Source organism: Myodes glareolus, chromosome 9, assembly GCF_982192425.1.
Source record: "Myodes glareolus chromosome 9, mMyoGla1.1, whole genome shotgun sequence".
In the NCBI taxonomy this organism is placed as follows: domain Eukaryota; kingdom Metazoa; phylum Chordata; class Mammalia; order Rodentia; family Cricetidae; genus Myodes; species Myodes glareolus.
Genome location: NC_142034.1, coordinates 70420815 through 70491551, shown reverse-complemented (window position 1 = coordinate 70491551; position 70737 = coordinate 70420815). Strand labels below are relative to the sequence as shown.

Below are 70737 nucleotides of genomic sequence, written 5' to 3'. Positions count from 1 at the left end.
GTAACCTCTCAGTCACCAGGTGAGGCCAAAGGTGTTCTCATGCCTACAGATGAACAAGGAGAGGGCTGGAGCAAGGGCACTGTGGCCCATTCCCCCCACTGGACAGGAGTCTTCTTCCTCAGGGCTAGCAGGCTACAAGATGACTCAGCCAGCACAAGGGGTGCATTCAGGTCCCTGTAGGTGGAGGAAGTTCCTGAAAGCAGAGGTGGCTGGGATGCGGCCAGCGCCATTGAGCTTAGGGAGTTCTGGTCAAAGAGGGCTCGAAGCCAGGAAACCGTGACTCCCGGCTGCCCTCTGCACGCATTGTCTCCTGAATTCTCACGGCAAGCCCATTTCCTAGACTAAGCCACCGAGGTCCAAAGAAGACAAAGAAATATTTAATTAATAAACAGCTGAGTCGGAATTCTCACCTAGGCTAACTGGGTCCAAATCAAAGCTTACCCTGTTAGCCACTGTCCTTCTGTGCGAAAAGGAAGCGTGTGGAGATAACACACGGGGTGGAAACCCAGTGGTATAATGGTTCATCCAAGAGAGAAGGAGGGAGGCTTGTGCGACTTGGAGCATCACTAGTGAAGGAAAAGTGGAAGGAACCAAGTAAGAGAAGCTTCAGGGGCCAGATATTGCAGGGTCTATAGGCCCTGGGGTGAGATGCTGACGTTTCTCGTGGGGTTGGGAACCCTGGAACATTCCAAACAAGGAAATCACTGGAAGTGGTGGGGTTTGGCCAGTCGTTGAGCTGTACAGTACAAGATAACCAGACAGACAGAAGAAAGATGGGGGTAGTGAGGTCAGATGGAGAGCTGGGGAATGAGTCAGCCCCCTCACCTGCCGCATTCCAGGCCCTGCTGTGCCCACTGCAGATGCCTGTGGTGGGTGGGAGCCACAGAGGGTCGCACCGTCTCACCAGATAGTCACTGCAAACTCCAAGCAGGCCTGGATCCCAGCTCATACTCCCCTTCCCTGTGTATCTTAACTTTTCTATGCCTCGGTCTCCCAATCTAAAAGGTGAGGCCAGGAGTCTAAGGACTATAATGGGAACTTCCAGCGACCTTCATGGCATATAACATCTTTATAAGAGGTAGGCATACAGCAAGGCTCATTCCAAGAACTGGTTGCTAGGAAGGTGCTGGTACCAACACTTGAGAGGGTGGAGCCTGGCATCCTGTGATGCTTGGAAAAGGCCATAGTCATCATAGTTTACCTATCACTTACAAAGACTGTAAGCTCCCAACCCAGCTAAGCAATCAACCCCTCTACTGTCTGCATGCGGCTGTCCCTTTCTACTGGACTCTGGGGAAGGGAGGCTCTGGAAACATAGGAGAGGCTCTGGAAAGACACAGGAAGGGATCTAGAAGCCCTTTAGCGAGGACACGCCCACGTATCATCAGTCCCTGTAGTGTTGCCCCTGAGGTACCTGCTAGGCAAGTTGTGGCCTGTGCCTCTCCAGCTCTGTAAATCTCCCAAATCCCACCCTAACCCAGGCTCAGTCATCCTGGCTCCTATGGCTATACTACTGCCACATGACTTTGGGGGAATGAAGAGGATGCCTCTCTCCCAAGTCGTCTGTCCACCAGGGGCCTCTACCTCCTCCCTCCAAGCCCCCATCATTGCCAAACAGGCTGGGGCAGCCTCTGCTGACGTGTGGAGGCCTTTCCCCCATTGGACAGGCAGCCGCGTGGGCAACAGATGTCTTAGCTCTCAGCCGCCTGCAGCACTCAGCCGTGGCCACTGAGCCTGTCAGCGGCCTCACACCCAGGGTGCCTGGCCCGCTGGCTGGCCTAACACCCTCACCAGTCCTCCTCTGTAGATACACAGCATGATCCACCAAGCAGACATAGATGCTCTCTTCCCAACTCCCCCCAACTCACACACACACACACACACACACACACACACACACACACACACACACACACGAGTGGTGATCTCTAGGGGGAACAAGGAGATGAAAGTCTCTCGGATGTGCTGAAGGCAGACCTCACTTGGCCTAAGGGACCTGGTGGAGAGGACAGATGTGGGAGGCCTCCCAGGACAGCTGGTCCTGCCTGTCACCCAGGCTCCCATATAGAGGATTCCACAATTCCACACCCACTGGGTGGGTGCCTATCCCTTCCCAAGAACTGAGAAGAAGTCTCTAAAGCTTGGCCCAGCCTTCAGGGCCAGTGGAAGCAGCAGAATGGATCTCAGTCCCCTGACACAAGTCCCCAAAACTCAAGGAGCCTCTGTGGGGAGAAGGGATGTCCATATCTGTCTCCTCCCTCTGGCCTGGGAGCCACCAAGGGCAGAGCCTGGGTTCTCTTCTCTTTTGGCTCCAAGGCTGGGGAATCCCTGCCTCAGGCCCTGAGCTCCTCCCCTCTATCATCAGACCAACTACCTCTTCAGGGCTGTGCCCCTTCCTCTTCCTCCTCGGCCCCAGGTCTAGGAGCAGAGTATGATCCCAGGACTCTTGAGGACCTGGACTGGGGTGTACTGGTCCCTGGCTTTGTGACTTGTAAGGAGGTGGAATGACACCTCATAGTCTCCCCTTGGCCTGGAAGCCAACAGTACTTCTCGCTTGCTTCCCCTAGAGTGACTGAGAGGAGAGGAGAAACTGAAGTTCAGAGTGGGGAAGTGGATGGACTTCTCAGGACAGCAGACCCTTTAGGGCTACCCAGACCTTTGGTAGGGGAAGTAGACTTTCAGTTACTTTGCCCCAAAACTTTAGGCAGGGTTGGGTCTGAGGAGTTTCTGGGCCTCTGTAGAGCTGCCCAGACTCCTGGACCGAGTCTGCGGGTTCTTCCCTGGCCCCACAGTGACTTACCCTAAAGAAAGTAAGTGGGAAGCTAGCGTGTGAACCCTTTGGGGAGTTTTACCACCAAATGGGGCAGACTGTGCGGGAAGGGGGGTGGGGCTGAGCTACTCTGCTGGAACTCCCTTCCACGCAGGTCACCCAGACTGACCCTCTGCTTTCAAGCTTCAGGCACGTCGAGGATCCGGGTCCTCGGTCTACCACAAAAGCAGGGGCTCAGCTCCAGGACCACTCCGCTGCCCCGCGGGGGTCGTACTCACCCGCGAGATGGTGAGCGGCGCACTGAAGTCCCGGCCGCCCACCAGGCGGAAGCCCCAGGGTGAAGGGCCGCGCAGGGTCACCGAGTGGGGCATCGCGGGCCGGAGCTACAGCCAGAGCTGGAGTCGGACACGGAGGAGTCGCCGCCGCCACTGCCGCTGCCTGGCCGCCGCGCCCCGCCCCCGGCCTGCCCGCCCCCGAACACCCCCCCACACTCCGTCCTGTCCGCGCCCCGCGCACACCGATTGGCCCTGCGGGCTCCCGACCCCTCCCACTTTGGGGGCTCCGAGGACCGCCTCTCACTTTCTCAGGCTGCACCCCTCACCCCCAACCCGCTATTGAAGTCCCCAGAATAGGGTCCGCTCCGATGTCTAGGTCCCGCTCCGATGTCTAGGTCCCGCCTGGCTGCGGAGCCGAGCAGGCTGTGGAAACTCAGACAGCAGGCACTGGCCCTTTGAAGTCGCTTTTACGGGCCGGTGCTCTAGCCCGGGAAGGGATGCAGGGCTGCGGTGGCTCTGATGGGGGATGGGGCCGCGCCTTGTTTCCAAACCACTTCCAGGTTCTGGCGGGCCGACCTGCCTTCCCACCTCTCAGCCTGTGGAGCTCTGTGAACACCGCTGTTCGAACCTTGGGCCTGAGTAACCCTGGACTAGGGACACAGACCCAGGCCAGCAGCAGGCAGTGGGTCTCTTAGGGGGATGGGGTGGGAATGGGTGGAGTAGAAACAGAAAGTTGCTCAAACTAGTTTGCAGAGGCTAGGCTGATTTCCTAGAGGAACTGACCTCTTTCTGGCATCTAGAATCAAGGTGCATGATCGTTCCAGGTATTCCCGCTTCTTGCTGTCATCTCCCTTAGAGTCATCTTGTATGCAAGGAGTGTTGTGTTTCTTGGCACTCTGGAAAGGAGACCGACTGAAGCGGTGACTGTCTCCTAGTAGAGGAGTGGAAGTGTTTGGAGCCCCCTCCCCAGGGCCCTTCTCTCCTTGCCGGGAAGTCCTTTAACAGCTTCTGGAGGCGCCATGGTTTGTCCAGACCACTCTCTGAGAACCTCAGTCTTACCACATCAGACATCAACCGCTTCTCTAGACCCAATGGAGGCTCCTAGTTTAGTCAAGATTCTCGGCAACCCTTGGGGTGCCTTCTTAGTTGAAGGGAAGGGTTAGGATGCTCACAGGGTGTGAGGTGGGAGGGACGACTAGATCTTTAATATCTGGCGTCAAAAAGTACCCATGACTTGACAGGTACAAAGAACGGGACGTCCTACCTGGGGATGTTTTCCTGGTAGGGAGGGAGGGTGCTACCATCTCCTCAGTTGGGAGAGTGACGTGCATAGCGCTGGGGGAAAAGAGCAGGTAGGTCTTCCGGAATCTGAGGACGTTCCCACCCAAAGCACCTCATAGTGGGCTCTGGAAACTTCCTCAGACATTCTTGCTTCTTCTATTAATCTACACATCTCCAAGACCTGCCTATACAGAAACCTCCTCATTACTTTTGGTGGGGAGTGGAGGGGGGGGGGTTCCAGTCTTCCTGAATATGATCTTGCTGGCTTTATAATCTTTCTCCAGAAGCTTCTCTTACAGGACTGGAGATGAGGGGAAAGGGAGAAGAAGGATGGTTCTAGAATCTGCTGTATAGAGTTTCCCATGCCATTGTACAGGGTCTGGGCAGCTTAGAAGGATGCAGAATATCCAAGCCCACGGCTGCTATCATCTGTATGGGCTCTTGGTGATGCCAGAAGATCAGAGGCCCGCCTCTGCCATAGGAGACAAGCCTGGGTCGGCTGTGCTCCTGGAGACTGGGGTGTAGACCTTAGCATGCACATAGTGTGTGGCTACTCCTGAGGTAACTTGAAGTCGGAGCAGCAGGTCAACTAAGCGTCAGGTCCTGCAGCTTCTCCAACACTTCTAAGACTCCCTCCGTGAAGGCGTCGGAGCTCCCTTCCTGCCTTGATGGCCTTGGTCCTGGAAGATTGCTGTGTTGCTGAATCCCCGTGGTTGTGGTGTAACAGGTCACAAAGTAACCATGAAAGCTAGAGGCTTTCCTAAGGTGAGGATAGGTGGTGGCTGGTCACCTCTGCTCTAGGGGCCTTCATGGCTCCTCGGGCATATGAACTGCCGAGGGAAACCAGACTGCTCATTTCATGCCTTCCTCATTCATCCAGAAAAAAAAAAATGTATTGAGTGGCCTCCATGTGCCAAGGCCTGAGACTGCCAAGGGCTGGGATGAGGTACCCAGTGAGGACAAGAACTGTGTCTAGCTCACTTTTCTCTGGTGCCCAATAGAAAACCTGGCTATTAAAAATGCCATGACAATTATGGGAATCATTATCCTGGCTTAGAGCTTGGCCGTGATTCAGGAGGAGACCAGGAGGGTATGAGTGGGCTTAAGAGAATGAAGACTTCTCCTGCTGCCTTAGAGACCACACTTAGTGGTCTTGTCTTTCAAGGGAGCCCCACGTAGCTCAGGGCAAGATGCCCAGGCCCTCTACGTGTAGCCAGGACTGTCCAAGGCCAGAGGAAACCACAGTGTTCTTTCCTTGATGGGTTGGCAGAGCTGGCAGGCTCCAGCAGGAACAAATGCCCTTGGGAGATGCCCTTGGGTCTGAGCCTAGGGCGAAGGGGAGGGCGGGACAGGAACAACTTCAGGCCTAGGAATGCTCAGCTCAGAGTGTCCAGGGGCATGCACAGCCATGAGTGGGGTGGAGTAAAGTTGGTGGGCCAGTACCAACTTGAAGTACCTTCTTGTGAGCCACAGTGTTGGTCAGAGGACTAAGACCCTTGACCTGCTGTGGCCTGGTGGTCACTTATCTGTGGGTGGAGCCTGTTCTGTTCAAGTTCAACTCCTCTGAGCCAGTGTGTCCCTCCTTCAAGCCCAGCCACTAGCCTAGCTGGGGTTCTACATCCTTGGACGAATGACTTCTCCTTTTGTTGTGCCCAATCCACAGTTCTGATCATGGCAGGGTCCAAGAGAGTCACCAGAGGAGAGAACTGAAGAATTCCTATTTCCCTGTCCTGTCTGGCCCAGCTCCAGGCCACAGTACCTCTGGTCACCCAAGGACGTGTTCTCTCAGTAGCCTGTGATTGAGGTCCGGGACTGGTGAGTCTGTATGCACATAGGACAGCAGGCCATGGGAGGACTGTTTGGGCTTCCTGAGGGGTTAGAACTGGCCATTATAGTGATAGGGAGCCAAGTCAGGCCCTAGGCATGGGGCAGGCAACATGCAGAAGGGAGGGCTGGAGTGGTATAGCCCGTAAGGTGGGTAGGGAATGTGCCCAGCATATCCAGGAGGACAAAACACTACCAAGATTGCAGCCCAGCTGGCCTTTGAGCTGTGTTTGGTTCCACAGAACACAGAAGAGGGCGTGGCTGTGACAAAGGGACTTTCCCAGCACCAGTTTTGTGCCATTCAATCCCTCAACAACAATTTAGGAAATGCTGACAGCGTGTCTAGCCTAGATCGGGTCAATGGGACTTGAGAGACTGGGGTTTGGGGTGCCGGGTACCATCTTTAAGGGGGTCGAGATGCTGGAAGCTCTGGAGAAAGTCAGTCTCCTGGGGGCCAAGCATGAACGAAGCTGATCCTGCCAACAGGGGCCTAGTTGCTGGGCTCCAGCCAGATTCCAGGACAGAATCCAGAGCAGAAATAAAGCTTTTCAGAAAACAGATTCTGGGGGAGCTCTGAGGGGCCACCCCAAGTTCACTGAGTTTCAAGTGGTTGATCTGGTCATAGACGTTGGGTAGGCGCCTTCCTTCTGTAGTCCTTCTGCAGCTGAATAGCTACGTCTCAGCTGTCCTTGTAGTCAGCACCTGTGCTTCTGTCACCCTGTCAGACCTGCTTGGAGTCTGTTTTCACAGGGGAAACCAGCTCGCTCTGGGACCCGACAAAGAGGCTGTTGGGTGGCAGGGTGTGGACAGGTGTGTGCAGCTGAGCCCATGAGGCCCTAGCCCTGAGGCCTGTTGGGGTGGATATCATCTCACACACAGGGGAGGCAGAAGGCAGGTGGGTGAGGCAGAGGTGGCCCAGCCCTGATAGGGAGGTGACAAGACAGCCTGTCAGCCATTGTGGTGCAACCCACGTGATTTGGGTGTTGAGCAACTGAGACCTTGAGGTAGCAGTCCTAAAAGACAGCACAGTCTCACCCTTGCCTTAGGGTGACCCTCATCTTTTTTACTTTACCCAATTGTCATTCAGGCCAAAGGATGCAGGCAGCCTGCCGAGGATTATCCAGCCTCTCCCAGCTCTGAATGTTGTAATTCTCCCTGCAGCCCCCGTAGTCACTACTTCTTGGTTTTGTTGCTATGATAAAATAGCTGACCAGAAACACAAAACAAAACAAAGCAAAACAAAAGACCCCACAAACAAACAAATAAAACTTAAAGAATGGGTTATTTTCACTCATGGTCTGAGACTTTTGACCACTGTGATGTGGAAGGCAGAGAGGCCGGAGTGTGAGGTGAATGACCATGCTACATCACCCATCAAGATGCAGTTAGATGAACACATATGCTCACCTCACACTCCTGTTTTTTTTCCTTTCTATTCAGTTTGAGACCTTACCCAGATCATTGGGTGATGCCACCCACTTGCATTCTAGTTTTCCTCCCCCAAGTCACACTTCCCTGCAAATGCCCTCACAGACATGCCAGAGATGTGTCTCCCAGGTGATTCCAAACACAGTCAAATCGACAGTGAAAAGATGAGAATTAATCCCCATGCTTTGAAACAGAGCCCTACTGAGATTCCCTGGCAGCTGGAGGCATCTGTGAGCCCGAGAACATCAGTTCTACCATAAGGAGAAATGCTTCCCTTTACAAATCGGCTCCTGGGATGAGCAACTGAGATGTGTGTTCCTTCTACATCCTCAACACTTTTGGCTGTGGCCTGTCCATCATCACTCCCAGACGAAAGCAAGGATTCATGAACCTTCCTTTCTCCCAGCCCGGTAAAGAGAGACACTGCCATGTGGTACAGGAAAGGCATCACCGAAAGAGCGGAGATGACAGATCACAGGGACTGCCTCTACAGCAGCTGGATTACCGCGGCTCCCCTGCCAGACACGTTGCCTTGCATGGCTATACCGGGCTATGGACTCCCAGCTCAGCTGCAGGGCTATATAACCTTGTTCTCGTGACACATTTACAGACACACTTAACAGTGGCCTGGCCAGAACCATCTAGTCTCAAGCTTGTGGACCCTCGGCCCCTTCCCAACTTCTGGAACTGACATCCCGGGCTCCTCGGCTGGCTGGGGACTTCCAGGTCATGTCTCTATTTCTACGCCTCCAGTAGAATAAAAACGAGAATGTGAAAATGGTGTTTCCGGAATTATGGCACATGCTGTTTAGGATCTGACCATTTCGTCAATGGGTATTTTTGAGCCTTCTGTGTCAGGCACTGTTCTAGGACTGAGAGTTGAACAATTAAGCCTTTGTAACACACTCTGTGTTGCCTCATTTGGAAAAAATGGCAAAGATGAAAATTCCTGGCTCTTCTTCTCCGGATGGAGCCTCACGCCCGCATTGCCCATGAATTTCTCCCTAGCATATTTGAGGCCTCTGTTTCCTGCTGCTGAAGGGTCATGAGGCCATGATGCTCATGGGGCAGAGGGGCCGATGGGCACTGACCAATCTCCAGTCTACCTTCTCAGTCCCATTCTCTCTTCTTTATACATTTTCAAGCTTTTTGAGACAGGGTTTCTTATTACCCAGGCTGCTCTCAGCTCAGTATGTAGCCAAGGATGACCTTCCAGTCTTCATCCTCCTATTTCCACCTGTGCCAAGGTAGGGAATTACAGACACGTGCCTCTGTGCCACTTGTATGTGATGCTGGAGCTCAGTTCTGGGGTTTTAAGCATGCTAGGCAAGTCCACTACCAACTGAGTTGTAACCCCAGCCGCCCACCCCATCCTTGCTGTCTCCGAGGGTGATGTCCCCCATCACAGGAGCGGTTCCTTCCTTCAATCAGTATTGGTGAGGTGCTCTGCCTCATGGTACTCAGTAGCGACTGACTCAAAGGCTGGTGAGGACTATGCAAGGCTGACCTCACCAGGTCTGGCCAGGGGAACTCCAACTGTGACCATCTGGTGTGAGCCTGACCCTCCCATGTTGCCTAGAAAATGGGGCAGAGCCATGCTGCCGGAGGCTAGCTTCTGCCAGTTGGCCCAGAGGTCTGGGAATCCAGGTGCAAAGGGCTATGGGGATTAGAGCAGGAAAGGCCAGATCCAGGCCTGTGAGGGTGAAACTGGACAGAGTCTGCTGGCCGCCCTGGGAGAGCATAGTGGAGCAGGGCCGGGAGACAGCCTCCTATCTTTGGTGGCTATTTTCTTGGCTCCTAAGAAAACTTCACACTCCTTCCTCATTTTCTTTGTTTTCCAAAGCTAAGTCTGCTTCTGTACACATCTGGGCTCATCAGTGAAGTGTGGGAGGCCGCTCTCATCCTCACTGACAAGGATGTGCAGTGTTCATGTGTCTTGAACCTCAACCTACAGAATGCCAAGCTGGATTAGGTGCTTTCTGGGACCTCACTGTATTAACAGGAAGGTAGACCTGTCTAAGGGACAGATAGAGGTGGGCCATGCCCACCTCTCCCACAACGGGAGCCAGATTGCGAAAGCACAGAGGAAGAACTCCTGTGGAGGGCTAAGGAAGCAAGAGCTCTGTTTCAGGGGAAAGGGAGAGAAAGGGCTAGGTCTGGGCTTGACGAGCTGAGTATTGGAAAGTGCCTGGCTCAGCACTCTGGGACTCACAAGGTCTGAGAAGTGGCAGTGTTCAGGACTGGGACAAGTTGACTTCAAAAAGCTGTGACATCAGGCTTTGGAGCATGAAGTATTGCTGGCCCAGGGAGGGAGGACAAGTGTTGTTTCTCAGAGAAGCATGGTGTTCCAGAGCCAGAGAGAGATGGATGGCTTCCACAGTGCCTCATGAGGATCTGTTGCCCTAACACCAGCCAGCCCCTGTGGGAAATAGTGGGCTGAGTGGACTTAATAAGGAAACGTTGTTACCATCGTGGAAACTGTTTTTTTTTTCTGGAATTAATATAATTGACTGGACTTCATTAAATCAGATTATTAATTTATTAGGCTCAAAGAAAGAAATGAGCTTTGCAATTATCTCCAAAGATGTTTGATAAAAATTTACCAGCTAGCCACAAACCACAAAGAATAGGAAAAATTCTCATCAGGAGAGAGAAAGAGAGAGAGAGAGAGAGAGAGAGAGAGAGAGAGAGAGAGAGAGAGAGAGAATATATCAGAACCTAAAATTCAGCATTTGGCTTAACAGTCTGGAAAGTTCCATTAATGTAGATCCCAAACAATGTTCTTTCCACCACTATTGGTCTATGTTTCTCTGGAGGTGGTAACTAGGAAAATAAGACAAAAGGAAATAAGAGATAAGTACTGCTGGGTAGTGGTGGGGCACACCTTTAATCCCAGCACTTGAGAGGCAGAGGCAGGCGGATCTCTGTGAGTTCGAGCTCAGACCAGACTACAGAGCGAGTTCCAGGACAGCAAAGGCTACACAAAGAAATCCTGCAAAGAAGCAGAAAAGGAAGGGGGTGGGTAAAGTAAATGAATAACAAGTAGTAGACTGAAGAAAATAGTCATTCTTCACAGAGGCTAATGTTAGTCCATCTAGCACACCCAGGAGAACTATTGCGAAGAATGGGGAATCCAGAAGAGTGGTTAGAATGAAATAGATTCATATATATATTCATATGCGTATATTTCTATATATGTATCTATTGCACACACACGTAGTTTTTTTCAAGTGTTAAGTCATAGATAACTATAAAATGTGGTGAAAATGGGGCTAGAGAGCTGGTTTGACAGTTAAAGCACTTGCTGCTCTTGCAGAGGACTTCAGTCCCATTCCCAGCACCCCCATTCCCAGCACCCCCATGACAGCTCATGACCACCTGTAGCTCCAGTTCCAGGGCATCCAGCACATTCCTCCGACCTTCCAGGAGCTTTTGTACACGTCTGATGAAGCACAGACACACTCAAGAACACACATAAAATAAACACAAACTAAACCTTTTGAGGCTGCCTGGTGGTGGCACACACCTTTAATCCCAGCACTTGGGAGACAGAGGCAGGAGGATCTCTGAGTTTGAGGCCAGCCTGGTCTACAAAGTGAGTTCCAGGATAACCAGGGCTATACAGAGAAACCTTGTCTTGAGAAATCAACAAAATAAAACAAACAAGCAGAAAACTTTTTAAAAATAGCTTTAAATGTAATAAAATAATTTGCCACTCACAATAACAGTGGAACATAGAAATAGAAATGAATTAGAGCTCATTAAGGGCCTAGGAATGTTGATATGAGTGGATTGAGAAGAAAACAACATATATGGAACATGTATAGGCCATGTTACTTAGAAACTCAATATTTTAAAACTTATCAGTGGATGCATTCAGTGAAATTCCAACAAAAATTATTTGTATAGAAGGGGTTGACAAGATGACTCTGAAGATCAACTGGAAAAGATAATATGGAAGAAAACCCAAATAAGAGGTGCTCTATAGACTCCAAAGTACACATGCAATACGTCTAAAATAATGAAGCTTAAGTCATGAGTAGATCAGAAGAATCCTTAGTATGTGATAAAGCATGAATTTAATTCAGAAGGGTGAAGTTCATTCAACAAATCCTCTTAAGGGGTTTGCCTCATCAGCACATAGACTAAAACTGGAGTGATACAGATTAGCATGGCCCCTGTGCACAGATGAGTACGATCTGTGAAGCCTTCTGAGAGGCAGACACTGCTGCTCCTGGAAGCCATAGGTTATTAAATGAAAATCCCAGTGCCAGGCATGGGATACCTCCCTAGGAGTTACTGGTCAGGGAGGTCCTTACACCCCTCCCCCCAAATAATACAGGCGGCTGCTACTGCATTTGGTTACCCACTAGAGATAGATGATAAGACGCTATTACTGAAAATACCTCACTCAAAGCATTGAGAAATCAAACTTGAACTTAAGATAAAATCTTCCTCTCCGCTGGTTAACTTCCATAGTTCAGGAAGGTGTTATTCAGGCAGCTGGGAGAAAAAAGGCCTTAACAGTATTGCCGAGATATGGGCCTAGCATGCTACATGACTGAACTGCCAGGCAAAATGAGCCACTGTAGCAATGGGGTACCACTGTTCGGGGAGTAACCAACCAACTACATTCCAGGTGGATCTGAAGCTCACTTCACAGAAGGAAATGTGTACCGGGTATTGTCAGCTGGTCAAAAGCCTATGGCTAGGGAGGTCATAGGCCGTAAGGGGGAAGCTACAGCTGTTGTTTTGATAAATTGGACATGATGTACTTGTCAAATTGTCCTCTAAATATTTGTTTATGTTCCTAGATTAGTGCTGCTCTCGGCCTTGGTTAGAGAAGGCTCTTCTTACAGTGGATGGAGGTTACCGTAAAGACTTAGAACTGGTCAAAGTTACTGAGGAAAAGTGACCATGGACTACTCATCCCTAAGATGAACATCTACATCATTCCATCTACTGCTCGGGGAAAGCCACAGAAGAGAAGGCAGAAAGAAAGTCAGTGCTGGAGGCTTGGAGGATTGCTCTAAAGCTGTCTTCCAGATAGAGTGCAGCTATTGCGCGCGTAACTCGCAGCAGCCATGGCTACCTGCAGAAAGCCTCCACGAGATTGTGCTTGTCAGGGTTCAGCGTTCCATCACAGACAGAGGATGGGCTCTGGACGCTGTTCCCTTCCCTAAAGAGCAGTTCATGGTTGCTGGGAAAAGGGAAACGTGTTCTTCATTGGTGTAGCCACTGGCAAGAGTTGCGTATGTTCTGGTAAAAGCCCGTTACCCATGCTCATGCAGGGGCAGGAGGCATCCAGAGGGATGGTGGTCAAAGTACATCTAGATGTGTGTGAAATTTTCAAAATGTCTTGCGGGGGCTGTTATCTGTACAGCAACAGAACAACCAGGGTTGGAATCTTATATACTATATAATTTTTCACAGTATAAAATGAGCCTCACATGGATTTGATGCTGTGACTAAATACCTGACAGGAACCATTTACGAAAGGAAGGCCTTGTGGCTGGGGCAGCCCACTGGTGGTGGGAGCTGGAGGCCTGTGCTGTTTGCCTCTGAGTAAATCAGGAAGCAGAGAGCCCCAGTAAGAGTCAGAAATGGGCATCACCTTTAAGGCCTGTCCCCAGTGACCTACTTTTGTTAACTAGGCCACAGTCCAAAAGATTCCACACACCACACAAAGCAGCATTGCCAGCTGGGAAAAGATTACTTAAACATTTGAATGTGGGACTTTTCACTTTTAAATGTAACAGTATATTTAAATGATAGCAGTGTGAATGATTTTCTAAGCAGTTCAGGTAGTCTTACACTCAACAATAGACTATAAACGAGGCATGGTGATTCACACCTGTAATCTCAGCACTTAGGAGACTGAGGCAGGAGAATTTCTGTGAGTTGAAGGCCAGTCTGGGTTACAGCATAAGATGCTGTCTCAAAAGAGAAAGCAAACAAAAACAATAACAAACAAACAAACCAGAAACCCACCACCACCAAACAACAAACTATAGGAACTCTCACTAAACAAAGACTAACATTTTTACAGTCTTGGGGTGAAAAACCTTTTTTTCATCACAATAATATTTTTGTTACCCATGAGTTAAGAAATCAGAGGCATATACTAGTGACTACTGACAGTTACTATTTCTATTTTTTAGTATGCGTTTATTTTGTTGCTTTACGTGTATTAGTGTTCTGCCTGCATCTATGTCTGTGTACCATGGGCCTTCCTGGCGCAGTGGAACTACAGATGGCTGAGGCACCATCTGGGTGCTGGGAATGGAACCTGGTCCTGGTCCTCTGGAAGAGCGACAAGTGCTCCTAACTACTGAGACAGCTCTCCCGCCTCTACCAGTTGTTATTTCTGGAGCCGAGGCTTGGGGGCATTTATTTTTATTGTGTTCGTAACTTAAACAGGTGGCAAAAGCGACTTACGGGGGGCGGGGCTTATTTTTGACTCACAGCTGGAAGGTGCAGCTGTCGAAGCGGCGAAGGTGTGGCGTGGCGGCCGGAGCCGGATGCAGCTGCCCCATTGCGCTGCAGTCAGGAAACAGAGAGAAATGAGTTCAGGTCGTCACCTCGCTTGTTCCTTTTTCTTCATTCAGGAACTCTAGCCCATGGCATGGTACCACCCACATTTAGATGGGTCGTCCCAAACTAGGAACTTCGCAGAAGTTCGTTTCCGCGGTGACTCTGAATCTGGTCCCGCTGACGAGGCTAACTTGCAGACTTCGTTTCTATTTACTCGTCAAATGCACTAGCAGGCTGTGTTCCTTTCTACAGGACTGAGTTTCCAGCACACACCGTTTCTCTCTGGCCTTAAGAACTCTTCCTCTAACATTTCCAGTACCGAGAAATCTACTGATGTATTTCTCATCCCAGGTTTTGAAGAGTATTTCCTTGGACAGAGAACACTAGGTTGATTTTATTGAATAGAGGGAGGGAGGGAGGGAGGGAGAGAGAGAGAGAGAGAGAGAGAGAGAGAGAGAGAGAGAGAGAGAGAGAGAGAGGCAGGCAGGAGCGCACAAGCACATGCGTATGAAGAAAGGCAGTACTCGGGCAGCTGTGTGGGAATGCTGTTGAGGTCAGAGGAGGACATTGGGTGTCCTAACCTATCTCTCTCTTTGCCTTATTCGCTTGAGACAGGGTCTCTTACTGAACCCTGGACTAGGCTATCAGTCAGCAAGTCACCGTGAGCCTCCTTTTCACACCCCACACCTTTAGTTTACTGGCTTAAACTTTTCCCCACCTAGATGTTTTTTGGAATTTTATGTATGTGGGTGCTTTGTCTGCACGTATATTTGTGTACCGTGTGAGTTCCTAGGGCCGGCAGAGGTGAGAGAGAGTCCTGACCTATATAGTTATGTATTCTATGTTTTGCTTCTTCAATGCCTGTTAGTATTTGATCAGATAATGAGAACTGCAGATATGTCAAGTGTTATTTTCTCCTCTAAGGAATAGTGTTTTGCTAAACCGAAACTTTACCATTTAATTCCATTGAGTTTTTGGTTTTAGGCCTAAGGTACCATAGAGGTAGAGTGTCCCTTCTCTGAGGAGGTAGACTTTTTAAGTTTTCCTCGGGGGAGAATATATGTATGCACATATTCATGTGTGTGCAGGTCTGTGTGTGCATGTGTGCACACGGAAGCCAGAGGCCGTATTCAGCTGTCATTCCTCAGGCGCCCTATATACCTTGATTTTTTTTACAAATAAATCTTTGTAATTTTTCATTAGATTTCTTTATGTTATTTTACGTGTGAGTGTTTGGCCTGTGTATATGTTTGTGTACCACATGCATGTAGTGAAGGTCAGAAGAGGACATCAGAAACCCTGGAACTGGAGTTAGAAAGGGTTATAAACCATCATGTGGGTGTTGGGAATCAAATCTGGATCCTCTGAAAGAATAGTCAGTATTCTTAACCACTGAGCCATCTCTACACCTTGGTTTTTTTGTTTGTTTGTTTGGTATTTTTTTGTTGTTGTTGTTTCTCACTAGCCTGGAGCTTGCCAAGTAGACTGGGCTAGCAGACCATCAAGCCCCTGGGATCCACTTGTCTTTGACTCCACAGTTCTGAAAAATTTAAGCACACACTATGTCTGGCCCTTTATACGTAGGTTCTGGGGACAAATCTAGGTCCCTGTGCCGGCCAGACAGGCACTTCAGTAACTCCATCTCCTCAGCCCTGTCTAAGATTTTGCTGGAACACTTAGAGTGTTCAGTAGTTTAGGAAGGAATTTCCTTTCTGGCTGATCAAGACAGGTGCCAGCACAGTATGACCTCTGAAACGTCATTTAGTGTGCACACTCACAGTGCACTGTGTGTGTGCGTGCGCACCTTACACAAGAGTCTCGAATGGATCTCTGTGTAGCTCTGTGGGGTTCCCTCTTAGGGCAGCTCCTTCTGCTCTCATACCCTGCCAACACATTTCAGCCACCTCAGCATACACACTCCGTTTCTGCTCTCTTCTCTCCATTCGTTGAGATCTTTGCTCTGTTTTGGTTGCTTCCCTCGGCTGGAGTTTGGGAAGAGCCCCAGGCAAAAACCAAAACCAAAAACCGTTGGTGAGTGTTGTGATTACTTCGTGTGTTTCCCTGCTCAAAAATGAAAGTGACCTCATATTCAATGTGTGCAAGTCGTTGCTAGAATTTTTTATCTAGTTGAGGAGTTTCTTACGTGTGTGGGGGTGGTAAGCTTTTTACCACACGATCTTGGTAAGGAGAAGACGCCAGGAAGTGAGGTCCATTGGTTCTACCCTTGCCAGGTCTTTCTGATTTGGCACCAGAAGTAGACAGAGGAACACTTTCTATTGTTCCTATGATGGGTAAAACATGCCTGACCAATCCCCTTGCCAAAAGCCATGACAAAAGTCAGATGAAATATATAAAACAGGGCTGAAGATGTAGCTCAGTTAGTAGAATGTTTGACTAGCATGTGTGAGGCCCTGGGTTTGAGCTCAGCACAGCATAAAATGGGCATGGACTAAAAGGAGGAGGCAGGAAGATCAGGAGTTCAAGGATACCCTCAGCTACAGAGAGAGCTGTGCAGGCAGGGGAGGACCGAGGGTCACAATCCTCGAGAAAACAAGATACACACTAAACTCCACCTGTGCTTAGGCACTTCCCCCAGGTACATTTTACTGGATGGCATGGGGGGAGAAGGGTCCAGCAGAAAGCAGCAATCTTACTAGGTTTTGGATACAGAGGTCAGAATTGAAGGATGCCCCAAAGGCTGGGACTTAAAGGGGGATGATTCCAGAAGGGAGGGGATGTAGAGATGTCACCCAACAATCACATACAAATCACTTCGGATTTGTTTCTCTGCTTTTAAACAGCAGTCCCCAGTTAAAGACCAGGGATGATTTCAAACACAGAGTGCTAGGAAGACAATTGGAATTCTAGTTCAGGAGGGATCATCTTGGCAAGCACCAATGTTTTCATCCAAGTTCCCAGAAAGGATACATGAGAGACAGAGAGAGAGAAAGAGAGAGAGAGAGAGAGAGAGAGAGAGAGAGAGAGAGAGAGAGAGAGAGAAATTACCTAGGACAAAAATGAACCACCCATGCCACATGCAGCACTAAGTCAGGCCCTGGCAGTAGTCAGGTGGTCTATTGTCCTGTCTGCCAAAAGTCATCCAAACTGTATGGACCAAATGACTAAAGACCAAGAGAAAAAGACAATGGGAATAGACAGAAAACCTGGAACTCCAAATAATTATGATTAAAATGTTTAAGAAAACAGAAGAAAATAAAAAATACGTGAATAGTCAGAGCACTTAAAATAGAATTGCAATATAAAAAGGAATCAACTGGACCCAGAAAGCTAAGCAATGCAGTATCTGACAGGAAGAACTCATGGATTTGGGGCGGGGGAGATGTCCTTGTGGGTAAATCACTTTCTACACAAGCGTGAGGACTCCTGCACCCACACAAATGCCAAGTGGCTGTAGTGATCCTCCTATGAAACCAGTACTTGGAAGACTGAGACAAGGTCCTCCTGGAGCAAGCTGGCCAGCTCAACAGGATGTGGTTCAAGCAACTCTGATTCAACATAAGGTGGAGTATGATGGAGGATGGTACTGCATGTCAGCCTCTGGCCAACATATACACATGTGTGCACACACGCACACACACACACATGCATGCACCCATACATGCATGCACAAACGTACACACATGCGCCTATACATGCATAGACATACAGAAGGAAAAGAGAACTTACCGATTTAAAAATGGAATGGATGTTGAAGAAGATACAATCAGTGAACTAGTGAATGCCCAAACCAAAATACACAGGTGGATGCAAAAGCAAAGAAAACACAGTAAGATACGTGGGGCGTTGTCAAACAGATGATAAACGCATGGCTGGCATTTGAGATGTCATTCAAGGGTGATAGCAAGATAGAGAATGGCCAAGAGTTTTCCACCATCAGCGGGAGACAGCAAAGGAAGAGGATGAAGGAAACATATGTAGCCATGTCATAGTCCAACTAGTATAGAGCAAAAAAAGTCTTGAAAGTCCATGCGAGGAACAAGGGAGCCATTGTAGGGCTATCGGCTTTCCAACAAGAATGATGGAATTTGTAGACAGTAGAATGATATCTTTAAACAGACAGACAAAGAACCCTAGTAACATAGGCACATTTATTTATTTACGTGTTTGCACATATGCAAACGTGTGTGCGCTTGCTCACTAAGGCCAGAAGAGGGCTTCAGATCCCCGGAACTGAAGTAACGGTATTTGTAAGCAGCCTTCTGTGGGTGATGAACTAAATGGGGGTTCTCGGGAAGAGCAGCAAGCTCTCTTAACCGCTCAGCAGTTTCTCCAGCTCCCAGATTTCTTTACCCAGTAAAAATAGCCTTCCAAATGATGACAGGTGCAGAAGGCATTTCTGAAAAATGAAGGCCAAATATGTCATCAGCAGACCCTCACTGTGTGGAATCCTAGTAGAAATCTGTCAGGGAAACATGGGGTTATTTGCTGTTGGACAGGAATGGTGTTAGAGACAGTAAATGTGAGGGTAAAAGTGAGTATTGACTGCTTCAAGTGATTATTATTCCCAAGTCACAGGTACATTGTGGATTTCGTAACACGTGTTATCTGATTATTATTTATAAATACAACCTGTTGTTGTATCCCACCCTCTCATCTCAGACTTGGCTCATCCTGTGTCCTCTGTGACCAACTACTTGGGGGACCGCATGTCGCCCCTCTACTTGATGTTGCTACTGAAGTCCTTCCTGCTGTAGGTGTCCTCTGCTCCTTTCTTCACCCATGTGACCTCTTCTCCCATAAAAGCCAAAATGACCACATGAATTCTTGGAAGACTTTTTTTTTCTTTTCTTGAGACAGACTTTCTCTGTGAAACAATCATAGCTGTCCTGGAACTCACTCTGTAGACCAGACTGGTCTTGAACTCACAGAGATCCACCTGCCTCTGCTTCCCAGGACTGAGATTAAAGGTGTGCACTACCTCTGCTTGGATTGGGTACACTTTTTTTAAAAAAAATACTTTAAAATTACGTGTGTGTGTGTGTATGTGTGTGTGTGTGTGTGTGTGTGTGTGTGTGTGTGTGTGTGTGTGTGTAGGTATATACAGGTGCTCATGGAAGCCAGAAGAAGGCATCCGATGCCCTGGAGCAGGAGGTACAGACAGTCATGAGCCTTCTGGCTTGCAAGTTGGAAACAGAACTCCTCTGTAAGCAGTATGAGCTTTACACCACTGCGCTATCTCTCCAGCCCCATCTCATCTTTAGCCTGGCAGTGCCCAGTGGGGACATCAGTGGGTATTGACTGGTGGATTAAATGTATGTGAGGTGCAGAGGGCTTTAGAAGCCACTGGCTGAGTGAGTGGATGACGCCCTTGCTATTTCATAAGCACAGCCAGTACAGTTAGATTTCTCTTCAGTCCCTGAACCAGGCCTTCAAAGACAGGCAGCTCCCTCCACATCTATTTTCTTCTTCCTGCCCATCTTTATTTGAAATCCCATTAGTTGGTGCCTTTGTTAGGGTTTCTAACTAAGAGAAGAGACACCATGACCATAGCAACTCTTACAAGGAAAACATTTAATGTTTTATTAAACATTAAAACATTAAACAGTCATGGGATGCTGGCTTACAGTTTCAGAAGTTCAGTCCATTATCATCACGATATGGAGCTTGGCTATGGGTGTGCAGGCAGAGATGGTGCTGGAGAAGTAGCTGAGTGTCCTGCATCTTGCAGGCAATGGGAACTTGACTGTGACACTTGGTGAAGCTTAAGGAAAAGAGACCTGAAAGCCCGCCTCCACAGTGACACACTTTGTCCAACCAATAAGGTCATACCTACTCCAACAAAGTCACACCTCCCAACAGCGCCACTTCCTTTGGGGTCATTTTTTATTTCAAACCACCACAGTTGGGCTCAGTCATAAGCGACAGTGGCAGGAGTGTCTGTTGCTGCTGTCTACATGGGTCAGTAGCTGGTGCACAACGGGGGGGGGATAGTGAGGGGAGTCTGGAGGGACGAGTGGAAACTGTCTGAGTGAGCATCTACTTTTCTGTTGTTGTGAATAGACACCGCAACCGAGGTAACTGATAAGAGAAGTATATCGGGGCTTACAGCTTCCAAGGGTGAGCCCATGACCATCGTGGTGAGGAACCTAGCAGCTGGCAGGCGTGGCACTTGCACAACAACTGAGACCTGGCACACTTCTCCACCAATAGGCGGTAGAGAGAGGAGGGGTGGGGAGGGAGAGAGATGGCTTGGTTTTTGAAAGCCCACTCCCAATGACACACCTCCTCCAACAAAGCCATACCGTTGTTTTTAATCTGAGTTGTTCCCTTTACCAATAAAGGAGTCAGATGTTAGTGTGTAAACCTGCTAGATCAGAGACGCCGAGAAGTACCCAGATGACTTTCCTTTACAGCTAGAGACCCAGCAAGAGAGCTTCTCTCCACATGGTCCAAAACTGAAAAAAGACCACAAATCTCTAAGTCCTTCCCTACTCCTTCTGTGGGTGTCTCTCTACCGGTCTTAGCGGGTCCTTCATCTTCTCTATGCCCAATTCCTATCCACTAGTTGCCCCCTGAGTCAAAGTTAATTTTATTAACACAATCTCAGGGTTTCAATGTGATCAAATATCACGAAATACACTTCCTAATCTTTCCCAAGTGGTTTCACCAATTGAGGACCAAACATTCAAATCTATGAGCCTATGGGGACCATTCTCATTTAAACCACCACACTATTCAACACAGATGGCAACTGTGTGTGTTATTTACACTTAGCACAATGGACTGTTCCAGTAATTCATAACTGTAAGCTTTGAAACTCGGATGGAAAGGGATCCTTGCAGTCGGGAGCTAAGCAGTACCACAAAGTCACTATAAGTATAGCATCTTACAGCCCTGCTCCAGGGAATGGTTTCCCCAATCTAACAACTCTGCTCAGGCAGGGGAGGGTTTCCCCTTCTCCTCTGCTCTGCCTCTGGCAAAAGGTGTTACTTCTCTGCTTTGCTCCATTCCCGGGAAAGAAGGTCTCACCCAAACCTCCTTCAAGAAATGTATTGGAAGGGAGGAATCCAGGAGGGTGGCTGCCTTTACCAGCAGCAACCTGAACAGGCACAGGCCTTATATAGAGGTGAAATTTTCCCAGGGAGGGAATTGTAAGATTTCAATCCGTGAGCATGGACAAACTCAGAGATTGGCTGGGTTTCATGCTCAGGGATTGGGTGGTTTTTGGTCTGAGTTGGTCAGGGGTAGAATGTGTTTCTTTAGCTCTGGTTTCGGGGCCAAAGTGTGTTTCTTGCCCTGGCTCTAGGTTTAGGACCAGGGTATTTTTCTTTGACTGGCTGTTTTACCTGACTGTAGCTGACAATCACAGATGTAATCCAGAGCATCCTAGGAATCCAGCCAGATAAGATCAGGGATCCAGTCCTGGGTCTCCGGAGTTGCTCATCTCAGCAGGAGCCAGGCTATTCTGGGTTTGTCCGGAGTTCTGCTAGTGACCTTGCCTTGTCCTTTCCTGGTTTTTCTGCATGATTCATTCTTAATTTTGGTCACAGGCTTCACCATCCCAGGATGCCTCCAAGGCTCAAGTAAACCTTAGCTGGCTACAGAGGGTCCTCGTTTTCACAGGCTCAGCGAAAGTTTGGGGACTTTCCCACCATCCTCCCGATCTTCCGGACTGGAAGTCCCAGGCTGGAGTTTCTTTCTAGGGTCTGTAAAGCATGTCCATCAGCCAGTTTGTTCATACTGATGTAGTAAGCAAGGGTCCCAGCTGAACCTTGTCAGATTGGAGACCTGGACACTCAGTCAGTCCCAGGAGGGCTTTAAAAATGAGTTATTTGAGAAAAATAAACATCAAAAACTAAGCAACCCAACTAAAAAGAAATGGGGGCATGGAATTAAACAGAGAGCTGACAAAAGATAAAAGTTCAAATGGCCTTGAAACATTAAAAAAAAAAACCTCTTTACACCCGAGGGACTCTGTATCTTACTACAGAGAACTATGTCCATGTTCATTGCCATTCTATTTATGGGAGCTAGGAATTTATGGGAGCTAGATATGCATCACTCCATGAACAGATAATGAAAATGTGTTATATATGCACAATGGAATATAATCCAACTGTTAAGGAAAATGAAATTATGAAACTCACATGTAAACGAAAATAAGACATATGTTTATATATGAAATATCTGTGTAGGTTGTATAAGCAATCATTGTGAGTGAGATAGCCTCGGCCCGGAAAGACAAATGTCTCATATGTGAATGTTAGCGTCGGATCTTTAGGGGTGTGTGTTTCATTTGAAATACCCACAGAGGTTAGGAAATTTGTATGGAGCCATGGCAGGGACTTTCAAGAGAGATAGAACACAGTGATATGGTGGGGGTTGGCTAATAGAATAGGAAGGGTTAAATTAGTGTTGGGGGTTGGGAAGACAGGGCAGAGGGTTGAATACTTGGAGGGCTCTGCTGAGGAGGCCCGCCATGACACTTTAACAGTGTCCCTTGGTGGGCTTCATGCACCCCCTGGTGGTCATCTTTGTTTTTGCAAATTCTGAGCTAGGATGAAGCTTGGGGGCAGGCTTCAAGGTCCCTCCTTCCCAAGGTCCCGCAGGCACCTGTGCACCAATAGCTGCTAGTACTTCGAGGGGGAGCATGACGAAACGCTGTCTGGATGAAGGAAGGGGGCGAGCCTGGCCTGCCGCTGTTGGTAGCTGTGGAGTGAGCGTGCCGGTATCCCAAACAGCTGTCGTCATTCATAGTGTCCCGCGGTGTAGCCGCTATGAGAAAGCTGCCCTTCTGCTCTCACTACTTGCACCATGCACTTTTCAGTCAGGAAAGGACACAGTTCCAGCTGTCCCTACTCAACCAGGATGATGCAGCCTGTAGATGAGGGAGGAAGGCCGTTTGCGGGGCCAAGGCACTCAGATGGCCGGCTCAGGGTAAGGATCAAGTTAGATTCTGGCTTAATTTGTTAATATTTATTTTTATTTTATGTGCATGAGCGTTTTGCCTGCATATATGTATGTGCACTATGTGAGTGCTGGGTGCCCACAGAGTTCGGAAGAGGGCATTAGATTCCCTGGAAGATGAGTTAGGAATGGTTGTGGTCTGCTGTGGGAGTGTAGGGAACTGCATGAGCAAGTGTATTTAGCTGCTAAGCCATTCTGGTACCACCCCGCCCCTCCTCTGTTCCAGTTTAAAGATTCGATTGGTAGGTCAGAGTCAAGAGAAGAGATAGAGGACAGGACACACCTGTCCTTGTTATCTGAGAGGACAAAGCCAATGTGTGCATATGTGAATTCCTCCCTCTTGTATAGGTCCCTTGTGTGCACCTGTGTGTGTGCCCACACATGCGTGAGCATGCTTGCACACATGTGAGTGGTCTGTGTTGGTATTTTGGACTAACGAGAGGCCTCTCACCTGCTCCTCCTTTTCAGATACGGAAGTACAAGGACTATTGAGCTTATCAGAGTTTTACGCAAGTATCTGAGTTGTGAAAAAAAATGCAGAAAGTTGCAAAAAGAGAAAATACTACATTTTCTATGTAAATGTATATGAAGAATACAAGTACTATGTGTGAGTAAATAGAACATCTTAACATGGAAATGAGTCCATTGGAGTTCGGCCATGTTTTTACACAGTTAAACACTAATGTGCTTTCATGGGCTCTGAGTGTTCTGGAATATGTCTGATATGGTATGCAGTGGCCAGAGACTCCAGAGGAATGAACACCCTGGCCTCCTTGAGGTCAGTCAGGGACTTAGGGTTCTAGTGACTTATAAGTTCAAATGTAGGTGTCTACTCACGGTGTCCCATGTTCCTCTGGTTGGGACTGTGTGGCATCTTGGGGTTAGGGTCAGCTCCTGCTAGCCCATGTGGTGATTTTGTATAAATTATCCAGATACTCATTGTCCGGCTCCCTTTGTTCCATATTTTACTGGTGGTGGGAGTTTGGGCTAGTTTTTTCCAGGGTCTTGGCTACTTATTCAGAGAATTGAAAATGAGGGCTCATACAGATTTGCCAAAGAAGCAAAGGAAGTTTGTCCAGAGCAAAGAAAGCCCGAATGCAGATATGGAGGGACACACTTCAAGAGAGCCAGTGGGGCCTGTGAGTGGGAGAACTCAGCTCCCTTTATGAGATTCAAGAGAAGAGTCTGGTTATCAAGGGGTATAGCTTGGGTGATTTTTCTATTTTGATTAATAGATTAGATCACACAACAATTTTTCCTACTGTACATGTCCTTTCCCATAATACATCTGATTTTTTAAAAATCAAAGGCATGTCTAATTATGCAAAGGCATAGGCTTAAGATGGTAAACAGGGCATTCCCCCTAGACGTTTACTAGAAGAGACAATTCCTCGTACTGTGACTATATCACAAATAAATTCAGACTGGGTTGCTCCTCCTGCTTTTCATATCAGACTGTGTTGGGACTACACTTGAATAGAGCCTGTCTAAATTTGATAGTTATGAGGGGCAGGGAAACTTGCACTGTTGTTTGGAGATGAGAGTTTGTGTGCCTGATGTGGAGGTCAAGGGATAAGAGAGTTCTGAGGTTGCTAGGTTTATGGTTTGGAGAAGAGAGAGAGAGAGAGAGAGAGAGAGAGAGAGAGAGAGAGAGAGAGAGAGAGAGAGAGTGTGTGTGTGTGTGTGTGTGTGTGTGTGTGTGTGTAGTATATGCAGGTAGAGGAACTAGGCTGCCAAGTGAATGATTATAAGAGAGAAGTGTGCACAGCCCCAAACCAGATAGGTTCGCAGGGTCCTAAACTACCTACTACGTTTAGCCTGCCTCCAGTCTATTGGAGAAACTATGTATGAATCTGCAAAGCTATCAAGAGGTGGGAACCGGACCCCCTGGCTGCTATAGTATACACCATTCACACATTCACTGGGCCAGAGTCACTCTCACCCCCAAAAGGATGCAGGGTGACAGCAGACATGTTTCATTATAGTCAAGTAAGGTTTTTTTATTTAAAAATAACAGCAGAAAATGAGGCCCAGGAGAGGAAGAGCGGGGCAGGGAGAATTAGTGCTGGGCTATCATTAAGTGGGTGACTGCCTTGCAGAAGAAAGAGCCTTGCAATTGGGGAAGCAGGGCTGTGATTAGGTTTCTATGCCAGCCCCAAGGGTCTGGTGTACTTTCTGGGGCTTGCTGGCTCGGCTAGAACTCTTGTTCTGTCTGGGGATTGTCGTTAGTCATCCTTTAGCAGGGCCTGCTCTAGGTGGTGAGCTTAAATGGAACCCAGCCTTGGGGGTAAGAACATTCAGCGAGTGAGGGAAGGAACCTGGCCTCTCCTATTTAGGCTATTGGTGAATTCTCAAATCCGGGCAATTTTCTTTCTACCTATTACCATAGATCACCACCAGCTATCCCCTAACCTACTCTGGTATTCTTTCTGCTCAACTTCAAGCCCTCCTCTTTCTTCTTCCCCACCCCCATAGAAGACCAGATATTCTTCCTCAACCTCAAACTCGATCCTGTTCCCCTGCTCTGCCTTTATTTCGGGGTGACAGTCGCCTGGGTTCAGCATTATACCCTTCTGCAGCTTAGGAGATACCCGACGACCTCACCTGACCTCTGTGGCTTTATCTTATCTTACTGCTCTCTTTCCTGGGTTTCCTGACTTCCGGATTCAGCCTGGAAAGTCACAAAATACCCCCAAATCTCTTCTGTCATATTTAAGTCAGATGTCCAGTAGATGTCCTCGACCGCCCCATCCATCCACCTCTTCCTCACTGATTGCTAATACCCAGCCCCAATGTGGCCCCAGGATTGAAGGCAAAGGGACAGAGCAGCTACTGGGCTGCCATACTAATCTTAAAGCATGCATTATACTGCACGCTTCACAGTATCTGTGTCTGGGTCCAGTCAGACGACTCAGCAGGTAAAAGGGCTTGCTGTTAAGTCTGATGACCGGAGTTCAATCACCCAGATCCAAACAGTAGAAGCAGAGAATCAGCTCCTGAAAATTATCCTCTGACCCCCACACGTATGCCGTGGCATCCACCTCCCCCCTCACCCACGAAAATAAAGTGTAATAAAAATGTTTGGTTTCTGCATTTGCAGCCACCATACAGAGCCGACTTCTGGCACTCTGGGTGCTTGCACTGTGTGGTATTGAGACCAGAATGAAGCAGAGTACAGGAAGGAGCTGAAATCTAAGCTCACTGTTTTCACGCTGGGGGCCTCCTGAGATCTGCTGGGTAATTACAGCTGCTCAAAGGCCTGCGATAGCTAATGATAGCGTGGTTTGTGCTGGCTTTGCTGTGCCTGGTGCCAGTGGTCCATGTGGGAGGTAGGCCACCTCAGGTAATTGCTTTAGATTTTCACCCATGAAATAGTTCAGGGATAGGGGAAGGTATGACTTATTTGGTCTTTGCCAGGGTTGGCCTAGCAGGCTAAGGATCTGCCAGGTGGCAGCTAAGCACCATTTTGAAACTCAGGTCATGTTGCCTGTCCTCTGCTTCTGGTCTTCAGAATTGGGACATACCCATTTTCCTTCAGTTCCTAGGTAGCGGGAAGCCTGGGGTGTATGCAGGATTGGTCGCAGGGTTCAGTGGAAAGATATATCCTATAGGTATGGATGCATGTGTTTACATACCTACATACACACACTCATATACACACATACATACATACACATGCATACATACATATATACATTCACATGCATACATACATACATATATATATATATACATGCATTCACACATGCATACATCCATACATATGATAATGTGTCAGTAGATACACTGCTCCCTGTGTGGCATAGCTTGACTCAGGAGGGAATGCCATCCAAGACCAGGAGTTTGTGAACCCCGACCAGACCTTTAGCTGGGCAGTATTTGCCAAAGCCTCAGCTACCAAGCTAAGGAGGCTTCAGTGCTGGGAGCCGAGTTTGCCTGCTCCCTTTCCCCTGGGGAAACAGGCAAATGGAGGCAGGAGAAGTCGAGGAGTCATGGTTTAGAGGAAAGGACTGTACCCCTAAATGACCACTCATTCATCTAGTCATCTATCCGCCCAGTACAGAGGCTCTTGCTTCTCCTTGGGTCATACTAGGTCTTTCCCTAAGGATGGTGAAAGCGAAGGACAAGTCAAGGAATCAGGGATGTCACTTAGGGATAGGGAAGAACACAGGAGGTGGTGGTTTTCTTTCCTGAGACAGAAGAAAAGTTGGAGCAGAAGCAGTTAGGGTGGTGTGGGATGCAGTGTGATGTTTCACTTTATCCATACTTATGGCTGGGGAGTTCTTGTAAGAACTTCCTTTTGACATTACAACATGACGTCATCTGCAAATCCACAAGTTTATTCTCTTAAGAACCACCGAGTTTAGTTAAAGCACACACACACACACACACACACACACACACACACACACACACACATACTCTTTCATGTTTTAAGTAAGTTTCCAATTTTATGTTGGGTTGAAATCATAGGTCTCTTTGGCTTCATGTGTTCCTATGGGCCATGGGTTGGACACATTTGTGTCTATCAGTAGAGCTTACATAGAGAGGGGTCAGCAGTGCATACTCGTGGCAGACAACAGTACAGAATGTTCTACCTAGGTATGTCTGTAGCAAGGGTATCAGGGTATGGGGTTTATATAAAAGGAAATTGGCTCAGATCTATGTTTAATTTCTTTCAGTGTTTTGGCAACAACGTAAATACTTTTATTAGTGCCAGGAATGCTAAGGCCCCATCTTGAGTTCAAGTGCACAGGTGAAAGCACACAGCTGGTTGCATCACAAAGTAGCCAAGGCACTTTGTATTTCTAGGGAGAGAGAAGAAAGCAGGGGAATTATTGGATTATTGAATGCTGATGGACTTTTTTATTGGGACTATCGGCACTTCAATAACAACATGGAGACTTATTATCAATTATGAAAGCTTAGATAATAGCTTAGGCTTGTTTCTAACTAGCTCTTACAATGTAAATTAACCCATATTTTTATTAATCTATATTCTGTCATATGGTTTTTAACTCTATCCCATTTTATGTGTCATTGGTTAATGAATAAAGAAACTGCCTTGGCCTAGTTGATAGGGCAGAACTTAGGTAGGCGGGGAAGACAGAACTGAATTATGGGAGGAAGAAGGTAGAGTCAGAGAGAGATGCCATGGTTCCTCCGCCTGAGACAGATGCCAGTTAGAATCTTTGCCAGTAAGCCACTGCCACATGACAATACATAGATTAATAGAAATGGGTTAGATCAATATAAGAGTTAGCCAATAAGAAGCTAGAGCTAATGGGCCAATCAGTGTTTTAATTAATACAATTTCTGTGTGATTATTTCAGTTCTGGGTGGCTAGGACGAACAAGCAGACTCCTTACTACAAACTAGGAGCCTCCTCCTAGAATATCTCTCCTTTTTCTCTTCAGAAAGAGATCCCTGAATCTAATCTCTTTTGGTTTTGGGTTTTTTTTGTTGTTGTTGGTCATGACTAGTAATAATTTGTAACCAACCCCCAAATGATGACAAACCACCAAATGACCAAAAGCTATCCATCCTACCTCTTAGGAATGTGGGTGTTATATACTCTAGACTGCTTCCTGTTGTGTGTGTGTATATATATATATATATATGTGTGTGTGTGTGTGTGTGTGTGTGTGTGTGTGTGTGTGTGTGTGTAATATTTAGGGGGCCCCATGAAAATTAGGATAATGGTCAAGTCCTGGCAAGAATAGTCTGTGAGGCTGGACCATCTCAGCCAGCAGCCTTGAAGCTGTTCTGTACACAGAACTCTAAGAAAACTACAACAGAGGCATTCTGAGAGGCTGAATCACCCGGGCCATCAGTTTTCTTTGTTATCTGGTCCCCTTGTCCTGAAAACATACACACTTTCAAAGGTATATATACATTAGCACAAGTATGGAATGTGCAGTGTGCACAAGTCAGTTAAAATGATTTTTTTTGTTTATGTTTAAGCAGGTAAGATATATGTAATCTGTCTTGTAGTTTTTAAGGTTTATTTCTTTATATCTGTAGTCAGGATTTTTGTGTTTTTTTTCTAGATCAGGTCTGATCTCCACCAACCTTGAATGAATCCACAACCTTTTGTTTTCTGTAGAAACAAAAGCAAAACCTTTTTTCCAATGCACCATATTTTTGACTTCCATTTTGAAGTTAAGGCATTTTAAAAAATATATATAGCTTGACTTAATTTAGCAGCTTCCATAATCTAATGTCCCTCAGCAGCTGTCATTCATTCAGCAGCAATCAAATCATTCAAAGACAGTGCAATAGCAGACAGGATCCAGACTCACTGTGCATTTCCCACCTCTACGTGGCTTCTTTACTCAATTGGTTTTAAACTATTTATTTATATATTATGACTGTTGATATCCTTTTTCTTTTTTTTTTCTTATGACTACACACATTGTTAAACACACTGTAACCTGTTTGGAGGTCTTTTCTGTCAGGATCTGCTTTACTACATATCTGCAACCTTCTCTGTCTACATGAGCAAGTATTAAACTGCAAGACACTTAGTTCATGGTGTGCTGGCAGCTTAAGCCCGCAGATAGCAGCCAGAGATTCGTCTCATGAGAGCCCACATGAGAGACTGTGGGACTAGGAAGCCATGTTTGGTTTCATTTTTGTGTGTTTGGATCCCTTTTAAAAAACTTGCTCAGGTCTTATGTGAAAATATGTTCCCGGATTTTGGGTGACATTTGTTGGCTGACATTTTTGGTTGGGACTGTTGTCTCCCAAATAATAAAATGGAGAGTTATTATTAATTATGAAAGCTCAGCCAATAGCTTAGGCCTGCTCCTAACTAACTCTTATAACTTAAATTAACCCACATTATGTTTATTAATCTATATTCTACCATGTGGCTTTTACTTGTATCCCATTTTGTGTGTCTGACTCATTCCATGTCTGTTTGGCTTCTTCTTTCCAGTGTTCTCTCTGCCCAGAAAATCCTGTCTAGCTATTAGCGGTTCAGATTTTTATGAAACCAATTAGAGTGACACATATTCACAGTGCAAAGCATGACATTGTCATCAGCAAATGTGCAACTTTATTCTCTTAAGAACCACAAAGTTGAGTTAAAGCACACACACACACACACACACACACATTCATGTTATAAGTAAGTTTCCAATTTTGTGTTGGGTTGAAATCATAGGACTCTTTGGTCTCATGTGACCCTTGGGCCATTGGTTGGACACCTTTGTATCTATCAACAGAAGTTACATACAGAGGGGTCAGCAGTTCTTACTTATGGCAGACAACAGTACAGAATGTTCTACCTAGGTATGTGTTGCAGCAAGGGTATAATTGTTCACTCAGTTTGGGAAACAACCAGGCCAGCTTAAAGATAAACAATTATATTTTTTAATTGTTATAAGGGGAAACTCATGCCACAAGAATGGGAAGTCCAAGTTCTGCTGTGTCCTGCAGGAATCACCCAGAGAGAGTGAGTATCTGGTCCCTTCCAGTTTTTCTTCCTGGGCTCCAGGTAGCCACACCTTAACTAGGTTCCACTTCTTAAAAGTGATTGGTTAATAGAACTTCCCCCATCACCACCCCCTTTTGTCTAAACAAGATCGAGCCAAACCCAATAAAACTATATACAATAGGAACAGATACCAAATATAAAATTACAAACAATATAAGAAATATTAAGCAAGGATCACATAATAAAAGTTTTACTAAACATTGTATTTTAAGGAGTCTAAATCTTGCATCAGAATTAAGCTTGGCTAAATCATGAGGAAGGTAACTATGACTATCTAATCTTCAACTCCATGGAAGATCTGAGAAGAGAAACAATATTACTTGAGTAAGCAAGAAGTGCAATCAAGCAACTTCCAAAATGTGCAACAAATGACAGAGACAACTGGCTACCTGGGCAATCACCCAAAGTCTCATTTGCAGCGTTGAAGCAACCAACTTTGGCTAAGGCCTAAAATGACTGACAGACCATTTTCAAAGGCAAAAGACGTTTCAAAACTATCTTATCCTGTCTTGGCAGGATTTGACAGTCCCATTTTATCCATTTATGGATACTATGTATCTTTGTCAGTGGTTGAAGTATGGGCATTTCTTTGCCCAAAGGTCAGTTCTGCCAAGAAGAAAACAAGCTACAAGTGGAGTGTCTTTGGTGCTCAGCATTATCTCGGGAATAGATCAGTGCTGCCAGGAGCAATTGTGTCTCAGTTCAACAGATCTCTAAGTTGTCTAAATGCCATTTTCTACAGCTCTTTGCAGTGGTTGAAGATTATTTATCTATACAGAATATAATCTCTATGTATCTAAAAACCTGATTAGTCTAACCATAAGTATGACAAACATAGATGACTATTGATCTATAATTCTTTAATACCTATCTAACTTAAAGACTAAGACAATAAACAACTGTGCAATAAATGAGGACTATGGCCTTCAAATGTAAACAATGTATAAGTATCTTGATTAGAGGTAGAAATGTGCACTGAAATATGGTAATATATATATATACACATAAAAATGTTTTAAATAGAGGTAGAAGCATGCATGCATACAATATTCAATATTATTTAACTTTGTATCAATATACAAGAATATATAGCAATGTAATTGTCTATAAATAATAACTCACAAACCAATCTATTATCCCATCATCCAATTTTCCCTTTTTTTAAATAAAAAGATCCCTGAGCTTATAAAATTCCCCAACCCTCAACCATATACCAATTATAATCAGCCCCTAAATCATGTCCCTAACCCTGAGGACAAACTTTGCTGGGAGAGAGGACATTGTCTTCTAAAATTACTTCCAGCTATCATGGGGGTGATGTTCTTTCTATGGGATACTGTGAAAGTAAAATGTTGGTTAGGTTTCAAGATTAATGTCTGGTAAGATTGCAAATAGTCTCTGAGTATTTTGTGGAGGTCTGGCCAGAACATTGTAAAAGATATGCATTATTTTATCTAATCAAGCTGGAACCATCCTGTGTAGCTGGTACCCAAAACAGGTCTTGTAGTAGCACTATCAGTATCATGACATCATATCAATCAGGTAGAGTTGTCATTGAGGTGCCCCATCTTTTTTCTGGAAACTTCAAAGATTACTGCAGAAAAATTTATTGTTCATTGTGGAAAACGTAAGCATTATTTATACAGACATATATATTCAATGAAGGGTATGATAAAGACAAAAATCGACTTAAAAAAAAGATTTTTTCTAAATTATTTTTTCTTTCTGTCCCATATCATGGCTCCTGACATGAGACAAAAATTCTGAGCTTTTCTTTTAACAACAGGCTTAGAATTAGAGAGGGACTGAGCCAGTGTCCAACTCCAAAACCAGCTTTATATATTTAGAAATAAACATATATGTGTGTGTATATACATATGTTATATACACTCATATATATACATATACATATATATACATACATACACACAGGCGCGCGCGCGCACACACACACACACACACACACACACACACACACATTCCTGCCATCTATACTTATGGAACAGTTTTGGTTTTCTTGATGATCCTTTTTGGGTAGTTATTTTTTCAACTGTCAGTATTCAAACATTCAGGGTCCTTTGAATTTTTTGAAGATGAGTGTTTTCCTACAAAGATAAGAACAGAACCCTGCCCCCATCCTATATGCTTTTTTTTTTTACCACCTGTATGATTATCATCATTGCGGATGAGCTGTCATTTCTCTTTTCCAAGAGGTTTCTCCTCTTCGTACCAAACTTTTTTTAATTTCTATGGTATCCACAATTTTTCTTCTCCTGTGGTAACAAGAGCAAAACCCCTTCCCCAACGCAGCACAATCCTGGCTTCCATTGTGAAGTCAAGACATCCTTGAAATAAACCGGTTGATTTAATTTAGCAGACTTTTTCATTACCCAATGTCTTTCTGCTGATGTTGTTCCTTTCTCATTAGCATTAAGAAAATTCAAGGTTAATAAAGCATTATGTGATCTATTTCTGGGGGCATTTCCCACCCCTTTTTGTTTGTTTAACATATCCTCTATAGTTTGATTGATTTTTCTATGACTGCTTGACCTGTACGATTGTGTGATATACCTGTAATATGCTTACTATTATAATAAGCAAAACACCATTCCATTTTCCTAGAGATGTATGCTGGACCATTATCTGTCTTTATTTGTGTAGGTATACCCATGATGGCCATAACTTCTAATAGATGTGTGATTACTGAATCAGCCTTTTCTGAGTTTAAAGCAGTTGCCCACTGAAAACCTGAATAAGTGTCAATGGTGTTGTATGCATATTTAATTTGTCAAATTCTACAAAGTGGAACACAACCCTCTGCCAGATTTCATTCCTTTGAGTACCCTTCACGTTAGACCCTGTAGGTAGCATTGTTTGGTTATAGAAAAAGCAAGTAGGGCATCTCTTTATAATCTCCTTAGCTTGTTGCCATGTAATAGAAAACTCCTTCTTTAAACATTTGCTATTGACATGATTTTTGTTATGAAATTCAGAGGCCTGCAACACGCTTCTAATCAATAATTGATCAATTTCTGTATTACCTTGTACTAGAGGACCTGGCAGATGTGTATGGGATTGGATATGTATTATGTACATAGGACAAAGCCTATTCCTGATTATATCTTGTACCTGGATAAACAATGAAGTCAATTCTGTATCATCTGGTATACATTTAGCAGTTTCAATATGCAAGATAACTCTTTCTGCATATTGTGAATCAGTAACTATATTAAGAAGTTCTTTAAAATCCCTTAGCACCATAAGAATGGCAAATAATTCTGCCTTCTGGACAGAATTATAAGGGCTTTGTTCCACCTTACTCAATTCGTCTGATTTGTAGTCTGCCTTGCCTTATTTATTAGCATCAGTATAAAATGTATGGGCTCCAGTTATTGGAGCATCATGTACAATTTGAGGAAGAATCCAAGAAGTTCTCTTTATAAGGTTAAGTCTATCACTTTTGAAATAGTTGCTATTAATTTCTCCCAAAAAATGAGCACAAGCCCTTTGCCATGGTTCATTGTCTTCCTATAACTTTTTTTATTTTATCAGTAGTGAAAGGCACTATAATTTCTTCTGGGTCTATACCTGCTAGTTGACGAAGTGTCAATTTACCTTTTATAATTTATTGAGAGACTTTTTCTACATAAGTTTTTAATTTTTTACTTGGTTTATATGGTAAAAAGATCCATTCTAAAATAATATCATCGCTCTCCATTAAAATTCCTGTAGGAGAAATTGTGGAAGGCAATATGACTAGAATACAGCTAAGATTTGGATTCACCCTATCCACATGTGCCTTCATTTCAGATAGATAGACATTCTTTATATCTTTCAAAGACTGCAGAATATGGCATTTAAAATGTTTTAATAACTTAGGGCTTTTCATGACAATGAAAAAGACACATCTGCTCCTGGAAGCACCAGCTACTTCCTGAGGAAGATGGGCATCGAAGAGGCTCCTTAGGGTGTTGGTTAGCCATTTGGGCAAGAAACTGCTCTTGCCTGGACTATTGCATAAACTGGACATGAAGAACCCACAGAAAGATGACTGCTAAACTTGCCTAAAGGTGAAATGATCCTTCAGGGTTACTGCTTCATGAAAGAGTCTGTGAGACATTCTGCAGGATACAGAAGAAAGTGACTGGACTGTCTTTAAAATTTCCTACTTCATTGAAAAGTCTGCTGGATACTATGGGCCTGTAGACTTAAGATGGATGCCCCAATGGTAAAAAAGAACTTTAGGTACATGTCCAGGCAGCGAAATGTCTTTGTCATTTCTAGAGTTTTAGAAGTTGCTTACAATGCACTTCCTGTTTACTTAGGTAATATTATATCCTTCTGGAGTCTTTGATGGAGTTGAAGAATTTATAGTTATAATTATAGTTTTCCTTAGTTATGATAAAAGATAAAGTAGATATAAATATTGTAACCGTAATTCTTGTTTGATACCTGTCTTGTTATATGTAATTTTACTGTGTTAAAGTTAAAGCCTTCCTTTTTGTTTAAACAGAAAAGGGGAAATGGTATAGGAGTTCCTTCTGTTTATGTGTTGCTTTTATTGGTTAATGAATAAAGAAACTGCCTTGGCCTAGTTGTTAGGGCGAAATTTAGGTAGGCAGAGAAGACATAACTGAATGATGGGAGGAAGAAGGGCAGAGTGAGAGATGCCATGGATCTTCTGCCAGAGATGGATGCTGGTTAGAATCTCTGGTAAACCAATGGCATGTGGCGATACACAGATTAACGGAGATGGGTTAAACTAATATGTAAGAGTTAGCCTATCAGAAGTTAGAGCTAATGGGCAAGCAGCGTTTTAATTACTACAGTTTTTGTGTGGTTATTTCGGGTGTAAGCTAGCTGGGACAAATAAAGGACCTGATCCCTCTTCTTGTAACACAAGGGTATCAGAGTATGGGGTTTATATAAAAGGAAATTGGCTCAGATCTGTGTTTAATTTCATTCAGTGTTTACTACAAAAACTTAAATATTTTTATTAGTGACAGGAATGTTAAGACCCCAGCTTAAGTTCAAGAACACAGGGGAAAACACATGACTGGTTATATCACAAAGTAGCCAAGGCACTTTGTACTTCTAGGGAAAGAGAAAAAAAGTAGGAGAATGATTGGATTATTGGTCATAAGGAAAAGGCTATGACCAAACTCAAATTAGAAGATAGAAAGGAATAATAAAGATCAGGACAGAAATTAATGAAATGCAGACAGTATTTGTTAATTTTCTGTTGCTGTAATAAAACACCATGACCAAGGCAACTTATAGAAGGAAGAGTTTATTAAGACTTAGGGTTCCAGAGGGATAAGAGTTCATTACTGTGGAATATTCCTTTACACTGTGTGAATAGTGTGAATATATGTTGTTGTGATTGGTTTAATAAAGAAGCTAACTGGCCAATAGCTGAGCAAAATAATGTTTGGCAGGAGAGCCAGACTTGGAGAATGCTGGGAGGAAGAAGGGCAGAGTCTGTAGTTGCCAGCAAGATGCAGAAGGAGCAAGATGAATGTGCTGTACTGAAAAAAGGTACCAAGTCGTGTGGCAAGCATACATAAGGAATATGGGTTAACTTAAAATGTAAGAGCTAGTTAGTAATAAGCCTGAGCTACTGACCGAGCATTTATAATTAATATCAGCCTCAGTTTGTTTATTTGAGAGCAGCTGCAGGAAAGGAGAAGCTCTACTTACAGTCCGTCATGGCAGGGAGGCATAATGCCAACTGCAGACGTGGCAGCAGGAGCAGGAAGCTGAGAGCTCACATGCTCAAACACAAGCACAAGCAGAAAGAGCAAACAGGGAGTAGCATCGAGCTATATGATCTCAAAGCCTATCTCCAGTGACATGCTGCTTCCAGCAAATTAGCAACACATCTCCCTCCCCAAACAGTGCTACCAACTGGGAACCAAGTTTTCAAATACTTGAGACCCTGAGGGACCTTCCTCCTTCAAACTACCACAGATGTTAGGGAACAATACAGAGTAGCAATGAAACAAAGGGTTGGCTAGACAAGGTTAACAGAGCCTTTTTTCTGTTATCTTAACCAAAGAAAGGATGCAAATTAATACAATTATAGATGAAAAAGGAGATAATAACATACACTTCTAATACTACTGAAAGTCAGGAGCTCTGGGGAGCATTCTGAAAGCTTGAATTCTAATGAAGTGGAAAGTCGACTCCTAGCAGCACACTCATAGACCATAAGACTTGATGTCTTGGTTGTCTTCATTACCAGTTTGATGGGATTTACCCTCACTTAGGAGATACAGCTCTGGGTGTGTCTTTGAGAGCATTCCAGAAAGGCTTAACTGAGGACCCTCTCTGAATGTGAATAGGATTGTCTTATGGGCTGGGGTTCTGGAATGAAGAAAAAGAAAAGAAAGAAGAAAGAGAGCTGAGCACCAACTTCCATCTCTGTCCGCTTCCTGCCTGTGAACACCACGTGACTAGCCTCCTTATGCCTCCATGCTGTCCCTGTCATGGCAGCTTGTCCCTTCAAACTGTGAACCGAAACAAAACTTTCTTTTCCAGAGTTGCCTTTTGGGGTATTTTATTACTGCAATGAAGAAAGTCACTAATATACAGGCTAGCAGTGAGCCGAGAATATCTAGACAACCTAAACAGATAAAGAAAAAGCAGTAATACTAAAGCAGTAATAAAGTACTTGCAAACTGATTTAGATGATATATTGAAAAGAGCATACATATATGGAAAACAATAAACATAGTATAGAACACTAGCTTGGGGCTGTTGTAGAGCTGGAAGGCTTGAGAGGTCAAAAAGAGGGCCTTTGCCTGCTGGCTTGGCTGCAGAGGGATGCACAGTAGGTGGTAGGGTGATTTGAGGGTTATATTTCCACAGCCATGGTTTGAAGGTATTTATAGGCCAATGGGAAAGATCCCATGGAAAGGAGGAGGGTGACGTCCGAAGAGAGAATCGGGAAAGCATGGGAAGATCTGGGCAGACTACTTTCCGTGGCACAGCAGATGTGGGAAGGTTTGTGTTTGGTTTCATCCGAGCTCTGGCTGGTGGCTAACACAGACACTGATAGTGGCTGAGTGGTATTTTCTGAGTTGTGTTTTTGTGTGTCTGTCTTTCCCAGTCTGGGCTGTCCGCCTGGACCGTGCCATTATAGGGAATCCACACCCGGCTCCAGATGCAGTCCCACAGGCTGGGCATCTCTGTTCTGGGCTCTGCTCCCTGATGAGATTCTCAGACTGCTTCTCCTCATTCATGGAGAGGCAAGCTCACAGGGCAGGCGTGGGAACCTGCTCAGCCGCCAGGGCATCCTTTAGTTCAGACTAAGATAGGCTGCTTCCTTTTCTTCTTGGCTGTCCGTCTCTCAGGCCCGGCTGGGGGGCTGAGGTGTCCAATCACTTTGCTTTGTGTGATAAGCCATAGGTCGGCCACAGGATGCTCCAGGCTGTGACAACATCTCCTCACCTCTCCAAAAGAGTCCTAGCAGGGCCAGCCTAAGTCTCTCAGAGAAGCAGTTAGGCTTTGGAGATGGGTCACCTGCCCTGTGCGTACCTCAGACCATTCTTCCTCAAGTCTCCTGGGACACTCAGTTCCCGTCCTCAATGACGCCAGCCTCCTGCAATCTGCCGGTTGTGCTGGATGTGGGGAAGGTAGGACCACAGAGGACGTGGGCTGTCGTGAGGGCCCGGGGATGGCTGGCATGGGGATGTCGCTCGTCGTGCGGGATCCCACGCGTTGCAGGGAGGCGGGCACCGCATACGTGCAGCGCGTGGCGAGCGGCTCAGGCCTTCCCCGAGGCTTCAGTGGCTCGGAGCCAGGCCCAGGCGGGCCCGGGGGTGGGGGGGGCGGGAGGTGGGGACGTGGCGGCGGCTCAAGCGGGTGGAGCCTCGGACGAGGGAGGAGCTGAGCACGCCGGGGCGACGCCGCGGGAGGTTCTAGAAACGCCGGCTGCTGCGCGTGTCCAGGTGAGCGAGGTTCTGCGGGGTCGTCTGCGGTGCCGGGCGCGGGTCGGGGTGGCCAGGTGGTGCGAACCTGTCCTGCGCGGAGCCGGGAGCTGAATCCGGGGTCACACAGCCCCGCGCCCCGCGTCCCGCACCCTGATTCTGCACCCGCCTCGGTTCCTGTCCCACCCGTGTCCCTTCCTAGGGTCAGGGCGGTGAGGTCGGCGGCGGCGCCTTTCCTGCCGGTGCGGCTCGGCCGGGCCGGACACTTGGCTAGCCTGTGGGGTCAGGATCCCGGGAAAGGGCGGCCTGACCCTAGAGTCGACCCCGATCTAAAGCGGAGGCGCCCGCCTGGCCCCGGAGGAGCCGCTGCTTAGAGTGAGAGAGATTTGCTCCTCTGACTCCCAAGCCTAGCAGGGACTAGCTTGGTGCCGCTAGTTTTATGGGCTGTTATATCAGAAAGCCTCCGCCTCTCTGTCAGACATCCCTGTCGAACCTCTGATGTTTTCCCTCGGTAGTTGCGGAGACCCGTGGTGATTGACTAATTGAACAAACAGCCTTCAGTGTGCCTGGAGACTGCAAAGACAGGCAGGCAGAGAAAAGACTCAGAAAGTTCAGGTCTAGAGGAGCAGCAAGGTAAGTACTGGGTTGCTAGGGAGCTTGGACTGTGTGGGCTTGGTAGATGTCTGAATGTCTCAGGGCAGGGTCAGGAGCTCCTGTGGACTGGAGTGGTCACTTAGGAAGCACCCAGAGTGGCACAAACTTGGGCCATCATCATCTTTGAGGTACCTCAGCTGCCTCAGAAATGTCCAAGGTGCAGTCTGTCACTGTGGTTTTTTTGCCCCAAGGCCCGGCCTCTCGGCTTCTCTCCATGCACAGGATGTTTGACCTCTGGATTCTTTCCTTTTCGGGCCTTCTTGTTCTCACACAGTGCAGCTTGTCCACTGTGTGGCCCAGCCCGTGAAGCCACGTTGCAAGGATGGAGTTGGCTGGAGGCCTTATCCCGAAGATTCTGTCATACTAACCCTCCTTAGTACTTGGAGGGCTCATCAGGCAGATATGGTGACAACCCAACTTAAGGAAGCATTGTATGTGGCCTTTGATATTCCTTTTCCATGTCACAGGCTCTGCTGTGAGGTGATGTAGAGTGTGGCTTACTTATCTGTAGATTGGATGGCCCATAATGGATTGTGGGCCATTCCTTGAATAGTGTATGCCTGGTATCTGGCTAGAATGTGCCTGACTAACTAGAACAAGGGAGAAGAGGAGGTGGAGGAGGCATTTTTTTTCCCCATAGGCAGCTCCTAATCTCTCTGAGGTTGCTGTTTAGCACTGGCAACCAGCCTCGGCCCAGGGAGGAGCCCTGTATGTGGGTACTCATCAGAGAGAGACTGAGTACACACAAGTCTGAGGTGTGAGTGGAGAGAGGGAATTGAGGGTTTTCTCATCTCCTGAGAAAGCTTCCCTTTTTGAGTGTACCCTCCCACATCCTTGGGAGGGTTTGAGGCTGGACGAAAGGCCTTGGCTGACATACGGCCACGCTGGCTGATAGTGTGCAGAGGCCTGGGAGGTGTGTCCCTGGCTTCTGGGATCTGTCAAGAGCTTAATTTTATGCAGATGGAGGTTGGCAGCAGATGCTGTCATGCCGGCACGTGAAGGACCAGCCGAGAACTGCAAAAAGAGCTCAGCTTTGAAAAACGCCATTCAGACCTAGTCATTTAGACCTGTGACCTGTGGGACACCGTCCTCTCCCAGAGCGAAGGGGACCGTGGAGTCCTGTGGTCTGTGGGTTTTGTGCTGGGGACGTGAAATGAGGGATAGACAGACAGTTTTTCTTCTCGGTGAGAGCAGAGTGGGGTAAGAAGGTCTGGACTGGACCTCTTAGAGTAGAGGGGTTTTGTTCAGCTGGATCACTGCAGGGCAGAGGATGAAGTGTTTGGTAGTGATTCCCTGGCTCTGGTAGGATCTGTGTGAGCCTGGTCCAGGCCAGTCTCTGCTCCAGACTTCTTGGGAAGTGCTTGCTAGAGATTGCCTGCTCTGTACCTGGCACTCCTGGGAGCCAGGGCGTAGTGGAGTCCCCAAGGCTTGTGCTTGTAGGAGCATGGAATGAGCAGGTCAGAAGCCCAGAGGAGATTTTGGAGTATTGGTTGCGCTCCTGGCCTTTGCCGGGGGGGGGGGACTGTCCTTGGTGGGCTTTAGGACCCGTGACCAGGCAATTCTAGGGTCACCTCCGAGGGTTGAGTACGTTGTGACACCTGATTCTGCTCTCTCCTGAACTGAATATGTCGTCTCTGCTGGCGTTCCTGGGATGCGGGCATCACTCACCTTCCGCCGTTTCCTCATTTCTTGCATCTTCACTGCCTCCTCATGGACCTTCCTCCTTCCAAGAGCCACTAACTTGGGCCGAGCCACTGCTCACTTCAGCTCCCCTCATGTTCCTGTGATTCTTTTGGTGCCGACGACTGGTCAAAATCAGCCCAGTGGTTGGCGGCTTTCTGACACTTGTCATCTAATTCAGTTCCTGAGCAGGAGGATCAGGAAGTCTAGGACTTACTTGTCCAAGGTCACAAAGCCAGGAAATGACAGGTGGAGCTAGGATTTAACTCTGGGTCTTTCCTATCCCAGGGTAGGTGTACCTGCCTGTTCCTTGGGTGTCAAAGCTGGATTGACTGATAACGCATAGTTGTGCCCAGTTGAAATGACTGCCCACTTGAATTCAGGGAACCGTCGTTATTTTGTGTCCATGGGCTCTCCTTTTCCTAATGGGCTCTAACTAGGGATGTCATGGACTTTATTTGTGAATCTTTGAGACTTCCGTGAGAAAGTCTTCAATCTGAGTAGAATATGACTTCCCAATTTCAAGAAGTCCCATGTCCCATGAAGTAACATGTGAGATTGGATGGTCGTGGCTAGCAGAAGGGGACTTCGTTGGGAGGCTTAGCTTGCGAACATATGTCAGGTGTATGGGGAGCCCTCCATCCACAGCGATCTTTCTCACGTCTTAGACACCAAGTCCCTCCTTAGTCCTGATTTCACTTCCCCTAGCTTTCATCATCCACACTCAACATGTTTATTGGAAAATCATAGAAATAAACAACGGTGAGTCCGCCTGAGTTCTGAGATGGAATCCGCGTCCCTCCGTTCTGGTGTTCCCAGGCTATCGTTGCTTTGTTTAGTGTATCCCTGCTGTGTACACTGCCCATTGTTAGACTCGCCATCCTTTGTAGCCACTTGCTTATCAGGTTGACTGCATGGTATTAACAGTGCTTGCGCTCAAGTAACCTTCTAAGTAGCGGGCCCCAGCACGCAAGAGTAGCCACGCTGGCGGCTTCATTTCGGTAACTTGTTATAACCATTCTCTTTCGTTCTGTTGATAATTTCTCATTGTGTCTAATTCGCAAATTCAATTTTATCATAGGCATGCACTCACAGAGAAAGCAGCATCCGCAGGGTTCGATACTATCTGCGGTTTCATGCACCGGGTTTCTTGGAATGTATCCTCTGTGGACCAGGCAGGAGTATTGTAGCTGAAGCAGAGATGATTATCTGGCTTACAAGGTTTTTGTGAGAATTAGATGGTAGAAATGAAAGATCTCTGGAAACATAAACCATGGTTATCTTAGACTAGGTTCCCAGAAAGCAGAGCCGGAGGCAGGGCTTAAGTGCTTAGTGCTTATTGAAAAGTCTATTGCAGGGCAGCCAGGGTGACGGGAAAGGAGAGATGAAGGGGAAACAATGAGGAGGTACCTTAGCAAGCTGGTCCCCCTTGGTGGAGGTCTGCTAGCTCCTCTGCCATTTCGGGCCTGCTTCTGTGTGGAACCTCTGTGGGGACTCCATGCCTGTGGACGATTTCTTACAGAAGGTGTTTGAAGGAAGTACCTGCTGGCTCCCTCTTGTATTTAATCCTTCGTCAGCCAGAGTTGTCTCAAGGGAAGTTAACTCTTCCTCACTCCTCAGTGTGGTCCTTCTGTAGCCACTTGAGAGCCTAGTCTGGAGGCAATGGGAGGAACCAGAGCATCTGGTTTGGGTCAACAATATCTTCTGCCTGGCTAGGGCAAAGTTGAAGGTTCGGAGCCTAGGGCATGGGGCAGCATGGATAACGTTTATCTTCTGGTAGGTTTTTTTTTTTCCATGCATGAGTTAAGTTCAGCTAGACCATTAGACCATCTTTTGAGGCCCAGATGGGAACCCAACTCAGTGTTGGCATGTGGACCTTGGCAGCTTCTCTGCTGCTGCAGGAGGTGGCGGTTTTGATGGCTCCCAGCATTCATGGACTGACCAGAGACGATGTAAATACTGTACCTGACACAGGCATTCCTGTCAGGCCCATTGAACTTCCACCCCTGACGACAGCAGTGGGGCCGCAGATCTAAGGTCAGAGAGTTCCATTACTGACGGTTTTACTTGCTTTCCTAAATGGATACTGAGACATGGGACTCGAGAGGACTCTTGGGAGACAGGAGAACACTTGGCTTCACCAAGCAGAGATCTGGCTTTCACAAGTGTCTTGGTGGAGGTGAATACTGAAGTCGTTGAAGGTTTGAGTCTGAGGTAGTGCGATGGGGCTGGAGAGGGTAGCAGGGCCAGGTCACAGGGCCCTTTGGGCTATATCTTATCTGGCAGTGGGAACCAAAGGGAGGGCTTCAACAAGCCTTGTTGGCTACTTTGTAGAACAGAGTTGGAGAGAACCCATCCAGAGGTGAAGAGGTCAGAGCAGGTGGGGCCTGCATGGATGAAGGGTATGCTAGAGGGTGGTCAGTATGATGGCTGAGGCACGGTGTCTGGTAATGAGACTTGGGTGTACTTCTGAGCCGGTGTGGATACCCACCTGCTTCAGTGGTGTGACCTCTTGGAGCCTGTGCATAGCTCCTCCTTGGTTGAGTACCTGGGTTCTCTCGGCTCTACCAGTCTAGCATTAGCCACTGTATGGCAGGCTAGGCCATGGTGGAAATAGGGGCTGAAGAGTCTTGTTCGGGGGAGGTTATCCCTTCACTGAAGGCAAACAGCATTTTTGCCTAGTGCCAGGCAAGACCTCTTTGCAAACTCATGTTCTGTCTCTGGGCTGTTAAGTGCTTTGTTAAAACTCAAGATGTAGCAGCATTTGGACGGCAGCTGAGAGCTTGGCAGAGGGTCCTCCCCGATGAGGTAAGGGGAGAAGCTGAGGACGCTGCCGGTTTGCAGCTGGAAACATCTTTCCATGGCTACTTGGCCAGCTTATAAATGCACTTTCCAAAGAGCAGGCTCGCTGCAGGAGCTCAGGTTGTATGTCTTGGAATCACCATGCTGAGAAACGGTGCCAGCCGCCTGGTGGGTGAATTGCTGTTGCTGGGACATTGGCAAGTTTTGTGAGACCTCCCTACAGGGGTCCAGACACTGGGACTGCCAAGGCCCCTTTGGAGTTCAGTTGAGAAGGGCCTACTTTGTTTCCTGTGCATATTCAACATATCACAAAAAATATGTACCTTTTTAGTTCTAGTAGGATTTCTTGTAGAAAGATCAGGAAAACAAACATAAAAGGGAAAATAAAATTACTTCACCAAGATACAGTTATGGTATGATTCTTTTTTATGTTTATACATACATCATTTTTTTTTCTTTCAAAAAATGGAACATACAGTATGGATTATTGACGTCTGGCCCTTGCCAGTCTGCTTTGATCATTCCATGTTGATGGCCACAAAGTGTTTATTGTTACATAGTCTATGTTAATCTACTGTACAGAGTGTAAACTCTTTAGTTGTGGTTTCTTTGTCTGAACAAATTCATGATGATTTTCCCCGGGGGCTTGCTACAGGGCAGACATTATTCCAAACTCTGAGGTGTGGACCATGAAGCTCAGTAGTGTTCCTATTTGGTGCCGTGTTTTCATAAAAAGGGATTTGACCATGACCACCTCCTGTATTGTTTGTTCTTTGTGGATTTCTGAGAGCTCCCGGGGAAGCTTTTGACAGCGCCAGCCCTGGGCAGACTCCCGTATTCCCACTTTGTCTGTCCGGGGTGAGTGCTGGGTGAAGTGATGAGACCGGAGTTGACATTCCCCACAGTGGAGAGCGCAGTTGCTCTTGGATAAGTGTGTCCTCTCCACCTGACCCCAGTTAGGGGACCTTGTATACAAAGCCTTTTGAGTTCAGGGATCCTGGGGTCAGAAGAAATGAGCAGATGCCCTGATTAGAATGGTGCCTTGGGGCACCCCGTTCTCTGGCTAGCAGAGTTTTCCTACTCCTCTCCCCAGCCAGAACAGGACTGGAAAGGCTCTTGCTTGGTAAGTCGCTTCCTAAAGCGAATGTGTGACTCTCTGAGGCTGTGTCTCCAGGCTGGGATCTGTGGATGGGCTCATCTAAGCCTGGCAGCACATTCCAGAGAAATGACAGTTGGCCCTCGTGTAATAAAGAGACCTGGCTGCTTTTCCCAGTCGCTGTCAGGCATGAACTCTGGGTGGTATTTGGAAGGAATGAAAAGGCTTCCCCCCCTTTCCCGAGTCTGCTGCCTGATTTCTGACTAGGTATGCACTGGAACTGGCCACACAACTGGGAGGTGCATGGAGCCCTCCCACTTCATCCAGGTCTGGTCTGGTCTCCGGCCTGAACTGCTCTCTTTTCACCCCCACTTTGAGGGGTAGTTGTCTGGCCCCCACATCAGAGATCCTCCTAACCTGGAGATTTTCCTACATAGTTTTGGGCATTTGTGTCCCATTTATTTCCTTTGCTTTCTTTTAGAGTAAATTTCCATCTGAGCCGTTTCAGAGACTTGGCTGAGTTGAAACGCAAAGAGGAGGGATAGGCAGAACAAGGGTTCAGCAGGGCGCTGGCCTTCCAGCATGTTCCGGGCTGTGTGGCTTAGATGGGGAAGCATGTCTGAAGCCTCCACTGTGTACTTAGGCCAGCCGCCAGTGAAGCTTGCTCCAGGTTGCTGCGGCGTCCCTCAGAACCGTGTCTGTTTCTAGGTGGCTGAGAAGGCAGTGCCTGGCCTCTCCCATGTCAGCAGCCTGGCCCCAGTGTTGTGACTGTGTGCGACTGATCACCTTTGTATCCTGAGCATCTAGCTTGGTGCCTGCAATCTCTGGGGTGTAAGTCAGTGTTTGCGAATGGGTAGGGAGTGGCCAGGGAAGGTGTCTGTGTAGATCTCCACCACAGGAAGAGCCATGTCTGTTCAGAAAGTGCTCTCCGCGGCAGGCGCAGACGGGCAGAAGTCAGTTTTCCTCTTCTTCTGTTGACGGCCTTCCGTACACTTCAACTTGGCTTGGCCCCCTGCGTCACACTTTCTTAGTTCTCTTTGTCATTGTCTGTTCCTTTCTGTCACTTTCTTGTGGAGGGCATCCAGGTCCTTGAATTCCTCACCTCTATTGATATGTGGCAACAGGACTCTTATCTGTTTGGGCAGCCCTCGGTTCAAGTACAAAGGGAGGTCCCTGTCAGAGGCCCATTGTCACATTCTGGATGGTATGACCTGCATCAGTGGTTTGGGGAGAGTGGCCCTGCAGAGCTGCTTCTTCCTCTATGATGTCCCCATGACCTTGATGTCCTGGGAGCAAACTGTCTGCATTGGACCGTCTTACATGTGGCTCTTGACACTCTCCTGGCATATGTATTAGAAAGTAAGACTGACAGACAGGAAGCTGGGTGTTCACACTTGTAATCTTAGCGATTGGAAGGCTGAGGCAGGAGGCTTATTGAGTTCTAGGCCACCTTGGTCTCCATAGTGAGACCTTGTTTCTAAAAAGGAACACAAAATAAAACCCAGGCAGGGGCCAGAATTGAGCACATATCCCTAGTTCCATGTTGTGATCCCTCCCTCGGATGATCTTGAATACCTTATTTAGCGATCTAGTTGAGGGTGTGTATATGTCTGTGCCCAGCATGTATGAATGTGTCCTCTCATGTACATTGTCCCCACCCCAGTACAGGATGTAGCCCAGGTGGCCTTGAACTTTGTTCTTCCTCACACTGTCTCTTGAGTGCTGAGATCACAGGCATGCCCAGTTGCAGGTGCTCTTTCCACCGCGTCCCTCTGATGGCTGTCCCTGAATGCCTTGCAGATACTGCCCTTTCCCATCATGGAGCTCCAGGTGTTGGTGTTGCTGATGTCCTGGTTTGGAGCCCTGAGCCGGGTGCAGGCAGAATTCTTCACCTCTATTGGTATGTGGCAACCGAACTCTAGTTTACCTAAGCAGCCCTCAGCTAAGTGCTAGGGGATATCACTACCTGAGGTTCTTTACAGGGTCCAGTCCAGGGAGGGTGGGGCTTGCGAAGGTTCTCCTCCCCCATACCTCCATGCATCCTGATGAATGTGTGCCTTGGGAGGCAGCTTTCTGAGTTGGACCCTCCTTTCTGGAAGTACAGACTGCAAGTAGCTTTCAGGTCTTTCTCGGTCCTCCGCAAGAGGGTGGTCTAATTGGTGGACATTCTCTGTCCCAAGGACCAGATTCTCTCCTTCTCAACTGGAAGATCAGAGCTGATTTGCATTTGATGAGCTCTTAGGGTGTCCATCCCCCTACGATAGGACCAACCAGGTGATAAGGGGAGAATGAAGCTAGACTTCTCCTTTAGTCCCCTCCCCAGTGCACCCACACTTTGCCCAGACATCCTTTTGCCCCCTCAGCAAGTTGGGGGTCATCCTGTGTGAGTGACTAGGTGCCTTTAACCACCAGTCCCTATGACTCCCAGTTTACTGACATGCACTTGCCTGGGGTTACTCACTTCTGTTCTGGTATTTGGGGAAGGCCACTCCTCGTCCATTTCTCACTGGCCCTTGCTTCTCTCCTGCAGGGCACATGACTGATCTGATTTATGCAGAGAAGGACCTTGTGCAGTCTCTGAAGGAGTACATCCTTGTGGAGGAAGCCAAGCTCTCCAAGATTAAGAGGTGTCCAGTGTCCTAAGACCCCACCCTCAGTCTCCTTGCTGCCCCCATCCCCAGCCTGTCCAAGTGTCTGTAAGAGGAATTCATCGAGAGGAGCCGACCTGCAGTTAACTTGTGCTGCTCCTCCAGAGTTGCTGAGTCTACGGGTTAAGAAGCAACCCTCTTTTTTCTTTCTGCTTAACACATTTTAATTTACACTGGAGTTCCCAGCTCTTACCTAGATTAAGGGCTAGAAGTATCTAGGAAGTTACTATAGTCATGTTTTATTATCTCTTGATGAAAGAGCCCTGGGCCTCACCAAGGAAATTACCATCCTGTGTGGGTAGGTGTGGTAGTCTTTTTTTTTTTCTTCTTCTTCTTCTTCCCTTTGGTTTTACAGCTGGGCCAGTAAAATGGAAGCCCTGACCAGCAAGTCAGCTGCTGACCCCGAGGGCTACCTGGCTCATCCTGTGAATGCCTATAAGCTGGTGAAGCGGTTGAACACAGAGTGGCCTGCACTGGGGGACCTTGTCCTGCAGGACTCAGCTGCAGGTGAGGGGCAGTGAGCAGCTACCAGCTGTGTCTGTGTGCCTGTCTGCTTCTGCCTGGAGCTGTCCTTGTTAGTTTGTTTTAAAAATGTTCCAACAGTCACTTCCTGTTCTTTTGTAATGCTTCCTGGTAATGGCATTTTCTAATTATGCTTCAGAAATATGTCTTTTTAGAACAAACTTCAGGAACACAAAATATATCACATAAAAATCGTGATGCTTAATCCAATTGCTCCATGATAAGCACCATTAAAACTATAATCTTGGTGGATGGAGAGGTTACATAGTGGTTAAGAGCACTGGCTGCTCTTGCAGAAGAACCAAGTTTGGTCCTCAGCATCTACATGGTGGCTCACAGCCATCTGTATTTACAATCCCAGTTAGTCTGACACCCTCTTCTGACCTCTGCAGGCACCAGGCATGCATACATGTATACACAGCATATGTGCGTACAATACATGCATGCATAAACACATAATGCATACATGTATACACAGCATATGTGTGTACGCATACATGTATGCATTAATACATGCATGCATGCATACATACACAAACATACATGCAGGTAAAATACTCACTCATACACATAAAATAAACTTTAAAAAATATTTAAGAAACCCTGTAATATTGGGCTTGTGAGATGGCTCAGTGGGTAAAGCCCTCACCATGCAAGTTGGGGAACTGAAGTTTGAATCGCCAGAAGCCATGGAAAGCCAGGCAAGTGTGTCTGACATCATCTGAGCACTCGAGAGGCAGAGATTTCCCAGGGCAAGCTGGCTAGCTAGACTAGCTGATCAGTGAGCTCTGGGCTCAATTGAGAGGTCTTACCTCAGTGAGTTAGTTGAGGGTGAAGAAGGCCCAGGCCTCCATGCACATCCGCATGCATACATGTGTGCCCACCCATATGAGACCATGCATACACACACATTTACAAACACCACACATGCATACACACACCAAAAAGAATCTGCGTACGTGTGAACCAGGTGGGCTGAGTGTTGGGGCTGAGGCAAGCTGGGGAATAGAGACGTCATCTGAATTCTTTCCTATGTGTGTCTTTTACAACAAAACATGACCGCGTGGGTTCAACATAAATGTGTGCTCAGTCCTGGGTTTCCCAGCTTCTGCAGATGCCATTAAATGTGCCTGTGCCGTGATTGTTATGGCTGGGTAGTCATCTGTCACAGTGATATTCTCTAAGCCTGGACAACTCACTGCACCCGGGTTGTGTCCAATTTTTCAGCTCTCTTTTACATGCATCTTGGTGTCGACCTCCGGTTATTTTTCTAAGTTAAATTCCTAGAAATGGTCTTTCCATGGCGGAGCACGGATTTGCTAGAGGCTCTTTCTGGGCTAGTGCTTTCTGTGTGTGAACACGCTCCTGTGATCCAGAGGAGAGGATCTTGGTAATGGAAGGGTGGGCTGGAGGTGGGCCACGGGATTCCCAGCCTCAGGCTGGGCCTCTTCTCTGAGCTGGGAGTGCTGATTAACTTCAGACTAGCTGTCTCTCTGACTGAGACTGGTCACAGCCACGTGACCAGCTGGGGTTGGGCTTGACTGGGGGCTGGGTAGTCTCAGGGGAGGGTTTGGTGAGCTCAGCCCTGCTGGAGCTGTGCCTGAGAGCTCACTGCCTCCAGAAGGCACTGCCTTTCCCAGATCCGCCTCCCCTCCCTTTCCTGGGCTGGGCCTGCTGCTCAGAACAGCTCAGAACAGGCTGTTCCTCCTGCTTGCAGGAGATGTAGGCGAGGAAGCCCGTACAGACTCAGATGATCTGCTGTCTGATCCTGTCGTCCCGCCACCTCCCGTCAGTAGCTGGGAGCTAGGATTACCTGGAAGGTGATGGGACAGGCCCAGAGAGCAATTATTTATGCTCATCTCTGATGCTGAATACTTGCCCCTCAAATAAGGGGGAGCCCTGACAGTACAGTGTGGCTGTCTATGAGGCTTACTTTCTTTTTTTGTGGATGCTAACATCTTCAGAGCTCCTGACCATATAGCTGTGAAGAAGATCAATGTAGCAGCTTTTTCATCCCTGGGCCCTGGCTTGCCATGTGGAGAAGGGGTGGCACCAGGTGGCCCTTGGAAAGGGGCCAGGGACTGAATTCATTGGCGTTCCCCTCCCAGTCCTCAGCTCTTAGGCAGATTCTAAGGCCTGAAGCATTAGCATGGCAAGGCCCGGAGTCCTAGAATGCCAGGAATTGTGTCTCTGGTTGGGACTAGGTCTTGAGGCCCTAGAAAAGTCACCTGGGGCTACTGCAGCGGTCAACTCTCTGGGCTGTGGTCTTGGTACCACAAGCCCATACGCTGACTCTGGACTCAAGTGCTAAGCCCAGTGCAGGACCTTTTAGTTCCAAATGAACAGCATAGGGAGGGCTAAGAAAGAAGCTCTGCCAAGGAGCCCCCAGGGAGGACTCTCTGAAGGAGGAGAACGCTTTATTGTTTTTTCTACTCTTATTTTGGTGCTGGCTCCCGAATGCATGCCAGGCAGGTGTTCCGATCACTGAGCCTACAGCCTACCAACAGCCTTTGAGAGAAGGGGCATGGAAATCCCATTAGCCAGACACCTTCTAGCGACTGCCTCTGGTCCCCGGTAGAATTCTGTCCCCGGGATCAAGAGTGACCTCTCTTCTCGCTGTCACTTGGAAGGTTTTGTCGCCAACCTCTCCGTGCAGCGGCAGTTCTTCCCCACCGACGAGGACGAGTCTGGAGCCGCCAGAGCACTGATGAGACTTCAGGACACGTACAAACTGGACCCAGACACAATTTCCAGGGGGGATCTTCCAGGTGAGGCACCCTATTTACTTCTGTCTCTTCAGTGTTCGGGCAGGTCAGACTGGCTTAGGTGAAACTCACTGTCGGTGGTGGTGGTGGTGGTTTTGGGGTCCCTTTGGATGCCTGTCTCCTATCTTCAACCCCTTCCCCAACGTCTTGATTCAGGTACTAGCCAAGATCTCTCCTCTAGCATGATAGAGAATTGAGGCTGTTGCTCAGGAGTCTCCCTCAGCATCCGGCTCCCAGAAAATCGCCCATCAACTGGCAGACCTGCTTCCCATCCCTGAGCCTCTCATTGCTTCTCCTGTCCACGGCTGGTCTGTAGACCCACTGTGTCTCCCATATGTTCCCCTAGTCAGTCTCTGTCCCTTCCCATTCTGTCCTTACCTCTCTGAGCTCTTTGAGTTCATATATAGTTCTGCCTAGTCCCCCATTTCTTATGTCCCACTTTCCCTGTTCTCTCTCTCTCTCTCTCTCTCTCTCTCTCTCTCTCTCTCTCTCTCTCTCTCTTTCTCTCTCTCTCTCTCTCCTGACCTTACAAGAAGGCTCTGTAGCTCATCACTCATACTTCTCTAGGTCCAATGCTCTTTTGAGTCCATTTCTTCTTTCCTGCTGAGACTGCTGGGTAGGTGATTTGATTTATTTTCTCTGCCGCCCTCCCCGGTTCTCACATACCTCTGAACCCACAGTGCCTTTGTCCCTCTTTTCTGTGATCCTGTTCTTCAAAGTCACCAGGAGCACAGGGCTGGCACAGCCAGCAGGCGGATTACAAGCACAACACTCTTTAATTTTGCTGTAGCGTCTGGCAGGGATTGTTTCTTTCTGTCTGATGTCCTGGATTCTGGGGTGCTGATCTCTGCCTTTTCTCTTTTCACATGTCTGGCCATTCATTCCTCTGTTTTTGATTTTTTTTAATTGGCCTTTTGCCTGTTTCCTGCCCAGGGCTAGTGATTATAGATTTACTGGATCTAGGGGGTTATTTGAGACCAATAAACCCAAGAATTCAGTTGGACCTCATTATAATTTAAATAACACCTCACTTCTTGGGAGCCTAGGGGAAATGCAGCTGAGAGACCCAAGTGATGTAGGACCTGTCTTCCTCCTTAGTTGTCCTGTAGCTGGCTACTCAAGGCCCAGGGTCTTGGTGTGGCGGACTCTGCTGAGCTAACAACAGATTAATAAATTCTCTTTATTCCTGTTTAAGTCAGGTGTTGGTCCAGACCCAACTATGAGGCCAGAGTGAGGAGGTAATTCTGGGGAGCTTTTTGCCTTGTAGCTATGAAGTGTGGTGGATGGGAGAAGGGAGCTGTATATTGACAGCGTCCTTCTGCAGTTAACAGGCCCCCAAGTGTCCTGGATGGGGCCAGAGGGCAAAGCGAGTTACTCCCGAGAACTTCACCCACTGTTCGCTCTGAACCCCTTCCTCAGGGGAGCCCCACTGTTTTCATTACTTGATGTGCTGCCCGACATGGATGACATGCAGATCTGTGTTCCTTGTCAAGGCATGTCTCCTGGGCCTCCAACCAGAATAGGCGAGCACCTCTAGACATCTCTACTTGGACATTCCATGGATTGCATAAACTTCATTTGTGCCAAATTGCAATTCCCATCTGTCCTTACCTATTCCCTTAGCAAAAAGCACCTCTGCCCATTGGCAGCCTAAGCCGTAATCGTAAAGTTTATGAATTCTGTCTCTCTAATGCCCTCTGGCCCTTTGCATATCTCCAACTCACTTAGGACAATTTTCTGTCTGCTCCTAAGTATACGTTTATCCATTTGAGTTTAATACTTAGCTTTCAGAAGTGACCCCAAAGTCTCCCTCTAGGTGGTCTTTGAGGTCCCACTGCCTCCATGGGACATTGCTCCCTGCTTCCCTGTTGTTCCCAGCATTCCCATCTCTCGGCTTTAGTACCCTTACCCACTGTGGGCGCCTCCCTGTCTGATAGCCGTTCAGCACTCAGCCTAGCTGTCACTGTTCATGGAGCAGACACTTGAGTTTCCTTCTGAGGAGGATGCTGAGTTATGGACATCATTCCTCACATTCTTGGCATTCATAAGACATGTTGATTGTAGCTGCTGATCTCTAACATCCTGAGGCAACATCCCCATATATCATCTTAATGGATTTTTGGCACAGCCCTTTAAAACAGGTTCTGGTGTCTCTATTTAGATAGACTGGGTAGGTAGCGTATCCTTTTAGCTAGGGACTAAGGCTGAGACTGGGTGAATTGTCCAGAGTCATACAACTGGTAGGGATGCAGCAATCTGATTCTGTCCAGGTCCAGAGCACAGCTTGCTTATCTGTGTTAAGCCTGTTGTAATAGATTCCTGGATCCAAAGAGTCAATGGAGATCCATGGAGACTTGTGGAGAAAGAGCGGTCCCATAAGCCCCAACGCTTGGCCTATCTATGACTCCATCTTCTGTTTACTCTCCTGACTTTCTATCCCACGGTGTCAGATTCTGGGCCACCAGAATAAACAGTCCTTGGTCTCTGCAGCAGCTGCCACCCTGCAGCAGGACTTCCTCCTGGGAAGAGGCTCATTGTAGATCTTGGGCGAAGTGGGGGATGTGCGAACAGTCCTAGCATGCCATCCGTGCCTGGTAGCTGTGAATAGGGAGCCTCGGGTGGCTGCAGGGAGTGCCTAGCCCTCTTCGTTCTGTGGGAGCTGCCTTCTCATTATCCCCTGAGGAACACATAGTCTTTGCCACCCCAAGCTCCACATCTCCCTGCAGCTGCCGCTGTTCCTCAGGTTGAAACCATCTTTGTAGCCACTTTGTAGGCAGAGGTCCTATCAGGCACGAGGCCCGCTGAGCTGATGCTCCAACATCCCTGCTGGATCCCAGCCTCGGTTCTTTGTTGCCGTTGGCATCCGTCACCTGTTTCCATTACCCGTCTCTTCTTCCCCTTAGTCCTTCTCATACTACTCCGCCTGTGTTCCCTTGAGGTCTAAGCTCGAACCTTCTCTGTCCTTTCCTTTTTCAGACTTCCTACCTGTGACTGTCCTCGTCCATGACTTTCATGTCACCTGAAACCCTTTCTTAAATTCATTCAAGTTTTCTGCTCTTCAGACTTCCATGACCAGCTGTCCCCCCCCCCCCCCCAACAGCTCTCATTTTGATCTACAGGACCTATACCCACTGACACCTCAGGGCCATGTCTTGGTGGGATTCCTGATCTCACAATGCCCCTTCTACTTGAGAGAAGGAGTCTGAGGCTTCGAGATTGACTATGACCTCGAACCTCAGCTAAACCGTCCTGTTTATGCTCTCTATATTGACGGTATTTCATGGTGTGTGGCATGAAGTCTGGGTGGGATTTTGCTTGGATAATGTCCGTCTTTCAGTGGCCCAGGCTTTCTTTCTCCAAAGTGAGCGTCTGCCTTCCTCACCCAGAGGCATTTCCAAGCCTGACTGTTGCTATTCCTGCTACAGGAACAAAGTACCAGGCCGTGCTGAGTGTGGACGACTGCTTTGGAATGGGCCGCTCAGCCTACAATGAAGGAGACTATTACCATACTGTGCTGTGGATGGAGCAGGTGCTGAAGCAGCTCGACGCTGGGGAGGAGGCCACCATCACAAAATCCCTGGTGCTGGACTACCTGAGCTATGCTGTCTTCCAGCTGGGTGACCTGCACCGTGCTGTGGAGCTCACCCGCCGCCTGCTCTCTCTTGGTAAGGAGGTTAGGGACTGGACCTAGTAAGGGAACTTGACTCTTCTGGATACATTGCTTGATCATTTCTTAGAACTAAATCGGTTGGATTGTCACCTGGCCAGGGATGAGTGTGTCTTAGTGATTTCAACTGCCTTTCCAACTGCCGACTAGCTCCTTACTCACAGCCTTCCTGTTAGGCCATGTCCAGCTGATGATGGGCGTTCAAAGACCTTTGTCATCCTTGTGTGTATATGTGTGTGTTGCTCATGCATGTGCTTGAGCATATATATGTAAGTGCATGTGCACATGCGTGCATACTGTGGCACTTTTAACAATAAACCTAGTGTTGTGGTGCTTGTACCATTGCAGGGTAGACCCTTCACCGTGTAAAGTACGGATTGAGAAGCAAGCTGTACTTCTGGATGACTTCAGTGACAGTAATTCTAGCTCTTGGTGTCCTGAAGTCTAACCTAGGCCTTTGCGTGCCGCTTGTACTCTGTATGTCTTGTGACGTGGGACAGAAAAAGGCCCAGAGCATTGTTAATCGCACCCCATGCTAATACGTGGGAATGTTATCGTCTGGACTTTCACAAAGCAGTGAAGACTTGACTCTGCCACTGCTTCCCAGGGAGCCTGCGTGTGAGGCCAGTTAGCATTTGAGCACCCCGCAAGACCAACGTGGCCAGAGGGTTTTGTAGAATCTGTTGTGTGAGTTAGTAAGAGCCTTGGACAGGGAGTCAGGACACCCGACTCTTCTGTATGGTTTCGTCTTGAGTTACTGGGCCTCTCTGAGCCTCAGATTTGTTATCTGGGGAGTGATGTGGAAATCCTGCTGTGGCTGTTGCTCCAGATACTGTGTTGTCCTCCAGAGCTGTGGCTCTTCTACTTTTAAATAAAAGTTTATTGCAATTTATTTATTTATTTATTGTTTCTGTTTGTTTGTTGATTGTGTAAGCGGGTGAATGCAGAAGTGCTACAGTGTACATCTATATGGTCGGGGCCAACTCCAGGGAGTGTTCTCTCCTTTTACGCTGTGTGGATCCTGAGCATTGAACTCAGGTTGTCAGGCTTCGCAGTGAGCGCCTTTACCTGCTGAGCCCTCTGGCCTGCCTTGTAGCCCTCCTATTTATTTATTTATTATTTATTTTTATTTTATTTTTTTACCAGTCTCAGATTGTCTCCCATCTGTTGCCAGTGTGTGATGTGGTCACTAGACTGGTTGGCTACTACTCTGGGGAATGGCTTTAAATAGCTACAGCTAATCACAAGGAGGTGGGACTCCAGAGGATGAGAGTTCTGCCTAACCCCTAGTTACCAGCCGAATGTGCCTCGCTTTAATGACACATCTCCCTCATCACTGGACACGATGAGAAAGCCCCTGTTGGCTTTTAAGCGCTGGCTGACGCACCCCCGTTAGGTGCTGCAGCCAGCAGAGTGTAGCCTATCAGCGGGCTGCTGGGAGAGGAGCGGCTCACAGAACAGTTCCTGTAAACGACCCTAACAGATGTTTGTGGTTTTCTTGTCCACACTTTTCGCTTTTTCTAGACCCAAGCCATGAACGAGCTGGCGGGAATCTTCGGTACTTTGAGCGGCTGCTAGAGGAAGAAAGAGAAAAATCATTGTTCAATCAGACAGAAGCTGGACTGGCGACCCAGGAAAACCTGTACGAGAGGCCCGTGGACTACCTCCCCGAGAGGGATGTGTATGAGAGCCTGTGTCGTGGGGAGGGCGTCAAACTGGTGAGACCTGGGAAAGGGTGGGTGGCCAGGCTGGGGATCTGGGTGCTGACTCTGGGCAGGCAGCTTGGGAAGTTCCATTGTCGGTTTGCTCCTTGCTCAGCATCTTCTGAGGCTAGAAGGTGGGGGTTCTCTGATGCATAGGACAGGAGATTGTCTCCATGGGGGCTCTAGGGAGAATTCCCATCCTCCAAGGCATTGCTATACTCCCCACTCACCCAGTGTGCCTACCTAACGTTTGACTCATTGGTTTGAGGGAAATGATGGTTGTAGATAGGCCTCAGGCCCCCAGGGAAGTCATGGTGTCAAGGACAAGAAAGACCCAGTGGTGAAAATGGCAGCACTTGCCGGGGCTTGGTGTCTGTGTCCCTGGCTTCTGAGAGGGTTCCACTGATCCTCACCGCTCAGTGTTGAGGGAGGCGCTCCCCTTTTCTGCGCCCCCCCCCATTGGCTTCCGATTATTTTCCATCTGGAAAGGATTGTCCCCAGCCACAGTGCTTCAGGCCTAATCAAATCTCCATGAAAATGGTCAGGAATTGTGGAAATGGGGTGATCTTCAAGGAGAAGGGGAGCTGCATGGTTTGTGTGAGATCACTTCCTACTCTGGTTTTCTTCTGTGGTGAAGCTGAGGACAGCCTTGGCCACGGAGGATGAAACCAGCCTGTGCAGACAGCTGGACTGACGCTGAGCGTGAGGACTCACTCCGCTCAGGACCCATGTTCTGTGCTCCCTAGACGCCCCGGAGGCAGAAGAAGCTCTTCTGTAGGTACCATCATGGTAACAGGGTGCCACAGCTCCTCATCGCCCCCTTCAAAGAGGAAGATGAATGGGATAGTCCGCACATTGTCAGATACTATGACGTCATGTCGGATGAAGAAATCGAGAGGATCAAGGAAATCGCTAAGCCCAAAGTAGGTGTCTCTGTGGGTCCTGCCGGGCCCCTGAGTGAGGTGGGGTACAGTCCCTCCTGCTGCCTTTGTGGGGCAGCTTGTCTGTGCGCCAATTCACTCTCGCCCATAGCTACTGTGAGTACATTGACATGCTGTGGACTTAGACTGACATTGTAGGTTTATGAACTCGGAGAGAAGAAAAAGCAGGGAACAGGATGGACAGATGTGAGCATGATAGCAGCTCATGTTGGGAGCAGAGCAGCTCGGTGACAGATGTCATTTCACCTGGTTGAAGGGCTGGTGTATGGGTTGCTTTATAGGAAATGTGTAGTCCCAGAAAAGTGGGATCTGTGGAGTTCCAGATCAGGGCTGCAGTGAGGGGTGAGGGCTGCAGTGAGGGGTGAGAACAGCAGTGAGGGGTGAGGGCTGCAGTGAGGGATGAGGACTGCAGTGAGGGGTGAGGACGGCAGTGAGGGGTGAGGACGGCAGTGAGGGGTGAGGGCTGCAGTGAGGGGTGAGGGCTGCAGTGAGGGGTAAGGGCTGCAATAAGGGGTGAGGGCTGCAGTGAGGGGTGAGTACAGCAGTGGGGGGTGAGGACGGCAGTGGGGGGTAATGACGGCAGTGAGGGGTGAGGACGGCAGTGGGGGGTGAGGGCTGCAGTGAGGGGTGAGTACAGCAGTGGGGGGTGAGGACGGCAGTGGGGGGTGATGACGGCAGTGAGGGGCGAGGACGGCAGTGGGAGGTGAGGGCTGCAGTGAAGGGTGAGGGCTGCAGTGAGGGGTGAGGACAGCAGTGGGGGGTGAGGACGGCAGTGGGGGGTAATGGCGGCAGTGAGGGGTGAGGACGGCAGTGGGGGGTGAGGGCTGCAGTGAGGGGTGAGGACGGCAGTGAGGTGATAAAGACCGCAGTGAACTGTTTGACTTGGAGGAAGGTGTACATCCCTACAATCTGGATAGTCTTCATCTTACTTACTTATGTTTAAATTTTCAATTTAAATACATTTCTTACTAAACTTATTCCTCATTGGTTTGTTTTTTGTAAGTTTTCTTCTTGGGAATGTTTTAATTTGTTGCATTGTTATATTAGTTCACTGTTAGATGCTAAATTATTGAGTAGCATTTTTTTTATGTAGGGTCTTACGTAGTTCAGGCTGGCTTCAAACTTGTTTTATATATACCTAAGGATAACCTTGAGCTTCTGGCCCTTCTGCTACCACCTCCAAGGGCTAGGATTACAGTTGTATAATGTCACACCTGGTTTATATAGTGCAGCCATCAAACCAGGGCCTCGTATGTGCCAGCCCAGCGCTCTTTTAGCTGAGCCACGTTTCTAGCCTAACAGGCCAAACTGTTGGTTTTTGCGGTATCTCTCCCAGTGGTAACTCGTGTTTACTGAGCTTGGTGTGGCAGGACCCGTCTCCTGTGTTCTGTGTGTATGAACGGTTGTCTGTTGCAGATTCCGGTTCCACCTTCACTTTCCCTTGAGGAAACTCACCTGCGCAGGTCAGGGGTAGTGGTAGAAGTTCCTCCCTTTTTGACTTTTTTGTCTGGTGTTCTTGGGTTATTTGACAGAATTGTCATCTGCAAGCCAGGAAAATATTTTATCCTTCCGAACAGTCAGAACTCCTTTGCTTGGACCGTATTGTTGAGATGCCTGGAACTTGTAGAGCATCCCTGCAGTGGACTGCCTTGTCTTGTGTCTGAGTATCATGGAAAGCCAACTGGCATTTGCTGCCCCATAACCACCGACTGTTGGTTTTTGTATGTGTGTCATTCTGCTACAATTCTTCTTTGATTTCAAGTCCATAGATGATTGGTCCCATTTAATCTTTGTCGAAGAGAACCATGGGCTTTCTCCCGTCACAGGTGATTGGGAGGGAGGGATGAGCTGGCTCTTCTCTTGCTTTGTTTGTGTTAGAACTGAAGTGGCTGAGGTGGCCGGGAGCGTCTGCTCATGGACAGACCTCAGATAGGTTCCTATCGTGGCCCCAAAGCTCACCTTGGAACAAACTTGGTTTGAAGACCTAGCACACATCAGGAGACAGGGTCTGTTACTGGTAATCTTGGGTGTAATCGAGGTTCAGTCTAGTGTGTGGAGCACTGTAACTAGGACCCCTCATTTCACTTCCTTAGTCAGTTCCAAAGTCCTCCAGAGAAGAAAGCTTACTCTCCTGTTTTCTAGTCGAGAGAGGCACTGACAACCCAAAATCTCCTGAGAGATTCCTTACCTGCCTTAACCCAGGGCATGGAATGTTTTCCTGTGTGCACACGCATACATGAGCGGCAGGGATGGGGAAGGTGGCTAGCGTTGGGATAACTGGCCTTTTGGTGGGAGCCATATAACAAACCATACACATTGGCCATCATGAGCTGACCTCTCCTTTCCGGAGGCCAGGGCAGACAGATGCTATTCTGGCTTTGAAGTGGGGCCAGCGAGCTTAGGTTGGCTTGCGGGGAATGCCTGGCAGCTGTCTGTGAGTCCACAGCCTGCTTTCAAAATAGCCCCGTCAGTCCCCAGGGCAGAGCACAGCTGCCCAAAGTCTTTTTTTGGGCACCAGGCCAATGTCAAGGCTCAGATGTTTGCACAGTCTAGTGGCAATGACTGTCATCAGGCGGGAATGGCCATCCACTAGGCTAATAAAAAGACCATACATAGGAACCTGGGAAACCATCTTTCTTGGGTATGCTGGCTGCCATATTCTTATTAGAGCATTATGAGCCAAAGTGATCAGATGGGTCAATTTACTTCCTGACCAGACTTCTGGTGTGGCTCCTCTTCTCCATCCCTTTTCACCTCCTGTCCCAGGCCTCTGTCATCTCTTGCCCTGATGCTTGTTCCAACTTTCTTTTAGTCTTCTTCTTATTCTGTCTGTCCATCAGGGGACACAATAGTCCTTACATTCCATTGTGACTGTCCCTCCCTTGCATAAGGCCTTCCCTGTTTCAGGCTGACCATAAGATGGCAGCAGACCCCAGTCTCTGTCTCGGGCCTTGTCTCATCTCACTACATCAGTAGCCTCAGCCTGTAGCCAGTGCCCTTTCATCCAGGGCCCTTACACCCGTGCTATCTTTCCCTGCTGCTATAAAGTATGTGGTACCCTCGCCTGGGTCGGCAGGTTGTTTTTCAAGGGCAGGGTCCCCAGGAAGAATGGTCAGAGTTAAAGAAGGCAGAACATGTGGGCTCAGGAGGTGTTGAACAAGCTGTGTCTCACGCCAAGCAAGCTTATTAAGAAGTTCAGCATCTTGTATACTGTTTCCAGGGAAGACATGAGCCAGTGCCACCGAAGAGCTATCATACAGGGGGATGATGTCATCAGGAAGCTAACCAAACAGTCACACGAGGGGAACACAGGGTATCTCCAGGGCAAGGGCATCAGAGAGGAGTTCACAGCCTTGGCACTGATACCCACAGCGTTTGACTCTGAGGACCCAACGCTACAGCTCCCCAAGACCTTTGCCTCAGGCCATTACTGTATCTGCTAAGGATCAGACAAGGAACTACATTCCTTCTCCATACACGAGGGGCTCAGAGAAAGCCTCATCAGTCCAGCTCTCAGCAGTACCCATGCTGCTGTAACCTTTGGCTGCATTCTCACAGGATATTAAGCTCACCCATGCTTAATTACTTGGGTGGTTTTCTATCATCTCCACTTGACCAAGTTCTGTGAAGGCAAGGGTCATGTCTCAGTCTCTCAGGATAGCACCTGGCACACAGTTGACACCGATCAGATAGTTATTGGAAGTAAGAGTCAGCACTGTTCTGTTTGGTTCATCTATACTTCTGCCTGAACATGCCTGTCCGTACCAGGCCTGCATCATATGAGCCTATCAGGACAGTCTACACAAGGAAGGGACCTGTATTCTTGCTGTGGACAAGTGTATTTCTCCCGGCAGTTCCATTAAGCCTTTATATGGAGACTGGGGAGATGAGGTAGAGGAAGGGTGTGTGTGTGGATGTGTGTGTGTTTGTGTGTGTATGTGTGTGTATGTGTATGTATGTGTGTGTTTGTATGTGTATGTGTGTGTATGTGTGTGTTTGTGTGTGTATGTGTATGTATGTGTGTGTTTGTATGTGTATGTGTGTGTATGTGTATGTGTGTGTATGTCCGTGTGTGTATGTGTGTGTTTGTATGTGTATGTGTGTGTATGTGTATGTATGTGTGTGTATGTCCATGTATGTATGTATGTGTTTGTATGTGTATGTGTGTGTATGTGTATGTATGTGTGTGTATGTCCGTGTGTGTATGTGTGTGTTTGTGTGTGTTTGTATGTGTATGTGTGTTTATTGTATGTATGTGTGTGTTTGTGTGTGTATGTGTATGTCTGTGTATGTATGTGTGTGTTTGTGTGTGTATTCGTGTGTGCTTGCCCACAATAGGTGGCTTCTGCACAGCAGTTCATGTACATCAGATTCCTACCGTTTTCTCCGTTGACTCTGGGAGGGCCGAGACAGACAGCAAACTATTTTCCTTGTTGCACAGTAGGAGCCAAGCAGGGCAGGAGGTACAGCAGACAGGTTTGGGTAGCTTCTTGGCAGAAGGATGGGAAAACTTGACCATGTCAACAGAAGCCTCGGGTTGAGACTCAGAGATGGCCCGGTCGGAGTGTGGTGGATCCAGAGCTCAAGCCATGCTCAGGCAGTGCGGTGTGGGCCTGTCAAGAAAGGCCATGCTTGGAGAATACATGTACAGACCAAGCAGAATTCATAGACATAACAGTGCTGACAGCATCAACCTGGGTAGCAGAAGGGGTGGGTAATGAGCAAGGAGGGTGTGGCCAGGCCTCATAGCACAGAGGGAAGTGGAGACTGGATTGAAGTATCATGGGACCTTGGCTAGAGCTACTTTCTGCAGCTGTTTTCCCACTGATGCGGCTGGCCCATCTGGGCTCAGTGTTCTCTGGGAAAACACCCAAAACCAAAAAAGGATAACTCCGTCCTCTTTCTTTTAGCTCGCACGAGCTACTGTTCGTGACCCCAAGACAGGTGTCCTCACTGTTGCCAGCTACAGAGTTTCCAAAAGGTGAGCAGAGGTAGCTGTGGGTGGGGTGGGGTGGGGACAGCCACTCAAGCCCAACTCCGGAGCTTTCCGGCGAGGAGGCAAAAGAGGACTGATGCCGGCTTGTCCTGCTTGCTGCACCTTCTCTCTCTGGGGCAGTCACCCTGGGTTGCCCACTAGCTGGGCTAGAAGGGACCAGAGGTCTCACATAAGCCTGCCCATGCCTTCTATCTTTGCTGTTTTCTTTGTGCAGCTCCTGGCTAGAGGAGGATGATGACCCTGTTGTGGCCCGCGTCAACCGTCGAATGCAGCATATCACAGGGTTGACCGTGAAGACTGCAGAACTGTTGCAGGTAGGCTGGTCCCTGGGTCTGAGCTGGCACCTGCACTGTTAGTTATTCTTCTAATCAGAGGACCCAACAGAAGCAAACTGATGAAGGCAAGGTCTGCTTTGTCTCACATTTTAGTCCGTCATGGTGGGGAGGCTCAGCAGCCGGAACTTGCAACACAGCTTGTTCACATCTTGCCGAATCAAAAACCAGAGGACTTGGGCTGGCCAGAGCCAACAGCAGATAAAACCTTCATGGCCCACACCCAGTGGTCTAATTATGCTATCTAGGTCCCAAACATTCCACCCTCCAAAAACAGGACCACCATCTCTGGAGCGAATATGTACTCACATGCACCTTGAGTTCACATTCCCAGCATCCATACAAAAAGCTGAGCCTGGTTAAGCATTTACTGCCACCCCAGTGCTGTGGAGAGCACCCACAGGCTTGCTGGGTGACAGCCTAGCTCCAGGTTCATTGTCTCAACGGAATAAGGTAGAGTATGATGGTGCAGGACACACAGCATTCTCCTCTGGCCTCCGTGTGCATACACGTGTGCACACACCTCCATATACATATACCACACACACTTAGTACATACACACAAAAGTTGGGGGTGGTTTTCAGGCCTAGGGAGATGGTTTCCATGGAGAGTTGGGCAGCTCTGGGGGATGGCCTCAATGCTGACAAAGTCAATGCTGTAATCTCTCATCAGGTCGCAAACTACGGAATGGGAGGACAGTACGAACCACACTTTGACTTCTCTAGGGTAAGCCCTCCATCACTAGTAGTTTTGAAGGGCTCTGCCCTGGCTGGTTTGATGAGTGTAGAGCTTCTAGAAGCATTTTAGCTTTCACGCCATCCCTCCTCCGGGAAAGACTATGTTGTTAGTGAAGCACCTGCAGGGCCCAGTGAAGCCTCGCTGTTTCCTGTCGATGTTAGGGAATGTTTGGACCAATAATAAAGCAAACGATCTCGCTAGGGCCCTGTGAAAGCTTTTCTGACCTCCTTCCCCCTCCCTGTGTTCTTGCTAGGGTTCCCTTTGTAGCCTTGTCCCATGTCCCTGCTGTTCTACGGCACCCTTAGCATCCCCCTGACCCTTCGGGTCCCAGTCCTTTGGGTGGGCGGGTAAGTTAGTTGCAAACTTAGATAAAAGTTGTTGTCTATTGCAGCGACCTTTTGACAGCGGCCTCAAAACGGAGGGGAATAGGTTAGCGACGTTTCTTAACTATGTAAGTACTGGGCTGGGCACATCTGTTCACTCTCACTTAATTTTATAGAGCGATGAGCAAGATGCTTTCAAGCGTTTAGGGACTGGGAATCGTGTGGCCACGTTTCTAAACTACGTGAGTATGATGCGTGCGCCTGATGGGCCCGGTGGAGCCCCTGGGGCCAGAGAGCTCCTGCACATCCCACCCCATCCGGGCTCATAGCATCAATTGTTGCATAGGCTTCCTCAGCGCCCTTCTTGGCTAGAGTATAGAGAGTTGGCTTTTGTTCCCATCTGTGAGCTTGCCCTTCTTCTACTCCCTGACTCTTTTCTGCCCACCCCCCCATATCTTTTTTAGCTGTGGTAAAATAGAGATAATATAAACATTTCCATCATAACAATTTTCTGTGTGCTTCCGTGATTTTTATTAAATCCATCCCTAATGTGAACCATATCCCATCTGTTACCATAGCTCTTCTCACCTCATAAAACGGAAACTCTATTTCTATTAAACACTAATTCCGGAGTCCCTTCCTCACCGCCACCCAGCTCTCTGAGACCACATAACCTCATCCAAGTGGAGCCCTGGAATGCCGACTTCTTGCTGGCTGATGCCCTTAGTCCCTGTCTTTAATATGTATCTGCCGTGGCGTGTTCTGCTTCCCTTTTGATGGATGCAGGTTTACTCTGAGCTTTGGGAATGAGAACCACGGTGGGCTCTGTCTCAGTGGCAGAGAGCAGAGGCGGCCAGGAGGTACTTTTAGATGGAAACTGCCTCTGTTTCCTCAGAGGCTGCGGAGCCAGCTCCCCTCCTGCTGCCCCGCCCCGCCTCCATCCATAGGCTGTCAGTTCACCCTTCTCTGTTATAATAGCCCAGTCAAAGGATGCAGAGTCAATGAACTTAGAAACAAAGCTTTTTTGGGGCGGGCTTTAAGTTTTAATTATCCTGGAGACTGCTATGCACATACACTTTTGAGAAGATCCTATGTGGTCTCCATTGTGACATCTGACATCTGACATGGGAGACTCACTTGAAGCATGGGAAAGATGATTATTTAGTTACCATGGAGACAAACACTGAAGAAGTTGCCCGGGCACGGGGCTCAGTAAAGGCCTCATTTAGGAAATAGCATGTCAGTTGAGACTTGAAAATTAAATGGAAATTTGTGGAACATATTTGGCGAAGAAGAAGGTGTGTGGGGGCCTGGAAGGGAAGAGATCTGGGGTGTCGCGAAACAGGCAAAGGCTGGTGTTTCTGGAGAGAGAGGCGAGCGAGGCCGACTTAGAGAGTCGCTGGGCTTGAACCCCAGCGCTGGGGAAGCCATTGAGCTTTTTGTCCTCCTTATCATGAGCCTGCCGAGTGCCCAACCTCCAGGCAGGCTGTATGTGTCACACTGGGAAATATCTTAGCTCCAATTCTTATTACAGCAGAAACAAAGCACTGCCAGTAAAAGTGCAGTTTATAGGAGAAAACAGGAAAGAGCAGCATTCTGGGAAGGCGGAGGGCTGATTAGAGCAACTAGAGCCAGAAACACGGCCACATAGGGAAGGGGGTACTGCTGAGGTTAGAAGCCATAGGGAACTCCTGTCCAGAGCTCTGTGCACACTGCTGAGCACACTGGCATAGGCAAGGCCCCGGCAGTGGGTCAGAATTCAAGATGGGGGTCAGGGTAAAAATAGGCATTTTCTTTTTCCCTTTCTTCTCTCTCTCTCTCTCTCTCTGATATGTATTTATCTGTATCAGTGTTTGTCTGCATATGTGTGTGCATATATGTTCTATGTACTACATGCATGCATGGTGCCCACAGAGGCCAGAAGAAGATATTGGATCCCCTGGAACTAGAGTTACAGGTGGTTGTGAGCTGCCATGTGAGTGCCGGGAACTGAACCTGGGTTGTGTTTAACAGTGTGCTCTTAACTGCCAAGCCGTCTCTCCAGCCTAAGAAGGTCGTTTTCTAAATGGACGCAGGATGTGCCTATTCAAGGATGTCCTGAATGTTGCTCTTCTGGGGGCTTTAGCTCTTGAACCCCCAGGCGTAGAGCCCTTCTTGATGAACAGCACGGATTAAGCCGCACGTGGGAAACCTTTTTCTGGCCTGAGCCAGTCATAGACCGAACTTCCAGCAAGTGCTGCTCATCCTTGGTGTAAGGGTGACCTGTGCATCTTGTGTTCTTAAGATTTTGTTGCTCTGTTGTCCTTGGGGAGAGAGACCAAGCTCTGTCTTATCTTCCCAGATGAGTGATGTAGAAGCTGGAGGTGCCACCGTCTTTCCTGACTTGGGAGCTGCAATTTGGCCCAAGAAGGTGAGTGTGATTCTTCAGGGTCACGCGTTGAAGCAGGGCTCAGACCTTGCCAATGTCCCCCAGTGCCACGGGCTGTCTACTTGACTGTCTTCCCACCCGTGCTCTGGACTGTGGTCCCCACTTGTACCCATGGAGAAGGGAGGCAGGGCAGGTGCATTACTGAACTTTCTTCCGTTTGAGCCCTGTCCCCCAAACACAGAAAAGGAGGGGAATTTCTGCCGAGGGGTGGATGACTGATGATTCCCGGAGCAGGTCCTTGTAACTGATGTTTAGGATGCACTCTGACAGCTCGTTCTCTCCCAGGGCACAGCTGTCTTCTGGTACAACCTTCTGCGGAGTGGGGAAGGCGATTATCGGACGAGACACGCGGCCTGTCCCGTACTCGTGGGCTGCAAGTGGGGTGAGTGATGTGAGGGGCAGCATTGAGGCGGTCCTCGGCCTTAGATGCAGAGGTGGAAGCAACTGCTAACTGCTGTCAACTCTGCATCACAAAAGGTTGTCTTGGCTGCTTATACCACCCAGCCAGAGCTTCCACAGCTGGTTGTCAATGCTCGGAGAGCCAAGGAGGCCGGGGCTGCCTAAGCACCCTAGGTCCAGGATAGATCTCCAGAGATGTGGGCTCTGGCAAGGGTTTTAGTGGTGCATCGAAAGAGCTGGGAGCAGAGAGGACAGAGGGCGTCCGTGTGAGGCACGAAAGACACATGCGGCTACAGCCGGCAGTGTAGGTAACAGGGTGGTGGTGGTGAGGCTAGCTGTCCTTGTCCCTTGAAGAAGGGGAGTCCTGAGATGAGACTGGCGCTAAGATGTGAGAGCCTGGGGCACAGCGCAGAGGGTGAGCCTGAGCCTCACCCTGGTAGCAGCTGTGGAGAGCTGGGAAAGGCGTGGACTAGACTGTGATGGGCTCGCAGAAATGGTGAAGTAGTTACTGGTTTGGGAGGAAAAGTATAGAGAAAGTCAGTTTACTAGATGTCAAACGTGTTGCACAAACATGACACATGTAAGCATTGCATGCTTAATTAAAGATTACCATTCTACTATATATGCTGTTAATCAAGTCTTCTGGATAGTTTGTGTAGGTAAGTTCAGGTATTAAATTGTATTTTAAAATCTTTGACTTGAGTAGTGCATTACTTTAAAAACTCGTGTGTGTGTGTGTGTGTGCGTGTATGCACGCACACACATGAGCCATCTCACACATGTGAAGGTCAGAGGATAATTTGAAGGAATGGGTTCTCCCCTTCCATGTTGTGGGTTCTGGGGATTAAGCTTAGGTTGTCAGCTTTGTGACATGAGCTGTGTCATCTGCCCTGCATTACTTTTGTATTCCTCATAAGAGAGTCCATGTTTGAGAACAGAGTCATGGTGAGTGCCTGTGACCTGGCAGTGCTAGTACCCGTGCTCCAGCTAGGGTGCCCACAGCACTAAGATTCTGCTCTATAGCTCACAGGGCCCGCGTGCGGCTCATGGCCAAGCCCTGCCCATCCCTCTCCTCAGTTCCTGCTTGCCACCATCCCATCTTCTTGATGTCCTTCACACTTCCCCGGGTGGCCTCTGCCTTTGAGGACTTTCTCATCCTGCTTTCTGCATCCAACCCACTTGGAGTGAGTGGCAGCCACATGATATGCCTGCCTTCTTTCCAGGATAGCTTCAGTTCAGCTTCTTGTTCTGAGTCAGTCCTGCTTCCCTAACATCATGAGATACCCTTTGGCTCCGTTCCCATGGCAACTTGCATACATGCATCGAATCACTGGTAGACTTTTGTACCATTACCTGTGTGCCCATGTGTTTTCAACAGTGCGTGAGTGGCTGGAAGTCTGAGCTGTGTTGCTCTGGAGTCCCCCCCCCCATCACAGGGCAGTGGTTGTCATGGAAAGCATTGATTGGGCCGCTGAACTGTTAGGTTGAATACCTAACATCCCTGCTTTCTGTTCACAGTCTCCAATAAGTGGTTCCATGAACGAGGGCAAGAGTTCCTGAGGCCTTGTGGGACAACAGAAGTTGATTGACATCCTCGACTGCTCTGCTCCTTCCTGGTCCCACAGCCCAAGTCATCCTCAAGTTCAGCGTGACAGATTCCTTTATATGTTCCAGCTCCTGTCAGGCAGGTCAGCGGAGGAGCCAGCGTTTGTCTGAATTTGAGAGAGTGTGTCCTGGGCCGAGTCCTGGGTGACCTGAACCCCAGACTCTGGCCAGCCTGTGCCTGCTCTGACTCCAAGGGTAGCATTGGTGTGGCTGCTGCAGAACCAAACTGTGTGGCACCTATTGGTGCCTTTGTACCTCAGATGTTTCAGGTGGGAGAGGTTTTAGTGAAACCAAAGTTCTAATGCTGTGTTTACAGGTTTGTTTTTATGACATTTCTATTTGTTGTGGCTTTAACCAAAAAATAAAATGTTCCCTGCCAGAAGCCTTAAATAGCCTGTATTGCAGTGTTTTGGGTTTGTTGTTGTTGTGTTGTTTTGTTTTTTAGTCCAGGAACTGAGGCTGACTCAGTTTAAAAGGCCTGCCACACAGACATGGACCTGAATTCTGATTCCCAGCATCTATATAAAAACCTGGGCTTGGCAGTGAGTCCCTAGGATACTAGTACTGGGAAGGTAGAGACAGGAAGAACCCTGGAGCTTGCTGGACAGCCAGCCTAGCCAAAGCAGGTGAGGTCCAGGCTCCAAGAGAGACCTTGTTTTGGAGGAAAATGCCTGAAGTGGATGGCAGGTCTCCACACACATGTGCACACACAAGCATACACGCATATGAATGTGTACACACACAATCCAGAAGCCCTTACCAGTTTCATCATTTTGTATGCATCTCGACCGTGCAGACATTCTTCAGAGCGAAGCCCTAGTCTTGGGTTCTAAAAATGGTTTTAACGCCCATGTGTCCTCCAGGCTTATGTACTTTTCTGGAAACTGGAGCTAAATAATCCCACCTGCCCTCCCTAAGAACATAGGAAGAACACGTGATTTACAATTGGGATGTTGTTAGGGTTTGATTTGGGATGTGTGCACTGAGTTGTCCCTGGCTCACAGATGCAAAGAATATGAAGGTATGTGTGTGAGTGTGTGTGTGTGTGTGTGTGTGTGTGTGTGTGTGTGTGTGTGTGAACATACGTACATACATGTTACTTTCTGGCTGGAGTTTTTCTGATCAGCACTCAGGAGCCATGTGGGAGACCCTCCTGGCTTACAACTCCTTCCCGTCCAAGAATCTCAAGGGTAACCATGGGGTGGTGATTGGTGATCACTACTGAAGCTTCCCTCCTGTGGCCAAGTCACTGAATACAGTAACTTCATTTTCACTGACTTTTTAACCAACTGAGGCAGACTATAACTATTTCTGTCTATTTGGCATCTTTCATTTGGTATTGTCTTAAAGATTTGTCCATATTGTCATGGAGTTTGTTTTTATGGATCCTCTAGAGAAACAGAACCGACAGGATGAATATATGTTACAAAGGGAATTTATTAGATTGACTTTGGGTAGTTCAACAGTGGCCAGCTACACTCTGGAGAAGCTGAGAACCAGCAGTGGTTCAGTCTATGAGGTTTGTGCCTCAGTTGTCCCAGTCTGGTGCTGAAGGCCTGAGGTTGTCCTCAGTCCACATTGGAAGATGGAAGAAGCTTCCTTGTGATAGGAGTGGAGGATGGCAGCAGTGGTGGCCAAAATGGATAGAGACACTCACTAGGAAGATGGAAAGGCAGGCAAGGAAGAGCCAGAGCTCTGCTGTTTTAGACTTTGCATCTGGGCTGCCATGGTAAGGTGTTGTGTACTGTAGAAGAGGGTCCTACCCTCCACTAATTCCTCCTGTGAGTCCCTCACAGAGCTGCCCAGAGGTATCTTCTTGTTGACTTCAGAGTCTATGACATTGACATTTAAGATAAATCATAATATGGTCAATACTCTACCAATGGGCATTTGAGATGGTTTCAGTCTTTGTATAGTATGATAAAGGATGCGATAGGTAATTTCAGACATGACTTCTGACTCACATTTCTTGAGGATAGAAGGAGTGAGTGAAAGTTTTACCCGCCCTCCCTCCAGTGTCTGGAAAGCAACTGCTGAACTTTGCCAAAATAAGGTGGGACAGTCCTTCAAAATTCCTGCGTCGTATAAGAGTCAACTGGATAGTTTAAGCCTGTAGGCCGAAGATTGGATACCCCAATGTTGCAGAGGAATCTTGGGTTAACTGTCCAGGCAGCCAAATGTCTGTCGTTTCTATAGGCTTAGAAGTGGCTTGCATTGTACTCTCTACTTACTATGATTTGGGAGCAGGTTGGTGTCCCAAAAGAAAAAAACCTGGTACAGTTTACACTTCTGTGCCTTATCATCAAAGGATGTCAGGGCAGGAGCTCAAGCAGAGCAGCACCCTGGAGGTAGAAACTGATGCAGTGGTATGGAGGAGTGCAGCTTACTGGTTTGCTCCTCATGGCTTGCTCAGTGTGCTTTTTTATGGAATTCAGGACTGTCATCCCAGAGATGGCTCCACCCACAATGGGCGGGGCCCTTTCATGTCAATCACTAATTAAGAAAATGTTAGATAGGTTTGCCTACAGCTCAGTCTATGGAGGCATTTTCTCAGTGGAGATTCCCTCCTCTCAGGTGGCTATAGCTTGTGTTGAGTTGACATAAAACTAGCCAGCACATGCATTTTTTATGAAAGATATGCCATAGAGCTCTCTGTCTTCTTGTCATGTAAAAAGATAGCAAGAAGATGGTTGACCACGAACCAGGAAGCACACACTCACCAGACAATCTACTTACACCGCGGTTTTGATACTTCACTTGAAATAAAAAAAATAGATCATTTTGCTCAGTCTACAGCATTTTATTCCAGCAGCCCTCCCTAAGTAAGATGGTGCCGATTGCTGCTTGCTGGTGATACTGCACACCCTTTCATGTTTGTTAGTCATTGGGTCTCTGCTTCAAGTCTTTCTTACTAATTCATAGACATTTCAGGTTTGCTCATTATCTTTTCCAAATGCTTATTTTG

General features: G+C 47.8%; 2 protein-coding genes across 6 annotated transcripts in view; one reads left to right on the top strand and one right to left on the bottom strand.

Moving 5' to 3' along the window:
- Window positions 1-3226, bottom strand: part of Pdlim4 (PDZ and LIM domain 4) — a 13940-nt gene extending 10714 nt beyond the window's left edge. Inside the window, exon 1 of one of the 3 annotated variants that reach the window (XM_048437682.3) lies at window positions 3049-3226. In XM_048437682.3, coding sequence (XP_048293639.2) covers window positions 3049-3141 — 93 coding nt within the window. In that variant the 5' untranslated portion in view covers window positions 3142-3226. Of the gene's footprint in view, window positions 1-441; window positions 462-3048 lie in introns of those variants that run through there. The other 2 variants (XM_048437681.3, XM_048437680.3) reach the window with 2 other exon arrangements.
- A 35159-nt stretch (window positions 3227-38385) lies between these two features.
- On the top strand, window positions 38386-68162 carry P4ha2 (prolyl 4-hydroxylase subunit alpha 2). Of its 3 annotated transcripts, none has more exons than XM_048437684.3 (16): window positions 38386-38493; window positions 38988-39105; window positions 46505-46604; window positions 47235-47331; window positions 47708-47859; window positions 50505-50642; window positions 54065-54304; window positions 55831-56024; window positions 56756-56932; window positions 61861-61931; window positions 62161-62260; window positions 62952-63005; window positions 63517-63582; window positions 65682-65750; window positions 66054-66150; window positions 67686-68162. In XM_048437684.3, the coding sequence occupies exons 3-16, from the start codon at window positions 46523-46525 to the stop codon at window positions 67754-67756; spliced, it is 1608 nt and encodes a 535-aa protein (XP_048293641.1). In that variant the 5' UTR covers window positions 38386-38493; window positions 38988-39105; window positions 46505-46522; the 3' UTR covers window positions 67757-68162. The 3 variants fall into 3 exon arrangements, with proteins under 3 accessions (XP_048293641.1, XP_048293642.1, XP_085551069.1); XM_048437685.3 differs by lacking the exon at window positions 63517-63582 and adding an exon at window positions 63409-63468; XM_085694943.2 differs by lacking the exon at window positions 38988-39105 and having other exon boundaries at window positions 38473-38493.
- Window positions 68163-70737: the final 2575 nt, after the last annotated feature.

Excerpts from the sequence above, each read along its gene's own strand:
- P4ha2 (XM_048437684.3), top strand. The coding sequence starts at position 46,523 with ATGGAGCTCCAGGTGTTGGTGTTGCTGATGTCCTGGTTTGGAGCCCTG. Across the intron at positions 54,305-55,830 it reads CCGCCGCCTGCTCTCTCTTG|ACCCAAGCCATGAACGAGCT; the intron begins GTAAGGAGGTTA and ends CGCTTTTTCTAG. Across the intron at positions 56,933-61,860 it reads AGGAAATCGCTAAGCCCAAA|CTCGCACGAGCTACTGTTCG; the intron begins GTAGGTGTCTCT and ends TCTTTCTTTTAG.